The sequence below is a fragment of the Diadema antillarum genome, unplaced genomic scaffold (assembly GCF_040938485.1).
Source record: "Diadema antillarum isolate AM-2024a unplaced genomic scaffold, OU_Dant_1.0 seq00000069_RagTag, whole genome shotgun sequence".
NCBI classification, from domain to species: Eukaryota; Metazoa; Echinodermata; class Echinoidea; order Diadematoida; family Diadematidae; genus Diadema; species Diadema antillarum.
The window spans coordinates 3,399,222-3,460,217 of NW_027271168.1; the positions used below are offsets into that span (position 1 = coordinate 3,399,222).

A 60,996-nucleotide genomic window follows, 5' to 3' on the forward strand; every position below is an offset into this window, starting at 1 on the left:
GACGATTTGCGCAGCTACATTTCGTTTCACCTGCACAAGTTGTCGCCATTGAGGTAAAACATTCGGAACTGCACGAGCAACGCAATTTGTCGCCTCGTGCGGAGGCGACAAATTGTGCCGCAACACCCCGTCGGTCGCCCGGCCATAGTTGGCTTAAAACCTCGTCACCCGGCAGCCGAGGCGAGCAGCCTGACTTTAGGGGTTGTGAACGTAGCCTGTGTGTCAAATATCGGTATCAATACTTTTAAACTTGAAAGTCGTCTTTGCTTCTAAAAAATTAGAAAAAATGAGAAAATTGTTTTTGAAAAATGACCCCCTCAAAAAAAAATAAATCAGCAACCAGTAAAAAGCATGTTACTCCTTCATATTATAACAGTAGCAGAACTTTTCCCGGGCTTATTTAATTACCAAAGGAATTCTATCATACAGATTATCATTTTGTTTAAATATTGCCTTTTGCTTTAGTTTGTTTGTTGTTGTTTTCTTATTGCTTATGCTTGGGGGTTCATTTTTCTTATGCTAGTATATGTTATTAAAAAAATTGATCTGCATTGATGTAATTGTTAAAAATACATGATTGAATAGTAATGCATACTGTATAAGTGGTTATTTTCGCGAATTTCGCGAACCACAGTTGGATCGCGAATTTAACAACACGCGAAAATGTCACCATACACTTGAGCAGCAATGCATGCGTTGCGTTGGTGTCAATTCGCGAAAAACAACATCTCGCGAAAATGTCTGTGACCTTCTAATTCGCAAAAAAAAAAAAATATCTGTAAGCGAAAATAACAGCTTATACAGTACTTTGTATTTGTATTACCTTACCGTTGGATGAAAACAAAACACAATGGAATTAATATTGTATTGATTTAAAACGTTTACCTATTATACTTGAGTACTCAAAGTTGTACACTTGTACGCAGTAATAATAACAATAAAATTAAACCATTATAAACCAAAGGTTGCCTTGTATATCGGCCTTAGAAAGGATTACACAAAGGCGAGAACTTACCATTGTCGCTTCTATGCCTGTATTGTGTACAGGAATGTGCACACGTTGCTTGATTTTTTACAAAAGGCACGATAAAGTGGTTTGATACAACAAATTCTTTGACCTATCGATGGTGCGATGATTGATCACGTATTTCGAGTTGCCGTTCTGAGCGATGTCAGATGTCGGTATGGTTCATGAGCCGACTGAAGTGATGACTCTGTTGATTCCTGGTAATGCTCCATCAGCTGCAACAACAACGAGCGTTTAGATTAAACAACGGTGAGGAGCAACCATCTGTGTCCATTTGAAGGTGGCCATAATTATGAAAGTGCTGTTATGAGCAGGCGTAGGTTAATATTTCACAAAATAGAAACGGGAAAACAAAGAAACAGTTGGGAGTTTGTATATCACGACGTTTGACATATAATTGTGTTTACATTCAAAATGAGTAATATACTTGAAAAACATATATCCAAATATTTTCTTAGAAATAATCAATTCATACAATTGTCATACTCCATGTGAATTCAATCTGAGGTTTGATGACATATCTGGTCTCAGCTTAATACATTTCAATAACGCCTGATGTTTGCAGAAAAAACTTTGATATCATTCGTGATATTTTTTTTTATCGTCATTAAAACATTTTTTCTTTTAAAGCAATATCTGTAACTTAGATAGTTGATATTCGCATAATACCGTATAGATTGCAAGGATAAACTTTTATACATTCTAATAGGTATTCTTGGAAAGGGATGGGGTAGCATTTTTTCATTTTGGATAGTATTAAGTTTAAGAACTGATATCCTCCAAACTGAAGAAATGAAGGCTTAATATGAATATCTTTTTGTTGATTTTAAGGGCAGTAAGAACAACTCCACAATGGGTGTGATATATAAGACACCAAGATGGTGAATGGATCTATTTTTGTTTTTGTTTTTCTAACAGATTTCTTCGTATTATTTCAAATGAACACAAGGATATATATATATATATATATATATATATATATATACATACAGAGCGTATCAAAAAAGGTAATCAAACTTTGGAGGAATGCCATTTCTTAATTGTCAGTTATAAATAGCACAATGTTGGTTGTAAGGAAAGGGGAACTCTTTCTCTTTCCATCGGTACCTAATTATCCTGACAATTGTCATGCATGACTGAGAACATGGACTTTGAAGACAACAATGACAAAATGCACTTTTTCCAAGTTTGCGTGTTATTGTGAAGGAACAATGCATGTCTCACTGCATGAATGAGATCTGTCAATGAAAGTTGCCAAAAAGGCCAGCCTGTGCAAATGCAAGTTTGTGTTTAGGTTTTCTTATTAGGGTTTGTGTTTATTTTCTCTCCTAGCATTTGAGGGTCCATGACCGTTAACATGGCCTTTTGTCAAAAACTTGGCCGCTCCCACAGAGGCCAACCCACACAATCCATTTTTCTCTGTTCATATTCAACAAATAGCTCCCAGTAGCAAACCATGTCTTGAAAATGAAGAGAGTAAAATGGATAATGGTTTCGCCTTAATGGGACGGACCAAATATCAACAACGTGGCCATGTTGAAGGTTATGAACAATAAAACATTAGAAGAAACCCTCAAACACGAATCTACAGTCGTGCAGCCTGGCCTGATGATTTGATCATTTTCATTGACAGATCTCATCCATGCAGTCAGACATGCATTGTTAATTCACAGTAAACACGCAAACTTGGAAAAAGTGCAATTTGACATTCTTGTCTTTGAAGTCCATGTGCTCGGTCATGCATGACAATTGTCAACATAATTAGGTATCAATGGAAAGAAAAAGAGTTTCTCTTTCCTTACAATTAACATCGTGCTCTTCATAACTAACAATTAAGAAATGGCAGCCTTCCAAAGTTGGATTACCTTTTTTATACGCTCTCTATATCTTAGCTGATTATGATATACTAGTAAATCTCTTGGGAACTTCGTCAGATCAAGAAGCCAAATAATGCCAAATGTTTTAAAAATCTCAATTGATCTTATAGTTTGGTCCCTTTAATTGATACCCCTACACGTATAACAAGGAATAGTGAAAGACTTATTGATAACATTTTCACCAATGTTATAATAATATTATGTTCTAAGTTGGATTGTGGCAGTTTTTGTGCTGGTATCACTGATCATTTACCAATCTTATGTTTGCAAATACAACAACAATATTAAAACGTGAGAAAAGACCTCAGGAGAAAATTAATCGTAGAACATCAGGTGTGAAAAATGTAAAACAAGAGCTTAGTAATCTAGATTGGTCTTCTGTATATTCAACTCCCAATGCAAATGAAGCTTGTAATATATTATATATATATATATATATATATATATATATACGTTTTCAGTAGTAGATAGAAATTTGCCCGTTAGGAAAAGTAATGTCCGTAAGAAAAGAATAAGAAAGACATTTTTTTTACCAAAAGAATTGTTAAGATAAAGTCAATTGAGCAAAATGCTTTTAATGATAAAACTGTTAGAAATGAAATGAAATATTAAATGTATTGAAATAAAATTAACAATTGTTAACATTATGCTTAAAAAAAATCATTTTTTTTAACAGAATGTAACAAAATAGAAATGATAGCAAAGGTATTTGGTCAATGATTACTGATAAATGGAAAAAAAAATCTAAGAAACACATACTTCATTATTTTGTAAATGATAATAAGGAAATTATCGACCCATATCAATACTGCCATGTTTTTCGAAATCAATAGAAAATGTGTAATTTTTATAGCATACAAACAACAACTGATTTACCTTTTTCAAAACGCATGGTAATTGATAACACCCTTAACCTAGGTTAGGAGCAAGTGTCATAGAATACGAAACTTTTATGTCCTCGTCCTGCAATGAGGGTACGTAATGGCCTAGGACATTTTTTATTTGTCTGTTTTTGTTTAGTACACATTATCCAAGTATAGATTTATTTTTAATTCTGACAATTCTATTGTACTTAGTAATGGGTTCTTTTTCATATGCTTGGTAACTGCTGTTTTCCATGATTAGCATTAAAGATACTATTTACCATTGGGAGCAGTGATGTTTAAAAAAAAAATGTTCGAGTTATCACGTTCGATGCGTATATGTAGGTCAGTTGTATCACAAAACATCCTACCAAATAGAAATTTCGCAATAAAATCTAAAATATAAGGAAATATCACTATTTCTCTGAACAAACTACAACTGCAGACAGATTATTCCTGAAACATTTTTGTTTTCTACTTCTTCTTCATCATCTTCTTGTGAAGTACTGTACGTCCACCTTCTGGTGTACTACATACTGTATGGCTGGTCAGTGTAGTGCATAACTCTATGGCACATTCAAACGAAATGAAAATATAATAGGACCTCTCTATGTGCAATACTAATGCAAGTAGAAAGCAGCTGCTCACCCATGACTGGCGGAGTTGGAAATGCTGCACATTTCTTTGACACTGCTCCAGAGTTGTACAGCCGACTACCCCCTTGGGCAAAGAGTTCCAGAGGCCTATGGAATCTTGGTAGAAGGAGTGCTGGAAGGCAACAGTTCTTGCAAAAGGGACTATGACTTTTTGAGCGTGCCCTCTTAACATAGTGACATTATTAGTACCGAGCATGTCTTTCCCGAAGAGAAGCGAAGAAGTCAACATATCTACGACCGTTGAACCATTTCAAGCTAAGTTATGTATTTCTGGACGAACAAGAGATGACGACTTGCAGCAGACTGCTCTGGTCTCTGAGGGCAAGCATGGATGTTAAGCTGCTGGAGTCCACTGATAGAGTTAGCCTTCTTCACAATGGCATTGGTACAATGTATGGTTACTTTAGCGCAGATCCTGTGACAGATTCAGCCCAAGCTATTTTGCTGTGTTGGGACTATCAAGAATGTGGTTGTAGATTGAGTAGTCGTAGATGACCGGACGTTTCTTCGGGTAATACGTAGCACCCGTTATTTCTTAGGGTTGAAGCACATTAACCAAACCTGTTCCAATCTCTGGAGTGAGTTTAGATCTTCCTGTAGTTGGCGGGACTCTTCACGAGTCTTGATTTGGTGGTAGAGTATGCAATCATCCGTGATTATCTTCAAAATGCATGTGAATTATTGTCCACATTTTGTATGTTTAGCATGACTTAACACTGAATATATCAATTAACATTTTTTTTTACATTGGTTGTTTCTATCCCTAACTCACATTTCAGAACTTTTTTGAAGTACTAAAGCTGGGTTTTTGTTTTATCGGCAATTGGTAAATAATGCTTTTAACTCACAGCTCACGAACCATGGTATGGAAAGCATCGTCCTTGACGCGCCTGCAGAGGGAGATGATATTAAACAATATAATTTTGAAGTGACATTCGCTATACGTATAAGTCTACATCGGCTTCAAAAGGTACGCACAAACTCGAGCTGGCATGTTGGAACATCATAACGACGCGACGGTCAGCCCTCATCGCTCATGAGCTCTCCACACTCGACATAGATATAGCCGCTCTTTCAGCGAAATCCGCGTTGCAGCTGAAGGTAGTCTTGAAGAACATGGTGCGGGCTACACACTCTACTGGTCTGGCAAGCCTCAGTCTGAACGACGCCTATCAAGCGTTGTTTTCAGGGTCAAGAATTCCATTGCCTTCGGGCTCGAAAACCTTAATTCCAACAGGTCACTCTGACAGGATTATGTCCATGCCTTTCTCCCATCACTCCTGTCTACACTGATCTGCGCATCTTCTTCCAGCAACTTCGGCAAATCGACATGGTTTTCATCCTTGGCGACTTCAACACTCGAGTTGGGCAAGACTCAGAAACCTGGTCAGGAATTCTTGGTAAACATGGTGTCGGAAAACGTAATGTGAACGGCGCCTCCTGTTGGAGTTCTGCACAGAATAACAACTAGTCATCGCAAGCACCCCTCTTCAACAGAGGGAAGGTCTAAAGACTACTCCCCCCCCCCCCCCCCGGCTAAATACTAGTTAGTGTTAAGGTTAGAGCAAAGACTGAGATAAGGGTTAGCTTAGGGTTAGAGTTTGGGTTAGGGTTAGGATTAGGTTCAGAATTAGGACTAGGGTTACGGTCAGGGGAGGGGTCTGGGGTAATTGTCTAGGGGGTAATTGCCTTAATTAGACCCCTTCAGTGCCAATCACACAGTATAAGAATCTGCCCTGCTCCAGATTCCCCAACAGCCCTAAAACCTGAGCGAGATCCCCACCCTTGAGGAAACATTTTTTAGCAATTGGACAAATGAAATTAAGCAAAGCAGTATATGAGGATAGAATCACCGCAGAGTTCTGGAAGGCTGGTAGCTGGTGGAAAAAAAAAAACACCCTACATACCAAGATACACGAGTTCTTCACGCTTTGCTGGAACCAAAGCAAGCTGCCTTAGATTATCTGTGGAGCAATTATCATCACACTGCACAAAAAAAAAAAGAGGAGAGAAGTCGGAGTACACAAACTACTGAGGAATTACACTGATATCCTATGTAGGCAAAATCCTTGCTCGACTGCCAAGTGTCGCAATAGCTCTTCTCCCTTAATCACAGTGTGGTTTTCCAATAAACCGTGGAACTTTGCAACTGATTGACAAATTGCCCAGATCGACTTAAATAAACACTGAATTGGATCAGTGCTTTAGTAGTAGCTATGATAAAAATCATGGGCGTACATACTCGAGCAGGATTCCAACCTACGACCTCGATGTCCTGATCTCCGGACAGGCGTCATCACCACTAAACCACCGAGCTTACCGCCCGACAGCAAGTGTTGGTTCTAATCCTAATGAATTTGAATAATTACGCAGTACCCGCTGCATGCTATAATGATGAGTACCAAAGTTTTCAGCTTTTTAACTTCAAGGATGTGTACACCGATCAGGATCATCAGATGATACAGGGGTATCCAGTATTCCCCGCTTTAATAGGGTAATGGCGGGCAGAGCATTTCTTACCGGATCAACAATGAAACAATGAAAAACCATGAAGTTTGTGAGGAAAATTTCTACCCGTTTAACCGAAATGCTTGAGACACATTTATCCAGCAAGGTAATACGCATCGGTATTGTTTTCACTTTGCGCGTCAATAAGTAGCGAAGTAACGGATAAAGCGGTATCCGTTTATGCGGAGACTTCTGTATTTTCATGAGCTATGGATGAAGGAGTAGGCATGGGAGTGGTCGTGCATGTTCTACTTCTGACAGTACTGCTTTTTCGGCGTTAATACAATGTAATTGGTCATGTATTCGGCCTATGTTATTCAACAGGCTCGTTATTCAGATTGCTCATTATTCAGAAATGCAAACAAAATCCTATTCTTTCGAAAAGTTGTTCATCCGTTTAGCTGAATATCGGTGGAGTGTTCCGATGGTTCGTTAATCCGAAAATGAAAGGAGATGCGTAATTTAATCTTTGGAATTACGAACCTCATGTCGTTTCCGGACGAAGAAACCTTTGGATTTATATTGATAGTAAATTCTAGATCTCGTGTACACGTTAATACATGTCTAATGGATGCTTTCCAATCTTTCATGTATTGGGAAAGCTCGGGGCCAGTAATCGGTTTCTCATGATTAATTCACAGCCTCACGAAGCTGATACCGAAACCTTCGTCCTGACACGTGAGCATAATGAGATGAAAGACATTCATACATAGTTTAGTACTTTCATTTCGACAATTGAAGATTAAAAACTTTTAATACCTCGGCCGTGTGCATTATTTAGAATCGGCAGCTTTTTCAATTTCGCTGCTATAGTTGATCAGACAGTAGCTGTCAATGTCAGTGCAGGATGAGGGCATAAGCCAGTTGACAGATGCAATCTGAGCATGTGCAGATAAAGATCACTGCAGACCTTCTCTTGAGTGTTTGGCGTGTCACTGAGATATTAAAAGAAAAACAGCAACTTGATAGTCTTCATGAAGACTATGTTATAAATATTCATGTATGAACTAGGTGCATATTGGAATGTACAGGTGTTTGTGTGTTCTTTTCAACCAAATTAACAAAAAAGACATTCATGCAGCATTTGCATGTAAATTACCACTGTCTGCTTGGCTGTGCTCAACTGCTCTTCGTGAACATAATTCGATGTTTTGTAAAGCCTGTGCTTCAAGAGGTCATTGCAGACTGGTGCTAAGTGTGGACTGGCTTATTTTCAAGATCTGCTTTTTTTTTTTCTTCTCCTACAGACTTATCTAATTTACTCATCTCAGATTTGATGTAGGGAATAATTTCAGTGAGAAAAATTATTTTTTGCCCTTTTTGATATGTGCTCAGTGTACTTCAGAGTGCTTTAAAGAATGTCAACTTTGAATCTTCTTGTATAGATCCTAATTACCCGCCATCAACATCATGCTGCTGGTACAGGTGAATTCGATGTCGTCATCAAGCAGCTTGTCAATTCTATGGGTTACTTTACTTAGTGAATGGTGATTGAACATCGCATCGACTAGGCCTACTCTCACAACATAGACAAAACAAACTCTAAAACTCTATACCATGTCATGATTAGAAATTTACTCCTATTTCATAATACACTCAACTATTGTACTTTGAGATTTATGTAAGTTGATGAATAAGTGTGTAGTCACAATATTGTATTATAGAATGATGAATCATAATTCATTGCAACTTCTAACTTGTGTAGTGTGTACACGTACGTAAAAAAAAAATAACTAGAGAGGGGCCGTCAAAGGCGGCAGACCCACGCCTTGTACAAAGTCGGGGTAAACATACTGTGCATTCGGTCATCTACCAGAATTCGGTCACTTAATTGCCAGTGTCCTTTATCACCAGCCAGTGCGTTCTACCAAAGATCGTACACTGAAGTGTACGATCTTTGGTTCTACAGTCACATCACACGCAAATCACATCATTTCACATACGGACTACGGTAACACTCATTCACCACAGGAAAGTCCTTTAGTCTCATCCAAAAATCCATCGGAAATCCCAAATTCCACCGTCAAAAGTGCAGATTCGGAACTTTTCCAAGCGCGCGCGAATTAAGTCCAGTTTTAAGTCTACGCGACGGGTCGCCGAAAAAGCGCTAAAAATCGAGAAATACGCCGTTTCTTGCGGGATATTTTGCTTATAGCAAGCCGAGAGTGTGATGATATCAAAGGTCGTATGAGTGTACGATCTTTGATGGTATCCACAAAAGCGCAAAAAAAAAAGAAAAACAAAATGTACGTACCCCCTAGGCAATTACCCCTATGATTAGTGTCTACGGGAATTATTCAATGCAAGGGTTGAATGCAAATGTCCACTGCACCACTATTCGGTCACCAACGAGCGCCGCGACGTCCCCGATGCTATTTTGCACCAACAGGGTAGAGCGCGATGCATTTTCAGCGGCCTTGCACACGCATTGACATTGAGCGCGCATATCGTGCAGTGTGACTGCGACCGAGCAAATGCTCCTCCAACGAAAAAAACAATCAATTTCAATTTGAAAAATCATCAAAATACGGGCCAGTTTGTGACGACGGAGAACGAACTTTCATAAATCCAGAAGGACATAGTCCCTCAAATAGGCCTAAACGTAAATTTCGGAATTCTTACGAACATTTGAGCAGCGAAGTCGGATCGTTTCGGAGTTTATGTTTTCGTATGGCAGCGGAAAATCGCAAAGTGAGAAACGGGAAATTTTCGGAGTGGTCACTATACCATGGGGTCAAAACTTCAAGGTCACACAGAATTTGCAAGGGTCAACCGATTATCACCAAAATCTAATCGATTCTTTCCTGTCATTGTCCAGACATCCCCTGAACATTTCGTGCAAATCCGTTTACCCGTTCTCTTGTTATCTTGTACACAAACAAACAAACAAACAAACAAACAAACAAACAAACAAACAAACAAACAAACAAACAAACAAACAACGGAACCCTTTACATAACCCCCTGCCGATTTTCATCGGCGTGGGTAAAAAGTACAATGCTAGGTCACTTCGTGGTATCAACGATTTTTGAGTGACGTACGAGACAGCGCCGCCTACGAGGCAGTGTGCAGAGGGTGACAGGGAGATTCTGGATAACGGACAATCGTCATTTGAGCATACTCTGACATTTTGCCCTTTATAATCCTGACTGTTTGGTATATCATGGGGCGTTGATTTTCCCCTATTCATGACTGAAATAAAGTTCGAATCGTATACATTTTGGGGGGGATTAATTACAAACATGTTCTCAGTCGCTACGACACATGTAAAAGGCGAAAGATGTTTATACATACCCATGTCATTTAGATATATATATATATATATATATATATATATATATATATATATATATATATGTGTGTGTGTGTGTGTGTGTGTGTGTGTGTGTGTGTGTGTGTGTGAGTGTGTATACATAATTATAAGAAGAATGAGTCTCAAATACACCATCTGTAGATCCAACAAGAAGGTTTTTATTCACCAAATTTTCAACCCGCCTCGGGCCTTCGTAAAGGCCGTGTCACACCAGCCTTGCGTGCGACTTGCAAAGAACAATTTTGACTACCCGGAGGTCCCCGTAGATGATCCGCACATGACAGTACTTAGCATGTATCTCAAAAGTAGTCGCCCGGAGGTGCGCACGCATATGTTTTTACCCGCAACCGTGTTTAGGCCCTGTCACACCTTTCCGGGCAAGCTACTCGGGCTTGTTACGTGTAGGGATTTTCTAGCATGCCGGACATTCCTGAGGGCGGAAAAGGATTTGTGCGAGTCAGCGCATGTGTCTTACTTGCTGGACGCGTTATACTTGCGAGTATACTGTGTGACCTTTGTACCAGTCGCGTGGGGGCTGACAACTCAGTGAAGGAATTCCTGTAATGGAATGGCTGAAATCTCACAGAATTTCATTATCTTGGCTGCATACGGGACTGCGAAGTACCTGCGTGGGAATTGCCTGGGAAGTACTGCCGCTAAGGGTCTCCTATTGACGTTCTGCGTGGACCTCTACGGGCATTCCCGCGACTCACCCGGAAAAAGTTTTGGTCATGCTCAAAACTTGGCTGCGGTTAAATCGGACTTGCGTGAGCACCTCCGGGCAACTACGCGCTAGATACTGTCAGGTGTGGACCAACTGCGGAGAACTCCGGGGAGTAAATTTGTTTCCCCGCAAGTCAAGCCGCAGAAGTTCCCCCGGACGGTATGACAAGGCATGAATGAAAATTGCAAACATTCTTGTTCGCCCGCTGAAAATCTTCTACGTGCTGGAAACTACCTCCCCGCCACAAGCCCGCGTAGCGTGCCCGGAATGGTGTGACACGGCCTTTAGTGACGTGTATACTAGGACAATGATAAGTTTTTAGCAAACATGAATCATAACAACATAACATCGTAACAACGCAAAAACGTATCATTGTCCTAGTATAGGCGTCCTAGGCGGGTTGAAAATTTTGTGAATAAAAACCTTCTTGTTGGATCTACAGATGGCGCATTTGAGACTCACTCTTCTTATGATAACATTCGAAGTCCAACACGTGGAAAATTCCAAGATATACATATAAGATCATATATACAATGACACATCAAACATGCATGTGTGCCTGTAGATATAGTATACAAATAATGAATGTTTATGAGTGCAATGAACAGAATATTTCATGAGGTGAAAGATGAAATGATCCATTCAACGGGGCGCAGCCGAGTTGAATGGATCAAACATTTCATCTTTCACCGAATGAAATATTCTGTCCATCGCACGAATGAAAAACATTTATTATTTGTTTTATATAACGCCTAAAATAGATCCTTGTCATTTGATGTTTTATTAATTTAGAAACAAAGAGAGAATCTAAGATCGCGAGAGTGCTCGCTGAGCGCTTACGCTAGCGCGCTGTCGCATACGCACACTGCAAACGCAAGCTTCTAACGCGCTGTAGCATACTGCACACACTGCAAACGCAAGTGTTTTACACGCGTGTGTGCCGGGCTCTCTGCGAGCGTGCAATGGACCAAATCGTATGGATCCAAAATTGCACGGTAAATGGAGCCATAATTGCACGGATGATGATGTCATAGTGAAATGGGCCGAATGATCAATGTCAAACAACCAATCAAATGACAAGGATCTCTCCAGGCGTTATATAATAAGTTATATGTACTGATCTCTGTCCGTCTATTATGTATATGGATATTATCTATTATTATAGTATCCTTTATTAAGGCAAACTTTGCATTTATCCTCTAAGAATAAAAAAGAAAAGTTATGTTCGCTTCCAAAACACCCAAACAAACAAACGAACAAAATTCTTTGAACAAACATTAACATTGTCACTACATTTTAAAGAAAAGCTTGCTCAGACTCAAAATGATTTTAATGATAACTTCTCTCCGTCAACCTAACTCACTGTTTACGTGTTATCAAGTTGGCATTCCTATCCTTTATAAGTTATTATATGCATTTCAGATATAAAAGATTCCCTCTCATCATCCATTCCTGATAACTCCCTTCTGTTGTTGTTGTTGTTGTTGTTGTTGTTATTATTGTTGTTGTTGTTGTTGAGTTTTTTGGCGCTTCTCAGTCACACATGACTATTTACGCCACTCTGTACTGCTCATTTGTTCTGGTTGTGGCCTGAGCTTTCATTGTTGGTTTATTTATTTATTTATTTTTTTTAAATTAGCTTTTGTGCACCGACTGGGCTGGAGGCGGGTAAGGGTTGGCTTGTCGAGTCTGGTTCGTTCGTGTGTCACGTCGTCACTGTGCTGGTTGATGTCGTTTGATGGCGCTCTCTCGCGTAGTCTTTATTGTCGATGTCGGTGACCCTGCGCTCCCGGGCGCGTGTTTTTTTTAGACGGCACAGATTGGGGAAACTAAAAATCTATCGGGGACCCTATCCCTAAACCTTACCCTAATCCTAATCCTAACCCTAACCATCAAACCCTAACCCTAACCCTAACCCTAACCCTAACCCCAACCCTAACCCTAACCCTAACCTTAACCATAACCAAAAACCCTAACCCAACGTTTTTCCCATACGTTTAACACGCGCCATGCCCCAATCTGTGCCGTCTTAAAAAAAACGCCTCCCGGGCAAGCGATTTGGCGTCAACCTATCACTGACTTTGGTCTAGAAACGTACACACCGGGCACACCTCTAATCTGAATAAAACTATTATCTTATTTGTAACTCTACTCTAAATCATACAATTGAGCAAATAAGAAAACATGCAAATAGTACGAAATATATAAATATCGTACACCTCATATACGATAAACAATAATAATACACACCAATTACACCTTTTATCGTTATACATGATTATCATTCAATAAACAAATAAAACTGAAATATCAGTATAAAAACTATAGTATCCAATATTTACAAGTGTATTTAACAAAACAAAGAATATACTTTTGTTGATGATGATTCAATACATTACTTGTACTAAGATTATTTACTCCAGGATGATTTTGTAACTCGGACATTCTAAAAGAAAATATTGCACTGTTTCTAATGTACCGCACTGAGAGCATTTGCTATCAATATGTTTGCCTAATTCAAACAAAGTTTCATTCAGTAAACAACTTCCTACTCTTAATCTATGAAGTGTATTCTCATCACGCCTACAGTACAGATTACTTTAACATGTAAGCTTTATGTTTGGTTGTATTTGAAATAAAAATCGACTTCAACTAGGTATTCTGACGTTTTTATATCACAATCGGTCGTGCGACAAAGTGACGGGGCACAGGTAAATTGCACATTTTGGTCACTTACCAAAATGTGCAATTTACCAAAATGTGGCGTAACTATGTTACGGCACATTTTGGTAACTGCACATTTTGGTTCAAAAAAAAAAAAAAGGTTACCAAAATGTGCCGATAGTGTACCTATACCTATATATGGTGATGTCAACATTATGCCATCGTCCTGTGTTCGAAGTCTTGGCGTCCTTCTTGACAGCCATCTCACCATGAAGGAACACATCAAGCAGGTCTGCAAGTCTGCTACAGCTGCTCTTCGATGTCTCGGCAAACTACGACCCTACCTCACGAAGAAGATCACTCACACTTTAGTTCACGCTTTTGTTATTAGTAGGTTAGATAATTGTAATAGTCTGTTGATTAATCTTCCCAAATCGGACTGTTATCATCTTCAAAGGATTCAGAACACTGCTGCCCGCATCATTGAAAAGCTCCCGAAGTATAGTGAAATCTCACATACTTTTACTCAACTTCACTGGCTCCCCATTGAAAAGCGTCTCATATTTAAGATTCTCCTGTTAGTTTACAAAGTTCAAAATGAAATTAGTCCACAATATCTTAAGGAATTGATCACCTCACCTGTCCCCACACGTAGTCGGAGATCACAACACCAATCCCTTCTCCGCATACCTAAAGTCAATACAAAGTTTTATGGTGACCGGTCTTTTACAGCTGTTGCCCCAAGATTGTGGAATTCACTGCCACAACATATCCGTCAGTCAGCTTCCCTGGGCTCATTCAAATCTTCTTTGAAGACTTATCTATTTGTGAATTGATATTTCCTTTTATCGTTGTACATGTATGTGTGTATTGAAAGTAAATTGTTAATTATAGTATGTTTTGTGATGAGATTGTAAAGCGCATAGGGAACATTCATTTGTTATATGCGCTATAAAACTGTCATTATTATTATTATTACCTGACGGGATCAACTGTTATACCAAAATATGCAGTGGAAAGTGGATTTGCCTGCACATTTTGGACAATCAGCACATTTTGGTAACTGATCTAAACACCCACAGAATGTCATTAATTTGGCCGCATACGGGGACTGCGAAGTACCTGCGTGGGAGTTGCCTGCGAGGTGCTGCCGCTAAGGGCCTCCTACTGGCGTTCTGCGTGTACCTCTGCGGGCAATCCCCGCGACTCACCCGGAAAAAGTTTTGGTCATGCTCTGAATTTGACTGCGGGTACGTGAATCGGACTTGCGTGCACACCTCCGGGCAATTACGGGCGATTTACGCGCTAGGTACTGTCAGGTGCGGACCAAGTGCGGAGAGCTCCGGGTATGCTTCCCCGCAAGTCAACCCGCAAAACTTCCCCAGATACGGTATGACAAGGCCTTGAGCATGCTCAAAATATGTTCCGAGTGAGTCGCGGGGGTACACGCAGAACATCAGTAGAGACACTTACCGGCAGCACCTTGCAGGCAACTGCAACGCAGGTACTTCGCAGTACCCGTAAGTCGCTCGTAACAGGAAACGGATCGGTTTCAAAGTTCTCACGCAGGTCACACGAAATACACGCAAGTAGAAGGTAAGTAGAACGCGTCTAGCAGGAAAGACACAAGCGCGAAACTCGCAAACATTCTTGCCCGCCAGCAGAAAATTTTCCTGCGTACTGGAAAATCCTTACTCGCAACAAGCCCGCGTAGCTTGCCCGGAAAGGTGTGACACGTACTGGCCGTGTCACATCTTTCCGGGCAATCCTTGCGTGCGACTTGCGAAGAACAATTTTTACTACCCGGAGGTCCCCGCAGATGACCCGCACATAACAGTACCTAGCACGTATCTCAACCGTAGTCGCGCGGAGGTGCGCACGCAAATCCTTTTCACCCGTAACCATGTTTAGGCCTTGTCACATCTTTCCGGGCAAGCTACGCGGGCTTGTTGCTTGTGAGGATTTTCCAGCATACCGCACAATTTCTGAGGGCGGACAAGGATTTGGGCGAGTTGTGCATGTGTCTTACTTGCTGGATGCCTTCTACTTATGTTCTGCTTGCGGGTATTCTGTGTGACCTGCGTGCCAGGCGCGTGGGGGCTGACAACTCAGAAATTCATCTGAAGGAATGGCAGAAGTCCAACAGAAATGACAGAATGTCATTATCTTGGCCGCGCTGGCCGCATACGGGGACTGCGAAGTACCTGCGTGGGAGTTGCCTGCTTGGTGCTGCTCAAAACTTGGCTGCTGGTAAATCGAACTTGCGTGCGCAGCTCCAGGCAACTACGGAGGAGATAATTTTCCTACTTGCTGAAAAAAAAAAAAAAACCTTACTCGCAACAAGCCCGCGTAGCTTGCCCGGAAAGGTGTGACAAGGCCTTTAGGCTACCGAACTCATTCGGTGGGGACAAAAACCAATTGCACTTAAACAATTTGTTTTTGTGATGATTGTGGAGGAGCAGAAAGCTACCAAAATGTGCCGTCAATGTCCTGCACATTTCGTAAATTTACCAAAATGTGCAATTTACCAAAATGTGCCGTAACATGGCAAAGGTAAAGGTAAAGGTGTTAGATCCGAAGGGCAATACAGCCAGACAACAATTGAGAACCTGCGCCCTCTCTGGGCAAACATGCCCCAGTCCATATACCGCGAGTAGGCCCCATTAAACACAAGGGATCGTATAGTTTTGGTTGAGACCTAATTTCAGGTTTCTAACATATTTTGGTGAGATAATGAGATATGAAAGAGCATGTAATTCCATGAGGAATTCAACGTTTGTTTGATGAAAACTGGTTTTGAAATGGCTGGCCCACACTTTTTTACGATCGCTTTGTTTTACTTTGTGGATGTTTCAGTCATGCCAAACCCGATTTTCATCAAATAAACTTTGAATTCCTCTTAAAATGGTATGCTCTGTACTATTTCATAAGTATTTTCTTGGTATCTTGCAAAAAGTTAAAAGACCAGTTCTCATCTCCACCAATACTGTACCATCCCTTAATGGTGTTTCAGCGTAACGTGCTGTGTTCTACGGCCTTACCGATCTGCAAGCACATTATCATCGGTTCTATGTCTATTCGCAAGCCCCACAGTCACGTTGTTCATCTTATTATAATAGTTAGGCTTCTATACCACATTATGACAAACTAATGTTCATTTCGTTCATTCATTCATTTCATTTATTTCATTCTCATTTTTCTTCCAACAAAACATAACACAAAGTAAATCAGGAATTCAATCATAAGCATAATGGACGAAAAATAAACGATAGTCGACAAACTAATAAAGATAAATCGTGTATAAAATACCGGAAAATACAAAGTTATGTTTAAAGGGAGAAAAAAAAGAGAACTGAGAGGTCCACTACAAAGCGATGCTTGTAGAATGTGGACCATTTAAGAATTTCTTCAAAAATACTTACTGCAATTATAAGTAGGTCTACATAACACAAAGATAATTAAGACAAAATGGAACAAACATCAGCGACACAACATGACATGACTAAACTGAGGGGGATACGATTGAAAGGAATGGGACAAAAAATGTTCTCTATACGCGCTTTGTAATTATATATCCATTTCGCACACCGACACACACACAGCTCACAAAACATATTATTTCACATATCGTTTCCACTAGGCAAATTGAGACCACAGCGACATTCTTTGTACAGTCTGTGACTTATTGCATGGCCGGCGTAACGTTTTCAAAAGTGTGTGTGTGTGGGGGGGGGGGGGGGGTGGGCACTTACGGGTTTCATCAACTAACAAGCAACACCACCACCACCACCACCAACAACAACAACAACAACAACAACAACAACAACAACAACAACAACAACAACAACAACAACAACTTGTGTTGCCATTTCCGGCTTTCTTCATCTGACAAGCAAAAAAAAAAAAAAAAAAAAAAGTCCCAAGCCTCCCGCCCCCGCCCCCACCCCCTCCCGATTCCGCCGCCCCTGTATTGAAAACATAAGCACTCCATGTTCCAAAAAGTCGACAAGGAGGACAGGATCAAATATGCCTATTTAGTCTATAGATAAAGAGGTGAACGAATCTTTTTTTTTTTCCTGAATGATTTTCGTATCATCTGCATAATCTGATGATCTTTATGTCTAGACTTGAAGGGGTCAATATCAACAGCAAACTGCCAATTACACCCACACGCAGGGACAAAACACAAACAAGGGATTCTAGCCTACGAAAGTAAAATCTTTGTCTTTTTGTCAAGGGAACGGAACAAGATTCCACTGGTTCCCACCATTTCCAATAGTCATAAAAAGTAGATTAAGGTGCTGGCAATGCTAAATTGAACAAGCAATGTTGTCTGTCCATGCATTTGCGTTACCCCCAATTGCAATGTGATATAATCCATTACATTACGACTGCATGAATAATATAAAACACATTAGAATTACAAATATGTTCTGTAGATCCCTATCCTGTGCAATTTATATGTGCAGTGTAACTTGTGATGCATTTGAAAACCTAATTTCATGCTTCCAAGCGCTTGGCCAATTGCGTTCAAAAGTTAATATCTGGCTATCTGGATGTTATGCAGCATGTTTGAAACTTAGACTGAAGCGCTGCTCATCTGGACTTAATACGATGACTTTTTTTAACCCAAATGAATTGAATTGTTTATGACATCTTTCATATTTCCGTATCAAGGATACTAAAATACTTTTTAAAAAGTCTGAAATTCAATTTCTACTTGTTTTGACCCTTGAAAAGGAAAACAAACATATTATTAAGTGTCTGTTGTGTATACTGGTCTCAATGTTTTTGTTGTTGTTTTCGTGAAAACACCGAAAAAGATAAAGGGAAAAACGAAGGGAAATAAACTTCCGTGAAAGTAAAATTTCATCTCCATTATTGTATAAATTCTTAGAAATCTCATATATCATACAAGTCAGAAAATCTAACACAACATCTTTTTCAATCACGGGCAGACTTGCTTTTCACATGACGACCATAACAGCCTGTTTTCGAAGAAAAGCGAGATTTCCTGAAAGCTCTGAAAAATTTCCCTCTGCGCAAATCTGCCTCAATGGGGAAAGCTTCGACAGAAAAAAAATCTCTTTGCTTTGATCGATACTCTTTTTTCGAGCAAAATGTGTATGTCAAAACAAATCTTTAAATCAATGCGTCGATGTCCAACGATGCAACTCAGATAAGGTCTTAGCCTTACTGGTAGATATTGTTCTGTTTTGAGGCTGAGTTTGTTTTTCTTTATATCATGTTTGCTGTTCTTTTTATTAGAAATAAACCACAGATACCGAAAGTTATTAGACTTGCCCTTTTACGTGTTTCATATTTTTCATTTTTTTTTTTGGGGGGGGGGGGGGGGTCAAGATCTGCTTCTATCGTCTTTATTTGGTATCTGCGAACATGATTGTTATTCGTGCATGGTTCTGTTCTCAGGTCTATTTGTATGCTTGGTACAACTCATTATTTCATGTACTGATATGTATGAGACCGTGTTTACTGACTTAAAATACTTAATGCCACTCTTTTTGACCAACTCCCTGATAGAAGTTTGTAAATGTCATCTCCATTGTGTATTCCGTTCTCGAAGTAAAATATGACCGCTTTTGTGAAGACTCGAAGATAAGCGGTCGATTCTCTCCCTCTACAGAATGATATCGTTTTAAATAGATGGTGGTGTGTCACGGAAGACCTTTTTTGACGTCAAACTGGGCGTTTTCTATGTAAGATTTCTGAGAAATGAAGTTTGAATGAACTCCTAACTGCTAACTTTAAAATGAGAGAGTCTAGTATACCTGATTCAACATGTATTGATTTCATGGCTTCCTCTGAGCTCCTCGTGTTCATGAAGCATGCTCAAACTTATCTTAAAGGTCGAATTTCTGACATTTCAGATTGTAAAGTGGAGTATTCCTCGCTCTACAATTACAGTGCTCATTTCGACAACTTTTCGCTGATGGTCTGTGATGATCCATAACATTTTATAAGATAAAATGTACGCTTTTATGAGTGAGAAGTCTTTCTATCTGATGCACTCTTTCCATCAGTATGTAACTGAAGAGACAACTAAGAAAAAACAGAATGCAAACTCATAGTCTCTAATGTATAGCATATTGACTCTTGAGTTCTAACCGTTGTTGAATGGTTTTCTTGTAAATAGAATATTTAAAGGACAAGTCCACCTTCATTAACATGTGAAGTGAGAGACTACGATTAGAACACATTGGTGTACGTTTGAGTATTATCGGACAATCTGTTCAAAAATTATTAATTTTTGAAGTTTTAGCTCCGGGATCGCTGGATGTAAAGACTACTACAGGTTGTGATATCATGTGTGTAGAACGATATAAAGAAAATATAAAGAAGAATCAACATGTTTTCACTTTTCTCCCATAATAAAAGAGCACATGACTTGCCTCTTTCAGAAGGCAGGTGGAGTAATATTACCCTCAACATATGTCAGTTACGTGCTGAGGGAATGCGTACTTTTTTATGAAATGCAATTTAGTGCAATTATTTTTTTATATTTTCCGTATATTGTTCTACGCATGTGACATCATCAACTATAGTAGTCTTCTCACCCAACAGTGACTGCACAGAAACTTTGAAAATTCATAACTTGTGAACGGATTGTCCAATTTTCCTCAAACTTTCACTGATGTGTTCTGCTTATATTGTTGCATAATTTCAATCCACATGTATGTGAAGGTAAACTTGTCCTTTAAACAAGTTTTGTCTGGTTGACACCTGCTGTGGTGTTGTGGTAAAGTTCTGGTTTGAACCCAGAAAATCAGGGGGAATGCATGAATGGTGTTCTTGACACGAACATCTTCTCGTCTGTATTACCATAATCATCACACAACTTGTAGCTTTCCGTACAACTTTCAGTACACCTTCCAGTACAAACATTTGGATGCCATTCATTTTCCTTCTCGACCTATTCAGAGTGCGGTGAAATTCATTTTTAGAATAAAGCACAGAATGATATTATGTATAGTTGATGTGTGTCCTGAAGAGGATCAATTATGAGTACATGAGATCATTCGGAACTTAACTGTATCCAACTGTAGCCCAATACCTGAACGAATAGAAATAGAAATTGCGAAATTTGTGTGATTATAATTGCCTGGTGATTGCCTGTATTTGTGTAAAAAGGACTGAATTGGTAAAGTCGGTTGCGAGGTTGGGTGCGTTTGTGTGTGTGTATGTGTGTGTGTGTGTGTGTGTGCGTGTTTTGTGTGCATTGTGTGTATCTATGCGGGGACAGGTAGATGTGATTAAGAGTATTGTGGACTAGGAGAGCCTTTGTCGTGTTGTTTTACATAATAGATTCCGCAAAGTCACCTGTTCACTTTGTTCATATTACTCGATTAAGATAGATATAAGTATTACAATCATGTAAACTATTTCGACTATTCTTTTCATTGTTATGACTTGATTTGTACTTCCAAATACTTGCATAGGCCCTATATGTTTTGTTAATTCGTTAATCCATTATAAATGATTATGAAAATTAAATTTGTATCACATACAATCGAAAGTGAAGATTACTGATGAAAGTGCCTTTATGCAGGGTGTGTGAGAGAGAGAGAGAGAGTGTGTGTGTGTGTGTGTGTGTGTGTTTGCAAGAGAGAGACTATTTCGCATTCTAGAATTTGCTGGGTGTATCATTAAAGTAAGCTGACCACAAATCCAACGCGGATGATGGAAAATAAGAATAACGACAAATCCTTGGTAAATTTTGTCTAAATCCATCATGTTTGCCTCCGCGTCGTCGAGCCTTGATTATACTTAGTTATCCAACGAGCTCCTGATGGGCCAGAAATCCAACTGCTCCATCCCTAGAATGTGAAATTGATGATTTTTCTCTTTCCTCGAACTATGTCGCTAATTGGGAGAGCGGAAACTTGCGGTCACACGTAAATCGTGTCCCGATACCATCGACCCTTTATTAGTGCACGGATCAAGTAATGGTGTTTGCTCGCCAAAGCGAAGAGCGCATATTGGGCGGAAGAAAAAACAACAAACCCCGACGCTAATTGCGCGGCGTTAATTACTAGCTGTGCTCTCTCATTAAAAGAAAATTCCTACTATATACACCTTCCAAAAAAAGGTAACTTCTTCATATCAAAGTTTGCACAGCGTTACGTAGCAGATATACCCTTTCACAATGCACGCATTTCAACCTCCGGACCTTGCCCTCAGTTTTATTTTTGTGTTAGAAATGTTTGCGTGATTATAGGCCTAGACATTCCACACGGAGGATTTGAAATGACAACATAACAAAGACCAAGAAGCAACAACCTTCGAAAGACAGCTTGTTGAGGGGAAATTAGAGCCTGACATGGATCATTGTCAATTTAATTCAATCAAAGTCATTTCATCTTTGCCTTATTCTACTTCCGGCACAGCATGAAATGAAATTACTTTTGGTGGGTATACCGATAAGACCTAGATTCCATATAACTTAGATTAACACTTACAGGAAGCAGACTCATATCTTCGTTAAAGACACCACGCTTATGTATCAAAGATGTCATTATTATATTATGACATGTTCAAGTTCAAGTTCATTTTTTTCATTTCCATCAAACAGAGAAGTTATATACAATGTATAAGCAGAACATATTTGTAATAATTGCAAAAACGTAAATTAACTAAATACAAGTGAAAATGACTAACAAAATCAAGAAAACTTTATATATATATATATATATATATATATGTATATATATATATATATATATATATATATGTATATATATATATATATATATAGTACATGAATAAGGATGGGAATGGGAATGGAAATGGAGGGTCCCACTAAAAAGCAAAGCTTGATGGGACCCTCAGAAAATACATAAGACATGCATATCATGAAATCTCTGTACTTAAAGTCAGCGCTTCTGTCTATGATTGATCGGGGAAAAAAGTGAATAAAACTTTCAAATATTCTTAAAACTATTAAGAACAAAATCTTCCTCAAGCAACTGTCAAGGATCTACAACACTGGGGAAAAAATGAGAGTTAACACATCAGAAACACCTTGGACAAAACAAAACAAAACAAAATGAAGAGTATAGATTACCAAACCAACTGATCGAGGAGTTCATAAGGGGATATATCAAAAACCTTCAAATATGGACAGATAACAAAAAGAATCAGCATGTAATACATGTAATAAGAACAATATTAGGCATGAGTTTTCCTCAATTTGTCTGCCCTCCGTACAAATGAGATTTTTATGATCGCAACGGTTGATATACTTGTTTAATAACCATGTCGGAAAAAACAAGCAACCAATTATCCTACAATGATGACAAATTAACGTTAATGATGATATATTCGACAATGATTATCATAACAGAGTAATATTAGTAGTGATGACGATGATATCTATCGTAATCGAGTGCAAATTATCAACGATTACGAGAATATTTCAAGAAGAAAAATCAACACTGATTCATTAGCCCTGACGTGCATTCAAATAGACCAATATCGATCGATCCTTCGCCACTCACTCCCCCCCCCCCCCATTTTCTCTTCTTCAAGCCCTCTCCCTCCCCTTATCTCGCCACTTCTCCCCTCCTCCTCCTTTATTCTATTCTTGATTCTTCGTTTGTGTTGCTCCATCTTGCAACAAGTCGCGTGCGTGAGCCAGCAGTGCGGAAATTAGTGTTCGCGTGACGGCGGCGTGCGCGGAGGCAGTACGCGAATGTATAATAGATAAGCCGACTGAATGGTTGCGTCAAAAAGTTATTGGCGCAATTTTCACCGCTGACAGGAGCGTATCATCTTGTCCCGTCACATCTCAGGAGAGGTACCTCGTAAGAGGTCTGCTGTCAGCTCATTCTGTCTTTGTACCTTTCTTTGTTTCTTTGCTGATTTTTGTCCCCACTGGCCACTCTAGACATTCAAATAAAGTGAGCATCGACACTTGACATAATTATTTTCATTACATACACCTCGTTATCTTCAAAAGATCACTCCCTGTGGTATCCGACCCTCATCCATTTCCATGCCTCCGACCATCGGGATCGAGAAACCTGGACAACGGAGCTCCACTTAGCGACTCCTTATTGTGTCTGCTCTTAGTCACCACAGGTAATATCTTGTATTTTACCACTTCTTGACTTTCTTTCTTCGTCAGTCCACGCAAGGTGACGTTGTAAATCGGGACTACGATTGATGTCCATGCACCCACGGGGTTGTGAAGTACTGTTTCTAAGCGCAGTACCTGCATGCTGTTCACCTTCTAGCTGGAAACAGGGGGAAGAATTCGACTGTCATTACTTTCCGTAATAATGGAGGTCAGTAACGCGACAGACTTTCCCGACGCTACGGTGATCGTCCTTTTCAACGACGCCGCGGAGTCGGCCGACAAGGTTGAGGGATCGAACTACAGCATGCCGCTGCTCGTTGCCTACGTCACGCTGGCCCTCTTTGGATGTATCGGGAACATACTCGTCATCGGCGCCGTGTTCGTCCACCACAAACTCCGTGTGCTCAGCAACGCCTTCGTGGTCAACCTCGCGTTAGCCGACCTGAGCGTGGCGGCTGTCATTAACGGTTTCGGCATCCTGGGCTTAATCAGAGTGGACTTTTTCCTGGACAAACCTGCGTTATGTGAAGTAATCGGTACCGTTTGCGTAACAAGGTAAGAGGGAGGACACAGTAATGATAATGATCACGATATAAGGTGCATTTCTGTAGCGCGGTTGCCATATCATTATTACAAAATTATACTCTTACTACACTGCAATAGGAGACTCTTGTCTGCTTGATTTCCCGCTTAAATCATTATATATATATATATATATATTATATATAAATTATATATACACATATATATATATATAAAACAATGACAAATTCAAAACAAAATCAACTTAACCAAAATTAATGTCCACATTGTTACATACAAACACGTCTTCAGGTTTTTTTGTTCGTCTTTTGTTTCATTGTATGTCCTGATTTTTTTTTTATCAAGTAACGTTAAAATTTGTTATTGAAAGCCGAATAGATTTTCAGCGAATCAGAATAATGTTAGAATAATTATAGAAAATTAGATTAAAGAATCTGTGCTGACAAGTTATCAATTACACGCGAATTACTCAAGCGTTTTGGCCAGGTCCACGAGACCGACAACCACGAGTTCGCCATTGAAAAAAAAAAGTCCAGCAGTAATACAGCCCACGAGTCATACGACCCATGAGTTCGACACCAGGCAGATAAGGCCCATTGAGTTGGACATTCGGGGTAAAAACAGTCCACGGGATCGACATTATACAACACGTTCTTGTGGGCCTTGTTTGCGTAGTGTCGAGCTCATGACGAGCACCCGCTTTGGCCAGTTCCCTATCATTTCACAGGTCTTTCTGAAAGTACAGGTCCGTGAAGAAAAAAATCAAAATCGGAGGCAGGAGGACTTGACTTTGGATGACTTTTGCCAGCAGATAGACAGAGGAATGGAAATGAAGAATAGATAAACATTGTCGAGTCAATCCTGAAAAAGTATAAGAAACTTTGTAGAAGTGATCTCGGTGAATCCTACTAACAGCTGTATAAGCTTTCTGAGATGTTGGTGTAATTGTACTCCTACTGGTACGAAACATCTGGCTAGATAACTGCACGTACCTTGGTGGATTTCTTTTCAATCACAATGAAAGTGCAACTAGATCCTCCATGCTGAGCTCTCCGTAATCTCAGTACAGAAAAAGTCTGCTCATTATACCAGTAAACTCTAATAAAGCCAGAGTTATATCAAACATAATAACTGGGTTAAATAAAAAGGAGAAGTATAATATCCCTCGTTTTTACCAAAAGGTAATGATATCACAGCATTATCCATGGAAATTAGAAAAGGCGCGCGATCATGTCATATCCAACCTCAAAAGACTGTGGTTACTTGCGCACAATCATTCCAAAGTATCTTTGCTCTTGCATAAATTTTTATTCACCAAGATCTCTGCATTCTTTATTCTTTTACACTTTTCATATGTTGTCAATATCAACCTTAAAGGGTTGGTATAGTATTGGTTGAAGTGAGAATTCAGTTTTTAACTTTTTGCAAGACACTTACAGAAATCACTTATATGAAATTTCAAGTTTCAAGTTTCAAGTTTCAAGTTTATTTTTCCACATCTCATAAAAAAGAAAGAAAATGAAATCAATGTGATTTCATACAGCATAACAACATATACATACAGAAAAAGAAAGAGCACACAATTCTTAGAGGAATTCAAAGTGCATTTGATGAAAATCAGTTTTGAAATGGCAGAGAAATAAAAAAAAGTAAAACAAAGCAATCCTAATCAAACATGTCAATGGTGGGTCCCACCTTTTATTAGGATTGCTTTGTTTAGAGTATCTCAGCCATTTGAAAACCAATTTTCATCAAATAAACTTTAAATTCCTCTTAATATTATATGCGCTTTCATTTTTCATAAGAGTTTTATCATTATCTATAAAATCAAAAAATATCGTCAAAAATGTTCGAAACTTTTAGCCCCATCTCAACCAAAACTGTAACATCCCTTTTAAGTTCTGGGGGTCAACGTACCTGAATATTAAGCAATGCGTTTATGATATTATATCTAGTCATATATAGTGGTAATAGTATATAGAGCATTGGCAATCTGTTATTTGAAAAATGTGATTGAGACTGATAAAGAAATATGTATATTTTCTTTCATATTCCATAACATTCACTTAGTTTTTAACTGGTGTCATTTGAACATTAACTGTTCTGTTTGCTGCAAACGTCACTCCTCATCAAAAGAAGCTGAATTTCTCTTTAATCCTACATCCTGTTGACACACACGGTGGTAGATCCCATTGGATTCCGTACCTTTCCCTTTTAAAAACAGGGACGTAAATCTTTGTATTATTAAAAATCATGTTCACCAAATTCAAAGAGGTTGACAATTGAAATACCGGGAAGAAAATTCTTAGAAACGAAAAATCGCCGTAAACATAAGAAATATGTCCAATATCTAAAGTAAATTCAGAAGGCATCTTCAATCCAATATAAAAACACAAAGTAATGTTACCAAAACAAAGTCTTTGCTCGATTAAAGGGTAATTCCGGGCCACTTAACAGTTAGTGACGAGAATTTGATCACAATTAGATTTAAGATAAGGAAGTGCTTAAATTTCAAAGATGCGCTCTTTGCAAAACAATTTTCGAACGGTTGATAATAATGAATATGCAAATGAGCGCTGATGATGTCATCACCTCACAACTTTCCATTGATCGTGTACAAAAAAAAAGTAAGAATAAGCGTGCAACATGGTGTTATTCCTCGCTGAATAGCTTTAGAATAATGATCATTCATATCTATTAAGATTTAAGATTTAAGATTAGAGCATAATTGCGTTTGAGTTGAAAAAGTTTGTAACAAGTAAATGGTTCAAAAAGGAAATTAATCTAAGAGGTTCTGTATAAACTAAATGGCACCATGGTGAGGCGATGACATCACCATTCTCTGTATTTGCACATTTAAGAACTGTGATATGAAAATTAACAAAATTTCACGATTTCATAACTTCCCTAATTTTGTTCAGGTTTTGATAAAATTTTTCTGTGGTTCTGGTAAACTGTCACTATCTCTTTCTAGTCTTCAATTGTTCTTATACGTGTAAATATATATATGTATATATATATATATATATATATATATATGTATATACATATATATATATATATATATATTACTTTTTTGGGGAAGGGATTAAGCTCTCCCAAATATGTTAATGAGAAAAATGCCGAGTGACACTGAATCCTATTGGAAAAGCTATCAAAGACCACTGTAGAGAACAGTATCACCAAACATGCCAAATCTTAACAAACCAGTCGGTCCCTTGTTAATTTGTAATCATGTTGAGGATTTGACATGAATCAACTCCAAGCAGTAAGGAGCTCAGTGCAAAGAGAGATCCCCCCCCCCCCAAGGAGGCAGGAGAAGAGAAAATAAATCTATTCAGCACTAGAATTAATATTGAGCAAGTACATGTCTTCAGGCAATCTGAAAAGATTCAACAGCTAAAATGGGTGAGGAAGTTCATTCTCAAGCAGTAGCTTTGCATTCATAAAAGTCCCATCATCTCATGCAGTATCTAATCTTTTGTATTTAAAGGAAATTAGTGTTCAAGGATTGGAAAGAGCTTGCGTGATGATATTTCTCAGATCACCAAAAAAAAATGTATCAATACTATTTGGAGCAGAAATTAAGGTACACAACATCAGAAATAAGAAACCTGAGATTGTATATGATACAATCTATGGATACAATGGGTAAAAAACAACAACAAAGGAACCTCAATACTGGAGTAATATGAATTCATTTCATAGCAGGTGTGACAATGTCAGCCACTGTGTTTCATAACGTATTTTATTAGGCATCCAGTCTGACAGCTAACAGTGGGGAATATTACCGACCTCCAAACCCGGAGAGAAATGTGGAAATATACATTGTAATATAAAAGCTCAGGAGGGGCTCACAGTCAAATATTGCAAAATGAAACAACCCAGATTCTTCAGCTGACGGTATACACACATGTTTGTCAGGTATAGATGTCTTGGCTTAAATGCGCACGGAGAACAGCACTGTCAGGACGGCAGAATATATTAGTTCAGAAGACGCTAAGGCGGTATTCTTTGAGCATATCAGAAACTTTTCATAGCTTCCGTTACATGGAAATGATGTGACGTAATGGTTGCAAGTTAAAAAAAAAGCTGAAGCTGACGTGTTCTTTTCTATGATGCCTGTAACTTTAAGTGTCGAGCATGAATATGAACGTAAAACAATTAAGTTATTAGTTGATGGTACCAGCAGAGTTATTCGGATAGCGATGTGAAAATAAAATATATAATAGTTAGGTTGTGAAGCAGCTAAAGTGATTCAAAATTATAAAGAACTTCACACCTGCTCATCTAGCATTTGATGTTCATCGATACTTTAACTACACCTATGCAGTAATAAACCTTAAATCATCGTATAGTTTTTAAGCTGTGTGATTTTTTTTTAATGTTAACTCTTCAATTGTGCTTATTTGTCGCCGGAACTACATCGTTGTTGTTTTTACTCCTTTTGCTCTTGGTCGAATTACCCCCGAGAAGGAAAAGCGTGTGTGCGCGCCTATATGTGTGTATGCATGTACACGAATAATATGCCGCCTTAGAAGAGCTCATAGATTGAAATACAGTCCTTTATTTGGTCTGTGACAGGATAAGTGGTAAATCCATCATTAACTCCATGACGGAGCATTCGAGAAGCGAAATCCAAAAGCCATGTCCGCCATTTTGTTTTCGTGGCACAAGGCGTCATTTTGGGACATAATGGATCGGACGCCGGAACGCGATTCTCAAACGATCAGTATACGCGTACCCCGGGCAGGTTGAAGCTTGCTGATCGATTGTATGTGTGAAACTACACACCAGGTCCAAGTTAACCGTAATAAAGAAATTAAATTAAAACAGCAAGTAACGGGAAAAAGCAGTGGACCTCCTCGCTGAAATAGATATGAAAAAAAAATCCAACGATACTTAACGAACCTTTCATTTAGCAGGTTTTCACGAACAGTGGTATTGATAAAAATCAGTGTAAACCACACCGGGTAATGATAGAATGACGTCCTCTTCTCACTAACATATATCTCCTAAAAGTCTTTACTCAAATCCTTATTATTCTTCACTGAGGAAAAACTGAAGAGAGAAGAATATACCTTTCTTCATATGGTCTCCTTTATCGAGGGTATAACCTCTTTCTATTGATTGTTTTCCGAGAATTGATGGCAAAAGTTGTGAAGTTATGACTGAATTTAGCTCAGTCTTTTTATTACATTTAATCGTGTCTGATATCACAAGATAATTTGTAGAATATTGAAATTTGTTAAAAATGCTTCATTTTGCCTAACCTCAAATGAATTGCATTCCTGTTGGTTTTGTGGTTCCATCTTATTTCAATCAATGAGGAATGTTTAGCTTCCCTTCAAGACATCGCTATTCATACCTTGAACAAATCACAAATTAAGGGAAGTTTTGATAACGCAGCGATTGGATGTTTTGCTCGTTTCCACTCTTTCTAACAGTACATTTACTTTACCATCTCCATTTCTTTCACAGACCCAATGTAATGGGAGATGCTGTCATCTTACCAGTGTAACCATGACGACCTCTTAAACTCCTGCTAGAGAAAAAAAAAACACTCACAAGCATATTGCAGCATATTTGATTAAGCTCACATCATTTCTGTCACACCCATTTCCCTTTGTCGTTGGGATACTTTTTCCAAGACAGAGGTTATTATACTTGAACTCTGACACATCAACACTGAGCACTGTCTGTGTTTCTCCTGTTACCTACTTGTCGTTCCTCATTGAATTACACCTTGGCAACCAATGCATGCAGTATGTCTGTTGATGTAAGACTTACACGTCACCTCTACCATGTCTACGCTTGCCGGTACGTCTGCATTGATTGTGACTAGGAAAAAAAATGGCAACAGAGTCGACCATTTGAGAGCTTGGCAAAATTGGCATGATCAAACATAGATTTTTGAAATACAATGCACGATGTTTGCGGACAAACTCTGAGATTTACCCAGTTGTCATTGAATTTAGGTGGAAGTACACGCAATTAAGTTGAGACGACTTGAGAAGTTGTATTTGATATATTCCATCGGTAGAGGATATATTTGATATATTCCACTGGCGGATCTGTCCGTCGCATTGCGAATTATGCACACGTCTGAAACGTACAACTTCGCCAAAAAAAAAAAATGAATGCAGCATGGTTGAATACAAAATATTGCATAAAAAACTAAAATAATGTTACGACTTTTTGTACTTTGTGATTGGAATAAATTCCGACAAGTTTTCGTGAGGAGAACTGAACAAACGAAAAATGAAAGTACACCAATTATGCGAATATATAAATATGAATATATGAATTATATAAACAATATCTTTACGTTTTCTTAACATTCATGAAGTGCTTTGACCAATATTTTCTACCTAATGTAGATGTAATCAGGTAGTTGAAGAGAAATCACATGCATAAGAAACATGAAACCACCATCGTAGGATTTATTTAGTGAGGATACTAACAGAGTAGACGACGAGAAAAACAGACGAATTCGTCTATGTACTAGTAGTTTATTACGGATCTCTAGTACACCATTATGAACATTGGTATCTACATTGTCTTCGACAAAAGAAGATCGTGCAAATCTTATTTCCTGCCTTGTAAACTTGATGTAATAATCTAGAATATCTGCATGAAGTAAATCCATCACTATAAGGGTAAATCTCAAAATAATGTGTATGGCAACACCAGACATCTCGAAGTATTTAAAAAGCCCTGTTTTTTCCCCCTTTCCGAAAACATCCCTTCAGCTATGCCGTGAAAACGCAGACTTGATTTTATTCCAGCAGTTAATCATCCAAGTCATGCATGATTCTACGGTACAGATGGGACAGCATTCGCATATGATATTGTAAGTCATATGCGAATGCTTGTGCTCATAACTGATTCATAATCTAATTTTGCTGAGTGATAGTTGATTGCCACGTTTTTGCGTAAATTAATGTTTCCAAATATTTTTAAATTTTCTGATCCTCTGTTTGTGTGTGAATGAGTGGTGCTAGTGTATATTGTGTGGTGGCCTGGACACGAGCGCATGTGCTGGGCATGCATGTGTAGGTGATGCATGATAGATATTTAATGTGGAGATATTTTGTTTCCTGTTGTTGTTGTTTTTTTTTTTGTTATCCTTTGCCTATGAGCTCCCATACGGAGACAAATATTTTGAGCTCACTCGTAAAGACACTTTATAAGTATAAGTTTAAGTAGTAACCATTTTGGATTTAATCATAATATCGCTTGATTTGATGTCAGTATTGCATGGGCCAAATCATTATTCAATAGGGCTTATTGTTTTTTTCTTCCATGACAACAACAGCAGCAGCATGGCAACAACAACAACAACAACAACAACAACAGCAAATGTTTGTGTAAATTTTGGAACACTTGTAATCTTCTTCCAAGGAATTTGAATATTTCTTCACTTCTATACAAGACAGTCATGTTTGAGGAGAAGTCAGGTTGGTGAAGATCATCATTTTCATTACTATTTAGGCATTTTAAGACTATACCATATTCTTCACATAAAACCCTGCTGGCTCCTTCACCTTGGTTGAATCTTTTTTACATTACTGAAGTCACCCTTTAACCAATCATCATCATCAGCACTCAGCCCCTTCCCAGCACAGTTGAGATGTTAATCGGTAGTGACAGGAAGCTTAGAAAGTAAAGTCCATTCATAAAGACAAAACCAACAACAGACAGTAGGTCACGGTTGCGAAACGACGATCGCATACTCGATTACATAACACTTTTCTTATCGAATGCGATTTATGCGAGATAAATGGCGCTGGAGCTCGATGAAGATGTGTGAATACAGATGGAGCTAATTAATTGCTTAATTCGATAATGGCATCCGAGGAAGGCGAAGGGGAGATAGGGAAGGCATCCCAGGCACGAGGAGCTTGTTGATGCCGTCGTTGTCAGGGGAGATGGAGGCGGATGCAGGCAAACTCTGGTATACGCTTCGGGAGGATGGTGAAGAGCTAAACCAAACAATCTCGAAATTAATGGTATGAAGCGACGAGCATAAGATGACGCCTGTCTCTTCCGGATTCGGGAGGAAAAGAAGAGACAAGATTACTCTATAATATGAAGGCGCATGGTCTCGATTCTCACAATGGTGATGAAAGTAAAATTGGAATAATTGAAAAAAAAATCAAGGTCTTTCCTGAATTCCTTCTCCTATCCCACCCCCATACCCTACAAACTTCAAGACGATTTTATTCATGTTTTCTACTTACATTACGTGCTACTGTGGCGATGGCTTGGTATTTTTTTTTCCGGCGGGGGGGATGGGAAGGGGGTCTCTCTCTCTCTCTCTCTCTCTCTCTCTCTCTCTCTCTAACCATTTCTCCCTTTGATAAGGACTTTGATTTCACACATCTTTAATGTTGTGCAATACAAATTCATGGCACATGAATGAGTAAATGTATGTGTTTATCTGTTCTACTAGTGGGATGATGCTGATATTTTTACCGAACGCCTTTGTCATCTTGGGAGGAATGAAAAATTGAGACAATGAAGACAGAAGATGTCGCACAATACCGGCTGGTGGTAGACGCTTTCGACTGAGAGAAGACTCACCGGCTGGTGGTCTTTCGTCAGGTCTTCGTCAGCTTTATTGTCTGCTAGGCAGACGTGTGTTTTTCTTCACTGCAAAAACATCAGTGTTAGATTTAACACCACGGGTGTTACATCTAACACCGATCGAGTGTCAATAGAAGACCACACCCACAGGTGTAGAAAGTATGTTGTGATGGTGTTGAAAAGTGTTCACCTGGCACTTCATGGTGTTGATTTGACACTGCAGCTGGTGATATTTTTGACACTGCGCTGGTGTTAATTCAACAGTAACACCGCATGGTGTTGATTTGATATTGCTGGTATTAATGTCAATGGTATAACACCCTCCCGGCTTCAATAAGTGACCGCACCAACTGGTGTTACTGTGTTGCAAATGTGTTCACACCTTTTTTTTCAAAAATCTAGTACTTTATCGGAATATTCTTGATCGTCTTGTTGAAGTTCAAAATCAACCAGAAAAACAGTAACTATATAAAAAACTATTCAAAAAACGATTTTATATTTTGAAGTGACACCCAGATTTGTTGATCTAACACCACAAATGAGCGCCGGAAATTTGACACCAGCTCGGTGTTTCATGTTTAACACCGCACTTTTTGCAGTGTTGGGTTGTCTTGTGGCAGTCTGTCATAATATATATATATATATATATATATATATATATATATATATATATATATATATATATATATATATATATATATATATATATATATATATATATATTCTAAAGCCCTATGAAAAGGTCAGAAGTAATATATAATTATGTACATATAATCATATGTATATATGTATATATGGTGTCAATGAAGAAGAAAAATCAGATAAATTAGACCGATTGACTTCAGACAAATTCCTACATTACTCACATCTTTCAGGAGACTTCCAGTGTTACAAGCTATTCAAACTATAGGAGCATCCATGCACTAAAAACGTCAATTAAACAACGACGTTAAAGGGGATGGCTAGTAACTGATCAGTGGGAATCAGTGGGAATGCTGGAGGATGATTGTTCCAATTCTTGTGGGATTCATTTAAGAGTACACTATATATCTATTCTTGTGTGAAAATTATTTGCTTCAGAATGGTCTCATATTCAAGTAATGTGCAGTTTAATGTTTCCAGGTAAGCGTCCCTGGTCAGTGATGGGACATTAATCTGCACATTACTTGAATATGAGACCGTTCTGAAGCAAATAATTTTCACACAACAGTAGATATATAATGTACTCTTCAATAAATCCCACAAGGATTGGAACAATCATCCCTCAGCATTCCCATTGATTCCCACTGATCGGTTACTAGCCATCCCCTTTAAAGGTACTGTTTGCCATTAATTGGGAGCAGTGATTTAATTTTTTTTTGGAGATATCACATTTTGATGCATGTGTAGGTCAGTTGTATCACAAAACATCCTACCATGATAATATAAAGATTTCGCAATAAAGCCTGAAATATAAGGAGATATCACTAAATTTCTCATTTAATCATAACTGTGGACAGTTTGGTCTAGAAACATTTTTATCATAACTATTGTTCACATTTTGTATATTAACAATACTTAACATCGATTAAACAGATTCAAAATTTTACAGTGGCTGTTTCTATCCCCAACTCACATTTAAGAACTAATCTAAAGCACTAATGCTGGGTTTTTGTTTCATCTGCATATGGTAAATTATGCCTTTAAAGGTACTGTTTGCCATTAATTGAGAGCAGTGATTTATTTTCTTTTTTTTGGAGATATCACATTTTGATGCATGTGTATGTCAGTTGTGTCACAAAACATCCTACCATGGTAATATAAAGATATCGCAATAAAGCCTGAAATATAATGAGATATCACTAAATTTTCCATTAAATCATAACTGTGGACAGTTTAGTCTAGAAACATTTTTATCATAACTATTGTTCACATTTTGTATATTTAACAATACTTAACATTGATTTTACTGATACAAATTTTTACATTGGTTGTTTGTATCCCTAACTCACATTTTAGAAATATTTTGAAGCACTAAAGCTGAGTTTTCGTTTCATCTACAAATGTAAATAATACCTTTAACGTCTTGACGAGTTCACTCAGACGTTTTCGTCATCATGAATGTTATAAAGCTAAATCCCTGACAACGCCAGAACACCTTAAGCCTTTTTGGAAATGATTTACACATTTATCAGCTTGATAGACCCGTCCAAATCTTAATGATTAATGCATAAATAATTGACGGGAAGGAACATGAATCGTTGGCTGGAAAGCTATGTTGCCGAAACACTCAACGCAGCTGGTGTCGTTTGTCATCCATTTGTCATCTGTGGCCGTCCGTTTTATACAGCATTTTGATAACAGACCGCGAATACATCGAGAGGGAAACTTGATCAAGGCAACGCCATATTTCAGATTAATTTCACATCTCGACTTTGCCAAAACCAGTGAGTAATTTTGATAATGAAACGAAGAATCGTTACGCATGACAATGAAGAAGTCTGGCGGATCAGGCTTCCACATCAGTACAAGGTACTCGAGTAGTATAGACCTGTATCAATATCAGCTCCTTGACATGCTTGATCACACAGGGTTTTTTTTCCGTGTGTGTGTGTGTATGTGTGTGTGTGTGTATGTGTGTGTGTGTGTGTGTATGTGTGCGTGTGTGTGTGTATGTGTGTGTGTGTGTGCTTAAGAACTCTGTTTTATTTCACGTGTGTTTAACGAGTGTTTCAAATAACTCAGGAATAGAATATAAACCCTCATTTTGTGTGTGTGTGTGTGTGTGTGTGTGTGTGTGTTTGCTCTTATGTTTACTTACCAGCAACCTTCAAAGAAAAATGAACAAATAAATGAATAAATCTCTCGAGGTTAAAACCTTGAATTCGAAAATATGATTTTGTCCCAAGTACAGTGATATGATCAGATTCTATCATTAATTGGTCATAATATCTTATTCATTATGATACGAAAAGTATTGTAATGAAGAACAAATTGGGTATTGACTAATACCTCTTCAGTTTTTAGATTTGATTCTACAACCTGCGTAAATGTGATTGCTGTAAGCAAGGGGAAAGCACGCACGATACCTCGTACGCCCAAAATTGAAAGAGTTAGTTCTATTAACAACCTTTATGAATGCCCATTTTGACGTGAGGCAAATTAATGGAACATTTCAATAAAAAAAAAATGCGTGATGATCTGATGGTTGTGTGTGCTGTAAGAGTCTAGAATAAAAGAGCCGTCCTGCCTGTGTCTACATGGCCTGTCTTTGAACAGTGAAGAGGCTACGCCAGGAGAAAGAAAACCATGCCATCATACTGTTATCTTCGCTTAGCTGATAATATATGGTGTCAAATTTAGCGTGTCAAACACTGACAGGTCGCCTGATTAAGTAGGCGGCGAAGATATCTTTTTTTTTTCATTTAAAAAAGATATGGAAGCAACAGAACTAAAACGCTCGACGTGTGTAAACATGATGCGGGTACGGTTTATTACCGTAATGTTACTCACGGCATTAATATTTTGTCGATTTTCTGTCTTCGGAGAAGTGTAAGAACAACAACAAAAAGGCCATTCTGTGCGATGGTACACCTCTTTGTGTGATGGACCATGCGGCGCCTCACTTTGAATTTCATAATCTGGTCGTTGATAGTCATTAGCTGAAATTCAATGTGAAGACTCATTATCATCGATGTCAGACTGAAATACATTGACTTCAATACCATCCCCCCCCCCCCCCATCCAGATGAAATAATTCCTGCCTCGCTGTCTATACAAAGTTAGTTGTAAGCATCCGTTCTTTTTTCTTTCCTTTTTTTTTTTCCTTTTTTAGTCGTGAGTCAGTATTGATGACAGCGTTTGGGATGCTTTCATGCAATCAATTTCACGAGGAATGAAAAACCCGCAACTTAAATTATTTACACGAAAGCCAGGTATAGGTAGGCTACAAATTTCACTTCTTTTTGTTCTTGTATTTCTACGACAGACATCACATGCGCCCACAACTCTCAACTTGTAGGGGCTACAAGGTCAAATGTTCTTCCTTAGATAAATTCTTTTCAACGTTCAAACTGATTTTGCAAAGTAGTTGAAATTCAAAAACAAACAAAGTCACACCCATGATCGATTAATATCTTTAGATATGTCTTTGCGAAACAGAGATATCAGTGGCAGTCACATCATATAGATTGTGATTAAGCAGCATGCTCATTAGCTAGTTTCATCTTCACGACTTATAAAACCTCCAACCCTGAAAATAGATAAGAAGAGGTAGGCTACCTGCAGAGCAATACATGTAGGGCCTACAATGCATAGATTGATTTTTGTCCGTCACTGTTTGTGACTATAAGATCCAGTCTGCACGGCAGGGGATAAGCATATAATATCATGATTTGGTATCTCGAGTGATTTTGTTTCTCTTATTATTCATTCCATAGCAGAACGACGGAGCAGTAAAGCGCAGTCGATTTCATGGAATCGTTTTACGCGTTCGTGACGAGTTGATGTCATAAAATATTAATCAAGGTGTCTATGCCCCAATAGAAACTGCTCTTTTACGCAGCCGATACTTTCATTAGCATCGACAATGGAGGAAACATGAAGTGCAGTATGATTTCTCTGTGAAAGCAGAGGCACTATGAAAACATTTTAAATTTCAACACTAAACTAGTTATGTGGTTATGTCGTATGAAAGAATAATATTCACCTTTCATGCTTACCTAGATTTTGTTTTATATATCTCTACTAGCTTTATCGTCACTAGTGTCATATCGTCGCTATCATAATCAACCATGGGAAAGGGCCTTGAAATTTTCCACATTATACGGATGCCTTAGACAACTCAAGTCTTTATTGATGTATTTTTATCCCTGTCTCGCTTGCACATTACTCTCCGAATTAGGAATTCAAAATGAACCATCGTTTCAGATAAAGATGTACCAGCATGTCTGACCTTACAAGTACGTTTTTCGCATCAAATTTGAGCCTTCTACAACGCTTTAAACATGAGATATGAATCAAAATACGTTTTGCCACATCGGCCATTTTGACATTCAAAATGGCACCGACGATTGTGATGTAAATGTATTATGCAAATGAATGTACGTATGATTCGTTCGAGGAAACCTTCTACACTGTAAAAACATCGGTGTTAGATTTAACACCACGGGTGTTAAATCTAACACCGATCAAACTTCAATAAAGGACCACACCCACAGGTGTTAAAAATGCACTGTGATGGTGTTGAAAAGTGTTCACCTGACACTTCGTGGTGTTAATTTGACACTGTACCTGGTGTTATTTTGACACTGTACTGGTGTTAATTCAAAAATGACACCACATGGTGTTGATTTGATATTTGTTGGTGTTAATATCAATGGTTTAACACCCGTCCAGCTTCAATAAGAGACCACACCAGCTGGTGTCACTTTGGTGTAAATTTATTTTCACATTTTTTCAAAAATCTAGTATTTTAATGTAAAATTCTTGATCGTCTTGCTTAAATTAAAAATCAACAAGAAGTGCAGTTACTAAGAAACTCTTCAAAAAACAGTTTAAAATTTGGAAATGACACCCGGGGGTGTTAATTTAACACCATAAATGAGCACCGAAAATTTAACACCAGCTCGGTGTTCACCATTTAACACCGGACTTTTTGCAGTGTAGAGATCACACACACTGGCGGTCGAGGAATAAAGTCAGTCTTTGTCGTCTCCTTCTAAATGATTGATGGTGATGTAGCTTTATTATTGTCCATTGTCAGAGAAATGACAACATGATTGGGGAAAAAGAAAGAAATAGGGTTATTCTTTTCTTTATTGATTCAGCCCCCCAAAATTACAAAGTTAGGTGAAATAAATCAACTTTGGCACAAAAATCTCACCGGATTCTGTAGTTTGACATAGCAGGCTGTACTTAATGCATTTGTCGGTTTTGATATACGCCTGTGGTCAAGCTCTTTCAATTTTGTCTAGAAATAAGACATGGCACCCATGGTAACATGGCTTTTCCCTGACAGTCCTCATCTCAGTAAAGGTGATAAGAAGAGTATGGGATTGATTTCTCTTCTTTGAGTCGATTCAAGTTCGGAGACACCAGCGTTCTTCCTCTGTAAGGCTGTCTTTTCTGGGCGTGGGGGGGGGGGGGGGGGGAAGCATCGTAAGATGTTTAGCTTTAAAGGGGAAATCCAGTCCAAATATAAGTTAGTTTGATAAAAGAAAAGAGTAGAATATTACGAGTTCAACGGTAAAAAGTTGACCGAAATTGGATGAAAAATAAGTTGAACTCCTAATATATTTCTCTGTCTTATTAGACTAACCTTTATCTGGACTGTATTTCCATTTTAAGAAAAATTATCTTTGATGTCAAACTAAAGGTCTCGAACGACCATTAAGCTATTCCGAAGGTTCGTTACTCCGAACACAAGTTTTCTGTACCGAGATTTTCGTTAATCCGAAAATGAAATAACAATAGACTCGAATAATCGGAACATTGTTTGTGGCGTCAATCCGAAGGTTCATCTGTCCGAAAATGAAATAAGGTTCGTTTTTTTCCGAAGGTTAGCTCGTCCGAAAATGAAATGAGACCCCTTATATTTAAGATCGATAGTCCAAAAATGAAAACAGGTACGTTTAGTCCGAAAATGAAAGAAAGAGAGAGAGAGAGAAAAAAAAAATGCGTGTACCAACGAATCTTTGGAATACGAACCAAATTCGTTTCTCTCTCTCCCTCTCTCTCTCCCTCTCTCTCTCTCTCTCTCTCTTTTTTTTTGGGGGGGGGGGGGGGTGGGGGACTTGATTACCGACCCCCACCCCCAATTCCGCGGTCCCCTTTAGTGTTCAAAAACAATGTCAATTATGCGATGACCATGGTGAATTTGGCTGTCTCAACTGGTAGCTCCGTCTCGGGATGTGTCGTCACAAAAGACTTTATTGATGATTTTAGAATTCAATTTTCTCCGCAACTAAATGCCTTAATCAAATTTGTTGTAAAACACAAGAGAGAGTAATGGTATAATGGCAAAGGTGACAACAATGATGACAATGACAATAAATGATGCTGATTTATATTGCCCAGCCATGCTTGAATCGGCTTTGTCTGTATCGTTCTCTCAGAAGGCCCTGCCGCTATTGTTTCCCTAGCATTTCCGGAAAAGCACGTAAGTATACTCTTGGGTCAAGACGGCTAGAGTCTACAGTCAAGACGTGCATATTTTTGATTATGCTGAGATGTGGAAAAATAGAATAAACTTGAACTTGATCTGTAGTAGGTGGAGAGTCCTGCAAACATGGACCCAACAAGAAGTCGTGAAATTAATCGCCCCAAGCCCCTATGCTAATGAGAATGTCACCACATTTCAATATACGGCTGACAAATTGCTGCTAGTGCCTGGGTGGACCGCTTCGTTTCTCCAAAGACTAGTCTTTTTACAAGTCTAGAGTCAGACATGCACTGCAAGTCAAACCCGGTGCTAAATCCCTAAACCCTTCCCCTCCTTTAATTCCACCATCGTCTTGAATCTGTTGTCAAGAAGACTTTCTGCATCTCAGTATGCCGTGAGCATTGCCTTAACCTTGTTGCCATAATACACACAATCCAAGCTCGCCTTCAAGCACGCACGCTGGTATTATGAGGAAATGGTGGAATAACAAAATCTTTCATAGATATGGATATGAAGGCAAACATGGCAAAAAGGCAATTTTTGCTCCACGTAATTCGGTAGAAAGAAGGGGCACACTCATTTGAAAACAAAATCATAAAAGGAAAACCCAGATTGAACATTCCGAGGGGTCAACCTATTCTTGTCTGATCCTTCGATGTCTTTTGAAGCACAAGCCGCCGGAGGTGGGATATTGCTCGTGTTCCAATATTCTAGAAAACGTGCCTTGAAAACAGAAAGTGCCTTCTCTCGAAGAGTCAGTAATTCGATAAGATCAGTGTTTCGTATTACTCGTGGGCTGCTCAACATTTCAAGATGATGTAGTCCAGGTCGAAAACATGAAGAATAAAACGATAGTTCGGGTATCATGTGAGTTTGTCGGTATAGTCAGTCTGTATATTGATTGATTGGTTTGAATCTCAGATTCGCTAGCATGATTGTTTTACTTGGAGGCGACTACTCATACCGTTGACTCTCTGTCGAGTCGACAAATCTTCACGGCATATGCCCTTTCTGGTCAAAGTACTATGTGCAGCAAATGTCGTGATGAACTGCCTTTGAGATTACCAAAATAAGTACTACCCCCTCTTCAAGGTTCCTTGAACGCTCAATATTACAGAGGTTACGAAGATATTCAGACACGATATAACACTATTTTCGTTACTGTGATAAATTATCATCTAATATTCATATCAAATTTTGCTTTGTGCAAGTTTTTAAGGTTGAATCTGAAACATTGCACGAGCGAAATTGCATCTTTTGTTACTTTATTATTGTATACTGCCATACGCAAAACAGGGAAATGAGGGATATATCGACAAAATGAAATGCAATGATATAGAGGGAAAGATATAGAATAAACATAAGCGTATATACACTCAATAGTTGAAAAAAAATGCTTAATTACCTCTTCGGTTGCAATTACTTCGTGCATTTTTTTTTTGGGGGGGGAAGCTTTAAGTGCTAATACAAACGCAGTTTCACCAATACTTCATCTCTGTCAAATTAATGTGATATCCCAAACTGTGGTAAGTACACCAGCGCCAACTGCAACCACACCGACAGGCCGGAGCCTCGACGCCATGCTATCTCGGGTCGATGGGTTGACATTTTATTAATCACACTTTTTAGGAAATCGTACAGAAGAAGAGAGAATGGCAAATTAAACTAATAACGAGATTTCAGATTCGTTTCCATCACCAGTCTGTAATTAAAAAGATTTCCTTGTCTTTGAATGCCGACCCAAATGATAGTTTCAATTATACTCTCAAACCTTAATACTATTTTTAAAGGTTAATGAAGAGATTCATTATGGTTGGGTTTGCAGCACAATGTCTTTGAAAAATATATTCGGCTGCAATTATCAAAAGCGACCAAATCTCATCGTGTTAAACACCAGATTAAGGCGACTAAAGGGCGATAGGCCATCAACTCCTAAGGGAATTATTCTACAAAATTTGTCATTTTGTCATAATTAATTTACCTCTCTGAATTTCACAGCAGATTGGTGAAAGTGGGAAAAGATTATACTTAACTGGCTACATTCATCAAAGCTGCACCAAATAAAGAAATTTGCCATTTGAAAAGGAACAGAATTGTTTAATGTTCTGAAATGAGATGCCAATTTAAGAATCCATTGCATGATGTAGTGATTAACTTTGGAATATTCTACAACAGAAACTAATTCGATATTCATGAAAAACAATTACATCTACTCTGTGATGCAATAACAATGCAAAGTAAAAATCATAATAAATAAATCACACCTCACACCAAAAAGTGATATCTACGAATGAATGGACGAGGCTGTACAGTAATGACATCACTAACCCATGCTGATTGACACCAACAGCACATAGTTACGGGGCATGCACGTCCGTTTCATATCTTTCACGTCCCATTGAGTGAGAACCCACTGAACGCAATGGCCCGAAGTCAAGAAGGGGGTTTAAATCTAAACCATGGTTTATGCAATTTAAGCCATGGTTTATTATTTTCTTTCTGTGTAAACTCCAAATGCCATTGACAGATTACGTACGCCAACAGACATCCAGTAACAAATGCGAGTTGACACGAGCATGTCAAAGGTGCGCCTTTTACACGCTTATTTTAGACCATGGTCTAAATTTGTGCCATGGTCTAAACTACCTTCGTGAATTGGGGCCTTTCAGTGTAAGAACCATTATTTTATAGCAGACCAGCTAGAGAGGAGGGTGAATACGCGGTACTCGTATATAGCTCACGATTATAGAGGCTAATGGCGCTTGTTTTGCCCTGCTTAGCACGCAGCGCGTTTTGTGACGTCACGGATGTCTGCGATATATGTCCTACAAGATGCATTGTTTTCTTACAATGTATCTTAAAACACATCTGATGGATCTTGTAGAAAATATAATGTGTCACCAATTAAGTAGAAGGCTCCAACCAGTACATTTAAAGTTTTGTGATTGAAAGTGAGAAAAAAAAGCAGCCTATTAAAGTAAATCTTTTTTTTTTAGGCAATTGGCAATTCGTGCTTCACTAATGCAGAGTGCCTGTTCGTAGGTTTTAGCGGGGAGGTGATACTCTCACCTCCCCGGTTTAGTTCGATTTTGATTTACAACGTAACGTACATACTCACAGATGCACAGTTGTTGGGAACTATTTTCTGGTCCTCATATCTTCTATGTATATAGGCATAATGAAGAGTATATTACTATCCTGATAGAAAAAAAAGCAAGTGTAATGATTTTATGAGACTACATTTTAGACTAGTAGTATAGGCCCTAATGACAAAATAATGTTGGATGTTGTTTGTACCCTCCCTGAAGTTGCCCTCTCTTTCGAGATAAAATGCGAAAAAATAGACCATCCTACTCCGAGCAATTGTTATTTTGATCAGGAGCATCCATATCAGGATGCGCGCTACAACGATTAAATTGATTGCCCGCAGCGTGTCGCATGTGAGAACGATACAATTATGGACAAACTTCTGCAATGGTATAGAACTATTACAATTAATAATTCATTCCGGTTGTAATAAGATGGATTTAAAATTCATGTTTCCACCCAACCATAGAATCACACATTATTTCCTATGACATACAGGCTTATGAATCACAAAATGATAAGATGTCAAACATGCTTCATTACAATCACCTGTGCCGTACCCCCCCCCCCCCCCCATCGACACACGCCTTGGCCTTTTAATTTTTGCGAAAGAGAAAACTAAAATGCTTTCTACGTTTTCACAACACGGAAACACTGTGCAAACTTTTATAGGAAGCCTTATTCTTCCATAATCATACGACAAATTCTTGTTATTTCAAATTTATCTTATAGGGCGGTTATTTTTTTAGCTCAGATTGAACCGCATCTGCTTCCAGATTTAAAGGATACGAGCTCGATTCCCGAGTCTAACTGAGTAACTGTGTGTAATCATCCCGTCCCCACTGTAAGAGGGAAATCACCCTGTTCCTCGGATAGAATATAAAATGGAGGTTCCGTATTGTATGATAGAGTCAAAACTCTTGCATGGAAAAGATCCATTTTCATTCATTCATAGCAAAGAATAGGATATTTAACCCGGTGAAAGTGCATGGTCCCGCCTCAGCCATCTTCTCAGATAGAAAAATGAAATACACAGACAAACAAACAAACTCATGTAAACAGAATATCGAGATAAACATTCTCAGACTGATGTGTGTTTGATGATGGGAGATTCCCTTACCCGTTGAGGACGAGTCCCTAGTATTTATTCGGTCAAGTGTCTATGGGAAATGCGCGTTCCTCAACGTGTTAACAATTACACAGGCAATGTGGAATGCAGGTGCCGCAATTTACCAATTTATTAGAATGGACCTGACAATTGCCGAGAAGATTTGATTCCCAGTAATATTCAGTGTTAGTCGCGCCCAAGAAGATAAAAACAAAATTATATTATGCCTAAACATTGTCAAGGAAATGGGTTCATGGGCAAAATTACTCGTCAAATTATTCTTCGAGATTGTCATCAATTAAATAAAGGTTTAGGAATCAGAAAATGGCAGTGAAAAGTTTTTGTCTCACTATACAGAAATACCAATAGAAATTAAGCTGATTGTAAACATTGTAATAAGACAGATGTGACGTACTTTGCTAGGTCTTTGAGATATTATGTTCTACACTAAAAATTGAAAATAATGTAAGTTAGGATTGTTGTCAAGTGAGACGAACCTAAATATGGAAGGAACATTAGTAACGTTATTCCTTTTCTATTCTTAATAAGACTGTCATTATAAGACATACGATCATTGTACCAGCGTACAGTAAGTATTGTTCAGCGTGCTGATCCAATAAATATTGAAGCCTGTGTGTATGAGCAAATGACATGGCTAATATCTGTAAAACGAGGAATGTTCGCGTGCATTTTAATTTCGCGAATTTCGCGAGCGCCAAGATTCGCGAAATTAAAATGCACGCGAAATTTCTTGTCTACACTAAATGCATTGAACGCCAGTGGCAAATCGCGAAAATTTCATGCCACGAAAAAGGCCGTCGGCTCCAATTCGCGAAAATTTCCTGCCGCGAATATATCATGTTTTACAGTATCCATCGTCTATTTGGCCGTAGAAACACCACAATCATAATACCGATAAAACTCGATTTCAACAAGAAAGCATGCTATACTGAGGGTGAGGTTTATTGCCAGATTAGCCAGTTTAGGTATAATATCTCTTATCTTCTCTTCTCTCTATCCTCTACTCTTCCTACTCGGGTACCTTACTCTCAGGCCTTGTGTTATTCTATTTTGTTTTGTCCTTCTTTCGTCTTTATACATTCCACCTTGTGTTGTCCTTTTCGTTAAACGACATTTAAAATGCTTTAAGGATTTACTCTTTTTGTTCTACGTGTGTATAATTCTAATTGTTCCGTTCCTTCCTTTAGTTAAATAAGAATTTGTTGTAAGGCATGTTAAGTTCAGAGGCCGTTGTCCAAGTCAAGCGTTTTGCTTATTGATAACGATCTCTTCCACCTGTACACTTAAAGATCTGAAATGATATCTATTCATAATTTCACATGATTATTTGTAATGCGACATTTTGTTTATATTTCCATGACTTGTGAATAATATGTTCGATATTGTCATACTAATTATCTTCTGTTACGTACAAGTGGAGAAAAAAAGCTTACTGAAACTGAAACTGAAACAGACTCTTCTTGTGCCTTAGTCGATCAAAAGCCACATCTGATGATGTTCTTCACCAAACGATACAAACACCTCGAATCCGTTGATGAACACATGATCCACCACCATAGGGTTGCGTATGGGAGACTCTCGTATTCTTGCAAGAGCCGTTTTGGGGGTCATCCCACAAGAACGACACCCACGAATCATACAGCCCACGAGTTCGACATTGAAAACAGGTCCATGAGTCATACAGCTCACGAGTCATACAGCCCATGAGTTCGACACTAGGTAATACAGCTTATTATGTCGCTCTCGTGGTATGGGCCTTGAAAGCTTAATTAGTGTCAAACTCATGGGCTGTATGACTCGTGAGCTGTATAACTCAGGGGCTGTATGACTCGTGGGTGTCAGTCTGGTGACAAGCATCCGGTTTTTTTCCACCATGCATATGGCGTATAATGGGGAATTAAACGAACGCTATCACAATAGATTGCAAGGTACAGTATATTCATGTGCATAAACTTAAACGAAAGAGAAAGGTCAGCACTCTATCTACCTGTCGTGTTTACTTCATCCCTCATTAGCCCAGCATCCTATAATGGCCGGTGTACATCATCTTCAGGCATTAATGGATTCAACATCCTGCTACAATACTCTTGTCCTGCGCCTAATCCCTACATACTAATTTTCCATTCTTGTCTTTTCTTTTTTAGTCTGGACAGAGAATAGAGCCACATGATTTCAGTGGCAATTTTTCAAATGCTTTGGAAGTTTTAAAGGTATTGTTAACCATTGAGAGCAGTGATTAAAAAAGTAATAATTATGTTCTAGTTAACATATTTGGTGTACGTCAGTTCTATCACAAAACATCCTACCATATGAAATTTTCCCAATAAAGCCTAATATAAGGTGATATCACTATTTTTTTGAAGATAGAATATGTAGACACTTTAGAGTTTTATTATATATATTGTTCACATTTTGTTTATTTAGCAATAAATACTTAACATCGATTATACTGATTAGCATTATCACATTGGTTGTTTCTGTCCCTAGCTGACATTTTGTAGAACTAATTTGAATCACTGAAGCTGGATTTTTGTTTCATCTGCAAATGGTAAATAGTGTCTTTAAGAAAAGAAATGTAAGCGAGAGAGTAGAGAGAAGGAGAACGTCTCAAAAGGTGGGCCAAGTCTGATGACAAGAACATCCGGAAGGTTTTCTGTTTTCCTCTTTCCGATTTATTTCTTTATTAGAAGTGTAAAAGATTAAATCTCTTCACGTTGCATGTGCTTACATGAGGCACCTTTGTCTCGGGTGCACGTCACGAGACCGACACCCACGAGTCATACAGCCCACAAGTCATACAGCTCACAAGTCATACAGCCCACAAGTCATACAGCCCATGAGTCATACAGCTCACAAGTCATACAGCCAATGAGTTCGACACTAAGCCAACAAAGCCCACGAGACTGACACATTTACGCGCCGTGTTGTATCTGTCGATCTCGTGGGCTGTTTTTACCTAGTGTCGAACTCATGAGCTTTATTTGCCTAGTGTCGAACTCATGAGCTTTATTTGCCTATAGTGTCGAACTCATGGGCTGTATTACTCGTGAGCTGTATGACTCATGGACCTGTTTTCAATGTCGAACTCGTGGGCTGTATAACTCGTGGGTGTCGGTCTAGTGGGATGACCCCTTTGTCTCCCCCCCCCCCCAAAGGTTTTCATTTACTGGGACTCTGGAGATCACTCTTGGAATAAGCCTTCCCCCCCCCCCCCCTTCAATTTTTCCAACTATCGTCCATCCTTCTTCGTACGGAAATACTGGTTGAGCACGTTTCTTCACTTCGTATCCTGACACGACGTAATCGAAGTGATTCGTCAAAAGCGATGCAATTTTTATTACTGCCGGTTGTAACCCCTAAATGTGCTTTGAATCTCATTTTGCACAGAAAACTCCACATACTTGTACACACTGTCGAAAGTTCCATCGTAGGAAGCGTTAAAGGAGACTTCCAGATGATTTTGAGACTCTACATTTGAACAACTATAAATCTGTTATAGTACTAAGTACAGACTTTCAGAATCTAAAGTGATTGCGATCAGTAATAAGAATGTTTTCAAAATTTATAACAAATTGCAATGAACAAGGATGATGACATGGCAGCCTCTTCTAAAGAATGCATGAGTTGGGGCTCAAAAAAGCAGAACAAAAGAAGAAGGCGTACATAGATTCTACACAGGTGCACTTGTTAAGCAAGCGGTATTGTATAATGGATTTACACTGCTACATTTTGTTTTAGATTAATCAGACTATTGGTTTCTCTGCTTTAGGACCACAATGAATTCCACAAATCTATATATGGAACTGTCGATTTATGTGCTACATGACGTTAAATTATGAAAATAATCTGGAATGCCCTCTTTATATATCGCAGCATACTAGTATCACTATGACTAATCAGGACCCTACCCCCCCCCCCCCCGCAAAAAAGTAAAATTTTGTACTTAATTGTTGTAGATCACAAATAAACCATTAGTTTAATGTCCCGGCAAATTAGATCTCTTGAAAACAGACCACGATTGGAGTGGGCTATATGATTTCGTTGATTTTTTTATCATCGAAGCGAATAGAGGTAGAATAGGTCCTGTATCTATTCATTATCTTCACGATGCTTCATGGATCAATGAGTATGATGAGAAAGATTCGTCGTCATTATGAGTCAGCTTGTGTAGTTTGATCACAGAAATACTCAACGACAATATTGATGTAACATTGTATAACGAGAGAACTATTTGGTTCCTCTTGGCCAGATGTAACGTGTTCCATCTTCCAGAGAAACTTTTATACACTAGATAAAGGAAAGAATTTATTTTGATTCAGAAAAACGGTCTGACCAACACCAAGCATAATATAGAGTCGATTCAAAACTAACGGTCTCTTGCTTTGACAATCACTAATGTGCTTTTGGCAATTTAGACCTGAAATTAAAAGAGATGAGTAAAGAATTATTTTGCAGAAAATGACGTAGAGTGTGTAGGGGAAAATATGTATTGTATACAATGAGTTCTTACTGCTGTTATGATGGTATTTTGTTTATCTGAAATGATATGACGTGCAATTTGTTGATATTTCAGTTTTAGTCTTGTTTTAATCTGAAATGAGGATTTCATAATGTATTCACGCAGGCATCGAGAGTAGAGGCGCGTGTGTGCTTGAGTGAGTGAATGTGCTCTCATTACCTTGGAAGCAATAAATTGTGAAGAGTACATTGTATCTCTCCAATGAATATTTCTGGCCTAAACTAGTAATTAGCAGATAGTTGTTATGCCGACCACAGCTTGCCGACAATAATAATGATAGTGTCAATTTTATATAAGTAGAAACGAAGAGTCGTCTAGAAGATTTTTCTTGAAGGTTCATGTAAAGAAAGTTTAGACGTTTTAATTCATTAGCAATGATTAGTCTTTTCATATAATAGGCCTATACGCTGAAGCACTAATACGCAATGATATGAATACTTACATGTATAGACACATCCGCACAGAGAAAAACTTCAAACCAGTGCATAGAGAATACAATATAAACATCATGATAGAAAGGCGTGGGACCGCTTTGTGGTGAAGAGGTGTTTTAGTGGTCCTTAGTTTCATGTTCATATTTCGAGATTGTTAGTTTAATCACTTTCACATAAATATTCTGAGAAACAGCGCCCCTGGTTTACATTCCTTGCGGAGTATAAGTCCTCTCATTTTTTTTTCAATTCGTTTTAAGTTTAGCGACCCACATGGAATACATAATTTATTACAAAGAAGTGCAACATGATCATTTTCTCCTGTCAGAAAGCTTTTGAAAGCTTGCGCCTGACAATACCTCATCCACTTTCTCCTGTGCTCTGCTCGTCTCGTTTTTCAAGAGGATCTTTCAGTGGTTAAAAGGGAGCGGGGGTGGCTATCAGTGGTACAGTCTCGTCACCAACCACATGCGACAAAATACTCCTTGCATTCCCTATAAAGTGTTGGAAAAAAGAGGAAGTCACAGTTGGAAGGCACTAGTCAACGTCTCCTTTTGAAAGCTGGACATTGAACAATCTTTGGACACCAAGAAAAGAAAAAGACAATGCTTTTTTTTCTTATGCGATCAAATAAGCAGAAATCTCACAACATAATTAGTTAAGGAGGTAAAGTTTGCACTGAGAAATCCATCAGAAGGGAAATCGGAAACAATATGGTTGTTTCTATATAACATTCCACCAATATTTACCGTCAGATCTGTTCCATCGTAAAACCATATTGTAAGTGTAAGAATCATTAATCGTAAGTTAAGGTGAGTTGGCTCAGTCGGAAGCGCGTCTGCCTCACGATCACGCGGCCCGGGTTCGAACCCGAGTCTGGACTGAGCAATGTTGTGTTTCGCAAAGAGCAGGGTGTTTAACCCGGTGAAGTGGTCCCATCTCACATCCGTAACTGGACCCCATGGAAGGCCAGCTTAACGTAGCTGAATATGGGCTATCCAGCCATCTTCTCAGATGGAAAATGAACAGACAGACAGACAGACAGACAGACAGACAGGTCATCATTCTCTTTTTATAACTAATGCAGGATTCGACAACAAGCAGTACGAATGGTACTTGGCAGCATACAAGGTTTTAGGTTTGTTTTCGTTCTATTTTCTATTCTATTTGACTTTTAGATTTTACTCTAAAAAAACGAGCTTTAGCTTTGTACACGCAACTTTAACTGAAAGCTAATCTTTGTTGCTAATCTTTGTGAGTCCTCTCAGCTTGTATCAAACTTTTGCTAGCAATTCTTAAATCTTCTAAATGATATAGACTTGATCCTTGAAGAGCAAAGAGAGAGAGAGAGAGAGAGAGAGAAAGAGAGAAAGAGAGAGAGAGAGAGGGAGGGAGAGAGAGAGAATAATTATACCTTGAAAATTAATATCCATACATATTATAACCGCCGGGGAGTTCTATCTAGATATATATCGAAATGATCAATGTACTATGTATTCTCCATAATGCTTATGAAAAAACCGTCAATTGGGCATTGAAGCACTGGACTTGTGAGATGCGGTACACGTCAACTATAGACAGCTTTTAGCTCTTTCAACCAATTCGCTCGTCACTTCTCTATTTGCGATTAATCACAAGATAGTGTTGTACCACAACAAATTGACAGCCCATTTTACGAATCCTGGTATAAACAAGAAGTATATGTCGACAGCAGGAAAACAAGGCATTAAGTGATTACCTCTAAAAGCAGCGCGTCCCCGTTCTTTACCGCTTTCTAGCATTCTTTCACGTACTCTACCCCCCCCCCCCCGTTTTTCGTCCATTTTTTCTAAAATCATTTTTGCTCTTCCTGACATTTCTCGAAATGCAGGAGATTGTGATTTTGAAATCAATTAACACCGAGGCACTGTTCAAATGTATTACAGGATCACTCTTGAAAAACAAATTTGCCATCTTGGAAGATTCAATCAACATCAACATCTTCTGTTTTGCTCGTGGACTAATCTACATGTCTGATAGCCTCGATTAAATCGATTTGTTGATGTGAGGGGAATCTAGACTTTGTTAGGGTAGCACGAAAATAAAAATATTCAAAATGGGAAAAAAAATACAAATATGCCACCTTACGCTGTCTTCATCCACAATACAACAAACAACTGTTCCACCTATAGTATAACAAGCTTAACATCGAAGTAAACACTCTACATATTTTGCAGATACTCGTTAATCAACTCCTGCCAAATAAGCAGTGATAATAGTTATAGAAGCAATGATTTTTTAACGACGAACTCAATCGGCGAATTAGCAGCAAGGTAGGCTAAAAGGGAAAGCTTATAATGATGGGAAAAATGAAGAGCAATTAAGCGTAGCTGATGATAATATAAACGATGGAATAAATGAATTATACAGAATTACATGCACAGTAAAATGTAGGAGTAAGAGGATTACAAACCGGCAAAAGTTGCGAGTGTCAACGAGTTAGGCACTTTAGAATTTTTCATGAAATTTCCTCCTGTTTACTTCAAACATTTAGTTAATTTGGAGTATATCAACTTCCTCTTAAAGAATTTTCTAGAAAGAATACACGAATAATTATGTATACATATCGCCAAAAAATGTCTCTAGATGATGGCAATTAATTAGAATTCAGATCTAAATAGTTTATATCATATTTTCTTTCCCTCTTTAGTAATGAAATTACGCATAAAAGTATAAAATTGTAGTATATCGTGAATAAACGTCAGGTTCGATACCCACTACTTCCTTTTCCCGACATGTCTGTTATAATACAAATAAGCAGTTGCAATCTTACAAATACATTTTCACAAAGGGAGACAACTGATTAAACTCTTTCATGGCACATCTTTACCCTTCTACTTTAATCATCCTTAGATTTCGTATATTTCATATATTATTCTCTTTTTAGAAAAAAAAGACTTACTGGCGATCAGAATCGAGAGCATGAGAAAATAGAACGAACACAGGAACACAGTTCATCCTGTTTTGAATGAATGAATTTTTTTTCAGTATAAACGCCCTCACGGTCTCCATTTTGAGGAGCACCTCCCAGTATTATCTTTGATACAACGTATTCCATATGCCAGCTATCAGTAGTCATACACTCAATCATTCAAGTGGTTCATAGAGTTCCCAGGTGTGATGTCATAGTCATTTATCGCTATGGAAACTATAGTCTTCAACAACCTCATCTGGCCCGAGTGTTTATACTCGGGCCTGCTCGGTTCCATCCCAAGCTATAAGAAAAGACTTTATGTGACATCATCATTTTGGAACTGTATGGGTCAGATTGAAAGTCAGATTCAACGCAGTAAGTACAACCCTGTTAAGAAACAAAACAAAACAAAACAACACAACACAATATCAAGGAAGTGGGGAAGCTTTAGACAGAACTCTACGCAAATGGTCAACAAAGGTTTGAATCACATCATTGCGCGTATGGGCGCCAAATCTATTGCCCCATCACGGCGTGCACGACAACACTCCCCGCTGATTATTCCTATTTCCAGAGGCTATATTCCCCCTGATCAAGAAAATAATCCATATCTAAAGCATAATGATAGCCACAGTTACAATAACAGATTCATCTTTTACGGTCACATTTGCAAAGAGCGCGTTGAGAAATTATTCATATATGAGCAATCCTACAATAAATCCGAACAAAGCATGGAAAATGAAGTCACCCAAACATCATAATTTCAGATTTTAGCAAACCCTGTCGATCAGTGTCTTCATTTCGCCGTGATTCGCAGGCAATGTTTTTATTCATGATCAAAAAAAAAAAAAAAAATCTGATGTCACGTAATGAATAAAGGTTTGTCTTGCCTCCCATTTTGTGTAGCTTTTTGCCTAGCTAAGACTTTAAATACCCATTCCTATAACCTTTAGTCTGAGTAGACAGAATCACAATAATAATTGCCTTCTCTGAAGCAGATTCAGGACAGGAGGGATAATTCCCTCACAGCAAGTATAGGCGGATGATATGCGTCTTGATAAATCAGCCCCCAGTACAAAATTCACTAATGGAAGAAAATATGGAAAGGATTCTTAACGGGATTTGCAAGGGGCTTTCGAAAGTCTCGTGATCAAACGCAAAAATTGAATTTGATGCAACGAGTCGTTGCAATGGCTTTATTTGTCACTTTATTCATGGACAAAAACATATGCCGTTGTTGTTTAAGATCTGATACTCCAAAGAAGACACCTTCCTGTTTTTCATGTATTCCTGGAATACTGAAAGGGTAAATTACATCACTCAAAAGTTTTTAGAAATGTCCATAATCCTTAAGAAAGAATGCAAATAATATATCTTCTCTCCGGAATAATTCTAAAATCAGAGAATGATTCAATTTTAATTTGTTTTATTTAAATTATCATGGCAAATCTGCAACGTTCGTCGAAATATAAGAATACTTAAAAGAAATATATATTTGTGTGTACACTAACATTAATTCACCGTATCCTGCATAAGGTGCAGGTGCAAGACCGTCATCAATAAGCAGTTTACTTGACTGGGGTTACGGCTTCTAGGCGATGGTATAATTTACCTTTTGCCAACTTGTTTGCAGATAAAACAAGAACCCAGCATTAGTGCTTCAAAATAGTTCTAAAAAGTGAGCTAGGGATAGAAACAACCAATGTAAAAATTGAACCATCAATCGATGTTAAGTATTGTTGAATATACAAAATATGAACAATAGTTATAATAAATATGTTTCCAGACTAAACCGTCTACATTTATGGTTTAATGAGAAAAACAGTGATATCTCCTTATATTATAGGCTTCATTGCAAAAATGTTATATGGTAGGATGTTTTGTGATACAATTGACCTATACGCATATGCATCAAAAGTGATATCTTGAACATTTTTTTAAAATCACTGCTTCCAAACGTAAACAGGACCTTTAAGCCGAGGAGGACACAAAGGGAATGTAACATGACAGAGAAGAATGTGAGGGGATGTAAAAGGAAAATATAGTGCTTGGGGGAAGTTGAGAGAAGAGAAGGGATAGTAACAGTGTTGACTAGTTTGGAGCTATATCATAATCATGTACAAATCAGACTTTTTTTTCAAAATTTTTGTAGCCCTCCATGGAGTATTTCATTGTCTCAATGTCAACATAATACAACTCAAAATATTTAACCATAATCTCGGGTTTCTGTCCTTAACATTTCTCTCATTAACATTAATGAGAGAATTTTTTTTTCTAAAGACTTTGTTAATGACTGTACTTACAAAGGGTTTCCTGGTTGTGTATATTGCAACATGTGTCCTCGTGACGTGAATTCAGATCACATTGCAACGATGACGGGGAACAGGAGGGGCAGTAGTTCCTTGATACCTTGATACCTTGATGTAGTAATCCCTTGAAGCAGCTTGTACATGAAGCTATACTGGGATGAACTCGAACTGTGTGTCATGAGGGGGTGTCATTCAGTGTATGTACAGATGTCTCACTATCATACAATAAAATGTGAGTATAGGTGCTCAGTGCGAGTAAAAACAGCGTCGATCCTCTTACACAGTGGCTGATCCAGCAGGAGGCTGCATTGCCCTGAGGATGGGCAAAGCAGCTCCTTGGAATAATGTTGGGTTGGCGGTGCTTACTATGGGTCCCGGCAGGCGATTCCATAGTCTTATGGCTCTTGGGTAGAATGAATACTTGTGGGAGTCAATGGTGGATCTAGGGATTGTGTATTTGAGTTGGTGATCTTGTCTTCCAATGTAGTTAGCTGGGGTGATATCGGGTGGGAGGGGCATGGCAACCAGGTGATGTTGGATTTTGTGAAAAAGTGTGCATTGTGCAAGAAGGCGGCGAGAGTGAAGGCTATCCCATCCGAGTGCTGTTACTAGGGCTGTGGAAGATGATGTTGGGCTGTAATCACATAGGACAAAACGGGCTGCAGACTTTTGTACTTGCTCGAGTGAGTTGATATTAATAAAAGTGAAAGGATTCCACACTGCAGACATGGCAGAGGCGTATTCTAGTTGTGGACGGACCAGTGCAGTGTAGGCTCTGGCCTTTACTTCTTTAGTACATGGAGACAGGGTTCTGCGGATGAGTCCCAGGGTTTGGCTTGCCTTGTGCCTGATGGTCTGGCAGTGCTTGTTCCACCGAAGGTCAGCCGTAACCGTCACACCTAGGTACTTAAATACTAACCAAAGTAACTGTAACATATTCATATACAAGCCATACGAGAGGGTTAGGAGGAGATGACATATACCAAATTGCAATTATAACTATTTTGCTTTCGCAGATAATCCAAAATTTCATAACTTCCTATATTTAGATTAGTATTAATGGAGCGTTAATGTTTTGCCTCTTTGACTTTATCCCCTACACTAAAGTCATCTTCAACATGTTCAAGTCAGAGTCCTCTAAATGGTTTAAAAGATTTCTCAGACTGGTGATGTTCAACACATGATTGCTCCGTATTCTCTCAGAACATTACCATCAGTTAAAATTGAAAAGTTAAATCAAATCATGATTCTGCCTTGGTTTTCGTAAGAATATAATTTTAATCATTGTCCCTGACCTTGTGGAAAGGGTTATCAATACCAATTTATTTACCCCCCCCCCCAAAAAAAAAAGAGAGAGAGAGAGAGAGAGAGAGAGAAATATCTGGTTTGGCAGCTGTTTGGTATATAAATCGAAGTGTACGCGTGAAAATCAAAACATATTATGTGAGAAAAAAAAAGACTGTAGTGAAAACACTGTTGAGGAAGTAAAACAAGGAAAAGGCAAATTAGTGGTTAAAATAATTTCCACATTATATTTGTATACTTTGTTTGCTATTTGATACTTTGTTTTTGAACAGTCATGTGTAAACTATCAATACCGTTTCACTAAAACTATGTACTTTATCTCGTACATGTATTACTTCTTTGACCAAATTGTATTTTTCCGTAAAAAATTAGAAATGCAAAATTGATTGCAAAACAGTTTCATTGTGACGCCCTGTAGCACTGGTAATGTTCAACTTAGAGAAGAGAATTTTGTGAATCTGAAGAATATAATAAAGCGAAACTGCTACAATGAAATGCAATATGAATACATGTAATCTGCTCGCTTTCATCTTCTTCTGCTTCTCATTCAAATTATATACTGCTTCTATTTTGTATCATAGATTTTCTTTCAAATAACCTATAAGTTGGCATGTATGTAGTTAGTTTGGCAGAAAATGCGAGGTGAAAGGTTAGGATCAAATTAGGCACACGTACATCAATCCTTAACTGTCATTACTGGCGAAACGAGTCCCTTAGCATTATGACTGAAATTACAGAGAGAGTAGACTTGTCAGTTACCACGGGTAATCACCAATGTGACCTCACACCTCATATATCTACCACTATTTGTCCTATGCATCGTTTTGTTTTCTCGCATCAGTCCAAGTCGAATGAAACTCCTAACTTCACGTAATTCGCTGCTTGTGGGACGTACTGTTATACCGGACGAGAATTAAAATCCATATTCCCTTTGACGGGTCAATTTACACCAAGACTCGATGAAGCCCCCAAGCAGCACAATAAATGAACGTGGTACGTGTTTCACCCATGGGGCTTAATCTTGGCGCACTTTAAAACAAACAGAGGACAAGACGTATCTCCCTATCCATTTTTACGTGGACAGTTCTCTGCAGGAGTACAAACGACCATGTTGTATCCCCCCCCCCCCCCCCCATGGACAAAGACAAAAAGTTTATCAAAACTATCATGACTATTACCAGATTTTTTTTTTTTTTTGCGCTAACCGTATACCATGGCTTAAACCTTAGGTAAATATCTATATTTAGCATAGTTTTCATTTCACAACCCTGCTGATTAACTATCTTTCATGGTTTAACAGTTGCCATCAGTATGTAGACTGCCACTGTGTAAATAATTTTTTACGTCCATGCATCAATGAAGAATTTTAATCTGAATCTAATAATTTTTTGTAACAAGATTGTGTCCCTGAATATAAAGTAAAGTGTCTTCAAGGCTTTCTCGCAGTGACAAACTCAGTAAGTCTTGCTGAGCAATGTTGTGTGTAATCATACCGTCCCATCTGGCAAGAGACAAAACACTCTGTCTCTCGGATGGAACATAACATGGAAGTCCCGTGTATGAGAGAGTCACAACTCATGCACGTAAAAGATCCCACTTCATTTATTCATCGCAAAGAACAGGGTGCATAACCTGGTTAAGTGGCCCGCCCGAACTACAAACAACTGGACCTTATCTAAGACCAGCTAGTACAGCTGAGTATGGGCTATCCAGTCATTTTGTCCAATGGAAAATGTAACATGGAAACAAATAAACAAATAAACTTTTTTTTCTGTGAAGATAGAATTTCATGTGGAGACATTTGAGGGATTTGTCTGCGGCAGGATGGAGACTAAATAATGCGTTTGACATATCCCACGCTATTCAACAATAATGCCCAACTGTTTTCGATAGGGAATACAGTGATCAGCCTAGCTAGTTGGATATCTGTTTGTGCATCTGTCTATCTTCATTTCTTCTTGCCTTTTTCTTTCTCTGTTTATAATCTCTGTCTGTTCCTTTACATCTTTCACTCCTTCTCTTCCATCTATCTGTTCCTCCTCTCCGCCATCACAGAAATAATATAGGTGTCGTACCACACTTGAAATGAGGGCGCTGTTGTAACTCAGAGAAATAGATAACTGACTCTTGATCGAAGAGTATAGATGCTAGCGCTTCTATATATACACTCTTTGCTCTTGATCTTCGTGTTTCTGGTTCTAGTTCACTGACAGCGGTAGCGACCTCAGGTAAACCATTCTATCCTCACTGAGATGGGTTCAGGGTTTTCCAGGGTGATGTTCAAGTGAGATATTGAGTCTCTGCCACTAAAATTAAAGATCTGATAGGGTTGGGAGACCATGCAATGGGAAGTTGCCCCGACTCGGATATATTCGGAAATCCTCGTGACAAATCGTGTAAAGCTTTATGTGCTGCACACACGCAGCCGAAGAACCTCGACTGGACCTGACCGTTCCCGATCACTGATCGGTACGCTCATCGGTAAATCTGATCTCTACCCGGCATTGCCCGGAGAGGGTATAGAAATCAGTGTTTGCGATGAGCGCATAATTTTCGAATGTACCCCGGTAGCGAATGAAGATCGATTCTTTGACACGAGCTGCCGAGATTAGCCGAAAGGTATCGAAAGTTAATGAAAGAGCTGAGAAGCTAAAATTCTGCACGTGTTGAAATGTATACGTATATTGAGTAGGTGTGACTCGGCTACTCGTATCAACACGATCTACAGAGACGCTTCGACATGTCCGCACATAGGTTTTTGCAGTAGTTGTCTTTTCCAACGTGTCATAATGGGTTATGACATTATCCATTACTGACAATGCTACATCGAGTGGTTCCTGCGATTTCAAAGAACATTGGGGGGAAGATATTATAGTGCTACATTTGGCACTCATATGAGAAAAATCTAACTCAACTTTCTCATTATTCGTTCAATTAAAGGTTGTCGAACTAAAGGCTTTAACGGCTGACATAATTATTTCGTGTCTTCTTTTTCCCTCTCCTAGCTGCTGTGGGTCGCTATGGAGCATAGCAAGCATTGGTATCAACCGTTACGTGGCGATTTGTCACCGGAATCTTTACAACCGGATCTACACTCCCCGCACGATGGTGTTCCATCTAGCCCTGATCTGGTCTATCTGCTTTCTGGCTGACATTCCCAACTTCTTCGGCATGGGCGACCACCAGTTCGACCCCGTGCTCCTCGTCTGCACCTTCGACTACCGCGAATCGTATAACTACAACATTTTCCTCTTCATCTTCGCCTTCTGTCTCCCAATGGTGTTCATTGTGTTCAGCTACTTCAAGATCTACACCTATGCACAGTCCGTATCGAAGGAGCTGCATAGGATAAGGACAGGTAATTATTTTTGTTGCTTTCTTTTCACTTTTTATATACCTATCCATTGAAAAATAAAGGTTAAAACAATGAAACCAGTATCCAAGAACGGCAACTCTCCACTAAACAAGTTGGGGTTTATTTTGGCTATAAAAATAATAATCATAATTGAAAGTTCTGTTGCAACTGATTGACAAATTGCCCTACATTGACGTAAATAAGCACTGAATTGATCCGTGTCTTAGTAGTAGCCATGATAAAAGCAATCATGGGCGTACATACTCGATGATACATAATTATGACGCCTGTCCGGAGATCAGGAGGTTGTAGGTTGCAATGAAAACATCTCGACGGAAGAATTTCATGAATTTGAATGAAAGTTCTGTGTTTTAGAGCAATTTCCAGTTCAATTTATTTGTTGTCACCAATACGGTTAATATAAAGCACTGTGAGATGTAAATGAAATATAATATTATAGGAAAATGCCCAGCAGACATGTCGTGATGACGCCATGCACAAGTGCCCATGGTTTATGACAAGGCAAACGATGGCACTTGGTTTTACAACGACTTCTACGAAGACGTAATTGAAATATTTGAAGTGGAGGTTGGTATCTCTTTTTATGTTCTTTTTTTTTTCGTTTGACCCTGGTCAGGGGAAGGCAATTGTAAGGCGAAGACTCACTCGAAGATTCGAACCACGGACCGACGTCTACTGCGAACCATCCTCATGCTCGTCGTCTTCTTCTGCATCATGTGGGCACCCTTCTCTCTCATCGTGGTCATCGACCGCGACAATTCCTTCTCACCGCTCGTCTTCATCCTGGCCGCCAGCCTCTCGCACACCAACTCGAGCATCAACTGGCTTCTCTACTGCGCCACCAACAAGCACTTCCGGGAAGGTTACCGTCTCTTCATCCTGACCGTGTGCTGCTGCGGCCGGCTGACCCGAGACAAGGAGTCGCTCAGGATGCGAGGGATTGGAAAGTTCCTCAGTCGACGGACCAACGAGTCGACGTCGAGAGAATCATCGCGAACCAACACGGCAATGCTCAAGAGCGTGGAAGACCATCTCTAGGCCAACCGTCCATCAGAAGATAGATCGGGTAGAGCAGATGGCGTCACCTGAATCTTGCTGTCATGGCAACTTAACTTACCATGGATAAGGAGAGAGCACTAGCAGCACTTTTGCCGACAGGCACTTGCACGCTACCAACCTTATGGTGCGTTGTGATGACGTTCAACTTGACAAGCAGCTATGATAAGCAAAAAATCCCGTGCCAGATTGCAGATTCCCATTACGCACAAACATGAAACATAATTTTGCACGTGATACGTTTAATACAAACGTTCATTGGCTGATTAGATTCTGTTTTGCAGGTAGATGTTTCCTCAAGGATATGCAAATTCACGTTTTATTCGTAAACACACGAGATTTGAGCAGGGTGAAGCAACTTCTTTTGCATACTTTCCTGTATCGAAATTTCGACAGAGAAGTCTGAACAGAATTATGGGTAATGTTGTACGTTAGAAAGAATAATAGGCAACACTATAGCTGTTTGTGGTATCAGCTTTTACTTTGCACTTTCATTGCACTACTTAGATTTGTTTCTTGAAGATGTGTATGTGTGTGCGTGTGTGTGCGTGTGTGTGTGTGCCTGTTCACGGGAATGAGTGTGCAACCTGTGGATGTATCCTTTTACTCTATACCTAAGTAATGAATTTTGTGTACAGTTCCCAGGGTTAACTTCTAGCGTATACTCCCTTAGTTTTTGTGGGGTTTTTTTTGTGTGTGTGGGTGTTGTTGTTTTTTTTTTAAAGGAGTTGTAATGAGATTCTTTCTCCAGTCCAGAAGAGTCATCCATTTTATGTAGTTTACAACGACTTTGTCTTGGTGTAGTGATGTTTCAATTAATGCACGAGTGA

General features: G+C 38.7%; 1 protein-coding gene across 1 annotated transcript; it reads left to right on the forward strand.

Moving 5' to 3' along the window:
* Positions 1-23,930: 23,930 nt before the first annotated feature.
* Positions 23,931-60,148, forward strand: LOC139725983 (melatonin receptor type 1A-like). The gene is made up of 3 exons (XM_071637065.1): positions 23,931-24,283; positions 58,740-59,092; positions 59,727-60,148. Exons 1-3 carry the CDS (start codon positions 23,931-23,933, stop codon positions 60,146-60,148), a joined length of 1,128 nt encoding a protein of 375 aa, XP_071493166.1.
* Positions 60,149-60,996: the final 848 nt, after the last annotated feature.

Coding starts and splice junctions, on each gene's coding strand:
- LOC139725983 (XM_071637065.1), top strand. CDS start 23,931: ATGGAGGTCAGTAACGCGACAGACTTTCCCGACGCTACGGTGATCGTC. Junction 24,284..58,739: donor GGTACCGTTTGCGTAACAAG/GTAAGAGGGAGG, acceptor TCCCTCTCCTAG/CTGCTGTGGGTCGCTATGGA. Junction 59,093..59,726: donor GCTGCATAGGATAAGGACAG/GTAATTATTTTT, acceptor GACCCTGGTCAG/GGGAAGGCAATTGTAAGGCG.